The sequence below is a fragment of the Sturnira hondurensis genome, unplaced genomic scaffold, assembly GCF_014824575.4.
Source record: "Sturnira hondurensis isolate 20B ecotype Veracruz unplaced genomic scaffold, ASM1482457v3 Scaffold0013931, whole genome shotgun sequence".
NCBI classification, from domain to species: domain Eukaryota; kingdom Metazoa; phylum Chordata; class Mammalia; order Chiroptera; family Phyllostomidae; genus Sturnira; species Sturnira hondurensis.
The window spans coordinates 3,867,566-3,933,895 of NW_028086562.1; the positions used below are offsets into that span (position 1 = coordinate 3,867,566).

The 66,330-nt window shown below is 66.2% G+C and overlaps 3 protein-coding genes and 1 long non-coding RNA gene across 17 annotated transcripts; 2 read left to right on the forward strand and 2 right to left on the reverse strand.

Moving 5' to 3' along the window:
• Window positions 1-1,200: 1,200 nt before the first annotated feature.
• On the reverse strand, window positions 1,201-18,746 carry LOC118998173 (uncharacterized). Its single transcript, XR_005068820.1, has 3 exons — window positions 18,663-18,746; window positions 7,040-7,043; window positions 1,201-1,211 (listed from the first exon to the last, which is right to left on the reverse strand). It is a non-coding gene; the product is annotated as an uncharacterized LOC118998173 (long non-coding RNA).
• Window positions 8,571-9,928, forward strand: HES5 (hes family bHLH transcription factor 5). Its single transcript, XM_037062150.1, has 3 exons — window positions 8,571-8,667; window positions 8,751-8,916; window positions 8,999-9,928. Exons 1-3 carry the CDS (start codon window positions 8,614-8,616, stop codon window positions 9,250-9,252), a joined length of 474 nt encoding a protein of 157 aa, XP_036918045.1. The 5' UTR covers window positions 8,571-8,613; the 3' UTR covers window positions 9,253-9,928.
• PANK4 (pantothenate kinase 4 (inactive)) lies at window positions 12,001-25,183 on the forward strand. Of its 3 annotated transcripts, none has more exons than XM_037062142.1 (19): window positions 12,001-12,161; window positions 15,230-15,312; window positions 15,695-15,909; window positions 16,070-16,253; window positions 16,552-16,644; window positions 16,892-17,045; window positions 17,135-17,316; window positions 17,771-17,852; window positions 18,445-18,545; window positions 20,192-20,347; window positions 20,951-21,063; window positions 21,378-21,465; window positions 22,431-22,582; window positions 22,970-23,025; window positions 23,182-23,231; window positions 23,527-23,631; window positions 23,924-24,024; window positions 24,122-24,190; window positions 24,669-25,183. In XM_037062142.1, exons 1-19 carry the CDS (start codon window positions 12,038-12,040, stop codon window positions 24,880-24,882), a joined length of 2,322 nt encoding a protein of 773 aa, XP_036918037.1. In that variant the 5' UTR covers window positions 12,001-12,037; the 3' UTR covers window positions 24,883-25,183. The 3 variants fall into 3 exon arrangements, with proteins under 3 accessions (XP_036918037.1, XP_036918038.1, XP_036918039.1); XM_037062143.1 differs by having other exon boundaries at window positions 21,378-21,462; window positions 22,428-22,582; XM_037062144.1 differs by lacking the exon at window positions 12,001-12,161 and adding an exon at window positions 12,383-12,801 and having other exon boundaries at window positions 21,378-21,462; window positions 22,428-22,582.
• Window positions 25,184-27,342: 2,159 nt separating this feature from the next.
• Window positions 27,343-58,309, reverse strand: PLCH2 (phospholipase C eta 2). 12 transcript variants are annotated; one of them, XM_037062139.1, is made up of 23 exons: window positions 52,049-52,484; window positions 50,831-50,977; window positions 49,008-49,251; window positions 48,737-48,866; window positions 45,775-45,945; window positions 45,135-45,228; window positions 44,769-44,972; window positions 44,461-44,581; window positions 40,076-40,247; window positions 39,723-39,830; window positions 38,284-38,442; window positions 35,927-36,013; window positions 35,487-35,569; window positions 35,020-35,117; window positions 34,747-34,929; window positions 34,364-34,471; window positions 33,742-33,866; window positions 33,581-33,665; window positions 33,149-33,295; window positions 32,686-32,765; window positions 29,956-30,700; window positions 29,201-29,228; window positions 29,004-29,026 (listed from the first exon to the last, which is right to left on the reverse strand). In XM_037062139.1, the coding sequence occupies exons 1-22, from the start codon at window positions 52,170-52,172 to the stop codon at window positions 29,218-29,220; spliced, it is 3,426 nt and encodes a 1,141-aa protein (XP_036918034.1). In that variant the 5' UTR covers window positions 52,173-52,484; the 3' UTR covers window positions 29,004-29,026; window positions 29,201-29,217. The 12 variants fall into 12 exon arrangements, 9 of the variants coding, with proteins under 9 accessions (XP_036918029.1, XP_036918031.1, XP_036918028.1 ...); XM_037062141.1 differs by having other exon boundaries at window positions 30,403-30,700; window positions 52,049-52,482; XM_037062138.1 differs by having other exon boundaries at window positions 29,007-29,029.
• Between the last annotated feature and the right edge of the window lie 8,021 nt (window positions 58,310-66,330).

A 66,330-nucleotide genomic window follows, 5' to 3' on the forward strand; every position in this document is an offset into this window, starting at 1 on the left:
GCCCCGAGTGCTCGTGTTCGAGGCCTCTAATCCCTCAAACCCAGTAGGCGGGCACTGGCTTGTCCCCAGTTTACAAATAAGGAAACTGAGGCACGGAGAGGCCACCCGGTGGGGAGACTGCGTTGTTGGGGGCGGGGGGCGGGGGACCCAGGCAGGGCTGTGGGCGCGCGCAGGCCGTTCCCACGCTGGGCGCAGGGGGGCCGCGGAAGCGTGCCTGGGCCCGCGGCGTTAGTGCCGGGCTCTGCCTCTGAATGAATGAGGGCGGCCGCGGGGGGCGCGGAGAGGGGGGCGCCTCCCAAAAGACCATCTGGCTCCGCGTTATAATGGAGCGATAAAGGGCTTGCCTGCCCTCAGAGGTTGGGAACGAGCTGCTCTCTGACACCGCGGGGTTTTTAACCAGCTCCGGAGGCGACCCAGCCCTGCCCCCGGCCGCGCGCGCGGGGTGGGGGTGGGGCAGGAGGGGGCGCGGCCGCGTGGCCACCGGGGAAACTGAGGCTCGGGGCAGGGGCTGTCCTGGCCCGGGTCTGGAGTCTGGAGTCTGGAGTCCGGGGTGCTGCCCTTTGGGAATGTGGGGCCTCGTTTGATCCACAAAAGTCGAGTTTCCAAGTCCGGCCTGGGGACTCCGCGGGAACGGTGGGGGTGTTGAGGGAGGAATGTGGCCCATGGGTCACCCCTCTTTGGAGGGCACGAGGCTCTTGGGTTGTGGGACACCCCGCCACACCCCGCAGCCCAGTCCCAGGGCGGACCCTCCCGGTGAGGAGAGGGGACACAGCCCCCTCTCCAGGCCCTTGTAAGGGATGAGGCTGCCCTTCCAGGCGTGGCAACCACCCAAGGGCAGCTTCTGGGGGAGGGGCCAGGCACCCCCCGCCCCAATCCCAGAATCAGACCAGTCAGCAGGAGTGTGGCCTCGGCCCCTTTCTGAGGCCCACCCCAGCCAGCCTGGAAAACGGGGCGCCTGCACCCCCGCTGGCGCCTCCTCCAGGGCACTCACACACAGCCCTCCCCTGAGCAGCCCTCCCCCGAGCAGAGCCCTGGGGGCTCCCCAAGGCAGGAGAGGCTGGGGTGCAGACAGGGGGTGTGTGGAGGGTCCTGTCCCCTAACTCAGTTCACCGGCCACATTTCCTGCGAGAATCCCAGGCGACCCGGAGCAGCCGCCCCTGCCGTGGGGGTCCCTTCTGGGAGGGGCCCGACAGGCCAGGTGGGGGACGCTGCTCTCTTCTCAGCAGTGACACAGCTCCTCTTCGGCCACCCTCTGTCACCTGCAGCCACCTGGAGCCCGTCCCTCCAGAAGGTGACCTTGGCAGAAAAAGCCCGTCTTCCATGGGTAAACTGAGACACAGAAAGGCTCAGCCTGTGTTTAACAGAAAGGAAAGGCAGAGCCCACCCCCAAGGGCCTGTCCCACCACCCCACCCCGCCTCAGAGGGGAGACTCGGAGGGTCCGGCTGCATCCCAGTGCGCCCCAGCCCTGCCCCCCGTGTGCCAGGGTGACGGCAGAGCAGACCCCATGCCACCCAGCCCAACACAGGGAGGCGCCACTGCGTGTGCTGGTGGTGGCCCTAGACAGTGTCCCTGCAAATTAGAGGGGAGCCTGGGACCCACCCCACCTGAGATGGATGAGAAGAGGCCCCGGGAGATGGTTGTAGGGTCCGCAGCCCGGAAGACGCAGAGCAGCTGCCCGTCGGGAGAGGCAAGGGGTTCTGGGCCTCAGGGTGCCAGAGGGGAAACTGAGGTAGGCGCTAACTGGGTGGGTGGAGAGGAGGAGTGTGCAGGAGGCAAAACTGCCCCACCCCCCACCCCGAGCTCAGGCCTCCCCTTGCTCAGGAGCCCCGACCTGTCCGGCTGACTCTGTGGCCTTGGGCCTGCCCCTGCCCTCTCGAAGCCTCCGAGTCCCTCTGTGCGATGGGCTGAGCGAAGGGGGCAGCCCCTGCCTCCAGGAAGGCCGACGGTGTCCTGCCTGAAGAACCAGGCCCCAGCCCAGGTGCCCCATCCCCAACATCCTCACAGAGAGGACACTCTGCAAGTGGAGACTGGCCGGCAGACCCTGGGGCTTGGGTGTGCCCGGGGCTGAGAGGGGTCCGTCTGCTGGCAGGAACACGCTCCCGGCAGCACGTGGGTGGCCAGGCCCAGCTGCCCCGGGGAGAGGGTTGCGGCCAGCTCCCTGCGGCCTGGCCTCTGGGGGGGGGGGTCACCAGGCCGAGTCGGGGAAGGGCCTGGCCCTGCACAGCCATGGCCCATGATGTCATTTCTTAGAACCTCTGTCCGGCTCTGAGGGAACCGACCCCCTTCAGACCCCGCTGAGTCCAGCAGGACCCTGGGGAAGACGGCTGGTCTGAGCACTGAGGCCCCCCACGCCCCACGCCCCCCTCAGGCCCCTCTGGCTCTGCTGCTGACTGACCAGCAGGGACCCTGGGCAGAGGCCATGGGCCTGTGGGCAAGTTGCTTCCCTCCTGTGCTCCTGGGTCTCCTCACTTGTGAAATGGGGTCGGCACGTCCTGCCTGAGCATGGCCGGCAGCCTGGAGGGGCCACCGTGTGTCCCTGGGCAGGGACGGACCCCCACCCCCACCCCCACCCCCCGACTCCCGGCCAGCACAGAACGGGGCCGCTGTTGGGATCTTTCCCGGCCCACTCATCCCGGGGCCAGGCTCACCTGCTCCTGGAAGGGACCCAGTTCAGTGTAGGCCCCAGGGCAGGGGCAGGTGGGCCTGCTCACCGAGGGCCCCTGCGGGGTGGCTCACAGGGCCCTCGGAGCTCAGGGCACACTCGAGGTCACAAGCGTTCAGCTGCACACACATGGGCACCCATTCACGAGCACACATGGGCACACACGCACGGAACTGCCTCCAGTGAGGCTCGGGACCCAGGTGTCCACTCCAGCTCTCCACCAAGCTCGCACCCCCATGTCCTCTCTGCTCTGGGGACACACCTCCTCTCTGTCCTCAGGCATCACTTCCTCCAGGAAGCCTCCTGTGGCAGCCCCACCTTCCCTACCATCCCCCCAAATCCAGTGCCCTTCTGGAAAAAATGTCACTGTGCCTAAGCGTGGGTGTGCCCCTCTAGAAATTACCCAGGAAAATCAGGAAAATACAGACATGAGGAAAACTAGATAAATCCATGTCCCAAGACTGTTGGCATTTGGGGGTTCCCCTCCACCTCTCCTGCCAATGTCAGGTGGGCATCCTGGTTGAGGTGGGGCCTGTCTTCAACATAACTCCATGGTGGGCTCAGTCTGCACCCCAAATTCTCTCCTGCATGTCGGGGTCTCCCCAGCCCCAATGTCTGCCCTCAGGCCTCAGTCTCCTCTCGGCTCAGGTGTTTGCCACCAGGGACAGGGTCCCACGGTGGGGTGGTGAGAGGGGGTGCAGGGAGCTATGGCTGAACCTGAGCTAGGGGTAGAGGCCGGGGCTCCTCCTGGCCTTGAGGGGCCACCCCCCAGCACCCCCACAGGGTGGAGGTGAGCAGCTGAGTTTCCCACACTCTGCTCTCCTCGATCGCTGCCACAGAGACACTGCACCCGCCACTCTGTCCCGGGCCACCCCACATGCAGCTCGGCTCTGCCCATCTCTGTGCCCGCTCCCTGCGGGCTGCCTGGGCTCGCCCCTGCTGGGGTGAAGCGGTCGTCCCTCCCCAGGTGCCCCAGCTCTCCTGGGGACCCGGTGGCACCATGCACCCCTCACATGAGCACCCCCTCATGTGAGCATCCCAGGCCCCTAGCTCACCTCCCTCTGGCTGCTCCTGAAGGAGAAAGGCCACCTGCGGTGACCCAAGTTCAAGCTCCACCCCTCACCCACCTCCCTGTGGCCTCAGCAGCCTTGCTGTTCCCAGGACTGTCAGGGACAGGGGACAGTAAACACTGCCATTCCGGAGTGTTTCATCCTCGAGTCCACGCTGGCACGCGTGCCTCACGCCTCACAAATGCTCACGAAGGTCCACTCGCCCTCGTCTTCTTCTTCATCCCCAGCACAGGGCTAGCTGCCTGACTTCACACTGCCCTGGGCAAGTCACCTCCCCTCTGTGGCCCTCTGGTCCTTGTCTGTCACATGGGCACAGGGACACTCCCCTGCAGGGTCACTCTGAGGAGTCAGACAGCTGGTCCCCCCACCTGGTCTGAGTACACGCTAAAACAGTGGGACTCTCACCAGCCAGCGGCCGGCCGGTCCCCGAGGACAGACCCAGACCCCCTCACCCTGGGCGGCCGGGCAGCCCTCCCCGCTCTCCCTCCAGGAGCCAGGCCACCCGGGGCCCTGGCTGGCTGGTGTGGAGACAGTCTAGCCTTGCCCCTTCACCTCCCTGCAGCCTGGGTGCGGGCTCAGAGGCCACGGTGGGCAGCCTGGCTGGTGGAGGGTCAGCCCTGGACCCTGCCAGGAGCTGCTGGAGGCCCGGAGGGGACAGCACGGCATTTAGATGGCCCCAGCAAGGGCCCTGGTGCCTGTCCCTGTGCCTCACACCCTAGGGTGGCCCCAGGCTTGGGGCGATGTGCCACTGTGGGCCATCCCTGTCCCAAATTGCCCAGGAGACCAGCCTGGCCCCTGACCCTCCCCACCCTGCCCACTCCCCACAGCCTATACTGGAAACCCCCTTGCAACCAGGGCACCCAAATGAGGGGCAGCCAGTGCTTCCAAGGACCCTGCTGAGGGCACAACTTTTCCAGAGGATCTCGTCCCAGGCCTGGGAGAGACCTGGGCAGAGGCAGGCTGGGCGTGGCCACGTCCCCTTCAGACCAGTCCTGCCAACAGGGTCCATGCCAACAGCAGCCAGGGGCTGGGGGTGCCTGGCTGAGCGGAAGGTGTGTGGCATCACACCCACTCCCACTGTCCTGCAGCCATCACCACCCCCCCTCCAGAACTTTCCATCTTCCCGAACTGCACCCCTGGCCCCATGAAACGCTCCCCACCCCGCCCCAGCCCCTGCACCACCGTCTGCTCTGTGTCTGTGGGTCTGAGTCCTCCAGGGACGTCCTGAGAGTGGAGTTGCGTAGTCTCTGTCCTTCTGTGTCTGGCGCATGTCACGCAGAGTGACCTCCTCCGGGTCTGTCCACATTGTAGCGGGTGTCACGGCTCGCTTCCTTCCAAAGCTGAGCGATGTTCCCCGAGTGGCTGGACCACCTCGAGTGTGTCCGTCCTCCACGGACACTGGGCTGTCACCACGCTCTTGGCCATTGTGAGCAGTGCCACTGTGCACGCAGGGGCATGCCCATTTCTTCCCGCCTGCCCTCGACCGCTCAGGGGACGTGTCCGGCAGTGGGGTGGCTGGGTCCTGTGGTCACTCCATGTTTAATTTCTTTTAATTTTATTTATTTATTTTTAGAGAAGGGAAGGGAGGGAGAAAGAGAGAGAGAAACATCAACGTGTCGTTGTCTCTCACACACCCCCTACTGGGGACCTGGCCCACAACCCAGACATGCGCCCTGACTGGGAATTGAACTGACGACCCTTTGGTTCGCAGGCCAGCACTCGATCCGCTGAGCCACCCCAGCCAGGGCCGTGTGTAATGTTTGCGGGTACCTCTGCTCCACGTCCACAGTAGCCATACCACGTGCAACCCCAAGTCCCTCCTGGGCACAAACGCTACACTTTGCAGCCGGCCTGGGTGGGGAGGTGTGTTGGGCAGAGGTGGGCCTTGGCCCTGGACGCCAGGATTCTAGCACAGTGATGCCCCCATGGCTGTTTCTATGGGCGCATTCTCTCTGGACACCCCACTCTAGCCAGCTGGACTCTCGGGCCTCCTAGGCTGGGGATGGGCAGGACAAGCGCCCCTCGTTCTCAGAGCCTCAGCTGAAGGAAGGACCCCTCCCCAGCTGCCAGGGGCAGCCAGGCAGAGGATCTGGTCCCCCCAACGTTCCGGGTGCTTGTGTGCAAAGCCTGTCAGCCTGGAGCGGCCCTTCAGCCCCCCTGCCTCCCCCTCCCCGCCCCCTCGGCGTCCCCTCCCCCGCTGCCACTCACCTTGGATGGCGTGAGCCGGGAGCCCCGCGACTTTCCCACACTTCAGCCCCATTCACAGTGTTAAACGGCCCACAAAGGCCAGGCGTGTGCCTCAGAGGCCCGAGCTGCCATCTGGCCTGCACTCGGGGTGGGAGCCAGTGGGCAGGGACTTAACGCGGTTCATTTCGAGTTTCCCACAGCCACAGATCGGATCAAAGCTGCTGCAAGGGGGGTGGGGGGGAGAGGAGGGAGGGAGAAGGCAGCCCCGAGGCCCACCCTCGCCTTGGGCGACCACCCTGGCCATGGCGGGTGGGTGATCACTTGGGGCCCAGTGGGGGCTGGGTCGAGACTCCTGGCACGTGTCTCCTTTGGGCCAGGAGGAAGCTGGCTTGGAAGAGGGGCCGGGGAAGGACTCGGGCCCCAGCCAGCCACCCTCCCCGAGGCTGAGGATCAGGGTGGGTGGGGGTGGAGGGCCCCACCCGGTTTTGCCCTAGGCACCTACTGCCTGCAGCCAGGCGGTCCGGCCACGTGTGGGCTCCAGCTGCCTTTGGTTGGTGGGGGCTGTGGCCAGGGGCCCTCTCTCCCTGGTCACCTCGGCCCTTGACTGAGCGCCTCCTGGGAGCTGGGCCCCCGCTGGCAGGGTGTGGGCCACAGGGACACAGCCAACAAAGCCGTCCTGCCCCCACCCCGCCCACCCCCAGGGACACACCCAACACAGGCTCCCCCTCGGCTACAAACACGGCTCCCTCATCATCACCGCAGCCGGCCCATATGGACGGGCCACCGTGGGCGCCCGGGGCTGCCGAGCAGAGGGCTGAGCCTGCAGCCTCACACCAGGGCCACAGGTCTGCGGGAGGGTCCCCTCTCAGTGCTCGGCACCACCTGCCTCCGGACATCGCCCTGGGAACTGTGTCCCCTGCAGGAGAGGTGTGGGTGGGGGAGGGGAGGGCGGACCAGGTCCCAGAGGGTGAATAGGCGCGGCCCTTCCTCCTCCTCCACAGCCACCTGAAGGTTCCGCCCTGGGAACTGCCCCCCAACTCATCCCAATGGGGCACCAGCTGGCCTGCGGGGCTGTGCTGCGCCTTCTGCCCGCCCAGCCTGCCCTGGCCGTTCCGACACCATCCTGCCTGCTTCCCGGATGGGCCCTTCGCTGGGCAACCAAAGGCTCCTTGTGCGCAGTGGGGGTGGACTTGTGCTCACAGCTGTGGGTTGCTGCCAAGACCCCGGGTGGGGGGGCCCACTGGCACCCTTGTTAAGGCTCCGAGGCCCCAGCCACACTCAGGCGGGCTGCCCCCATGCTCCTGGACGTCAGGTCTGGCGACAGTGCCCTGCTGCCAGCCGCCACTCCCGTGCTGAGGCCCCCCTGCCCTGCCCACATCCACTGTGTCCCTTGGCAGTGCCCAGCCTCAGCTCCGCCCCTCCCCCAGTCCCCACAGGACAACTGGGCTCCTGGCTGCAGAATGAGAGGATGGCAGGCCCTCCCCTAGGGGCCCAGGGTGGGGCTGGTGGCCCAAAGCAGCCATGGACCCTCGGTTGGCCAGGCACCAGGGTTACCGACTTTCCCATTGGGTCCCTAGGGGGGCCATCAGGGCTGGCACAGCACCCTGCAGGCTCCGGGCCTGCCCTGCTCCGACCTGCGCATCTGCCACCCGACACCCCCACCCTCCCCTCGAAATGTCCAAGGAAAGCAAATCGAACGAGCGCCCACCCGGTGGGACACCCGTGAGCAGCAACTGAGAACCAGTGTCCTCCAGTGCTCTGCAGACTAAGGGTCAGCCCTCCTGCGGGGGGGCGGCTGGGGGGCCTCAGGGGCACCTGCTGGTTGGCAGCACCCCACATGCCTCTGCCTGACACCCCAAGCTGCTCCCTGGGGCACAGCGTCCTACAGGACTGCCTGGGGGCCTGTCTCTGCAAAGCTCCCTAAGTCCAGCGGGTAGAATTGGGGGCGGGGGGCACGACCACCCACATTCTAGCTCTGGAGAAGTCATGCGTCCCAGGCAACATCCTGAGAACTTGCCACAGAGGCCAGAAGGTGTGATCCTGAGGGTGTGGGTTCCTTGACCACCTGTGCACAGGGAGATGGAGGCGCCCGTGCACAAGGGTGGCCTCGCCTGGTCCCCCTCCCTGGGGCAACCGCAGGTCCCTGCGAGGGACGGTGCCCGGTGCCCTGGAAGCCGCCGCGTTAGCTCATCCTAAAGCTCTTCCCAAGTGGCTTCTGCCAGCCAGCAGCAGAGGGGGAGGAGGGGAGAGAGGAGGGCACGGGAGGGGAGGGGTCTCTCCTTCCTGCCCGCCCCCCCCCCCCCCCCCCCCCCCCCCCCCCCCCCCCCCCCCCGTCTCCGCAGCCTGGGAAAAGGCAGCATATTGAGGCGCGGGGCTCCCGGCGTCGGGCCCGGGATGCTAATGAGGACGAGCGTGTTCCCACAGCCCGGACATTGTGCCGCGCGGCCCACCTGCTCCTCGGGGAGCACCCATTGTGCCCGCGCCAATTCACAGGCAATTTAGCGTGCGCTAATGGGCCGGCGCCTTTGTGCAGCCCGCGCCCCCATTGGCCGCCGAGTGTGGGAACGGCCGCGGCGCCCGGGCCCCAGGCGCCAGCCCGCCGCCCGCGCCTATATAAGGGCCGGTCCGCGCCGCTCGGACGCGCCCGGCCGCCCGCCGCTCCCTGCTCGCCGACCGCCTCTCTCCGCTCAGGCATGGCCCCTAGCACCGTGGCTGTGGAGCTACTCAGCCCCAAAGAGAAGAACCGAGTAAGTGCGCCCCCCGCCGCGCGCCGCCCCCGCGCCCCGCGCGCCGCCCTCCGGCGGCCCTCCTGACGCCCCTGCCTCCGCAGCTGCGGAAGCCCGTGGTGGAGAAGATGCGCCGCGACCGCATCAACAGCAGCATCGAGCAGCTGAAGCTGCTGCTGGAGCAGGAGTTCGCGCGGCACCAGCCCAATTCCAAGCTGGAGAAGGCCGACATCCTGGAGATGGCTGTCAGCTACCTGAAGCACAGCAAAGGTGAGCCCGCCCGCCCCCGGCCGCGCGCTGCCCGCCCCCTCCGCGCGCCCCGCCGCGCTCACTGCCGCCGGTCTCCCCACAGCCTTCGCCGCCGCCGGCCCCAAGAACCTGCACCAGGACTACAGCGAGGGCTACTCGTGGTGCCTGCAGGAGGCCGTGCAGTTCTTGACGCTGCACGCGGCCGGCGACACGCAGATGAAGCTTCTCTACCACTTCCAGAGACCGCCAGCCGCGCCCGGCGCCCCCACCAAGGAGCCCAAGGCGCCGGCGCCCAGCCCAGCCAAGGCCAACGCCGCCGCACACCAGCCCTCCTGCGGCCTCTGGCGGCCCTGGTGACTCGGCGGGAGGTGCGGGCTGCAGCCCCGGGACCAGAGGGGCAGAGGCATCCGTCCGTCTGCGCCACCGGCGACTTGGACGACGGCCCCTTCTCTCCAAGGCTCGCTCCAGGCTGGCGGGCCAGCGGTAGGGTCATTCTCAAAGAATGTGCGTGCAGATTTCTTGTCTTTCAGGACAGCCGGGGCCCACCTTCTGCCAAGTGTCCGACCCCATGGGGTTGTTCCGTGTTTGCATTTCAGCAAGTGACTTCTGGGAAGTCCCCGCTGCCCGGGGTTCTATGACATTCGTAGGCATCGGGGGCTCAGCACCCCTGCTTGTAGAGGACTTTCTTCGGGCCCGTCGCCGCCGGGCGGGGGGGGGGCGGGGGGGCCTGGGGCGCGGGCGTGCCTGCGGCACATTTGCCTTTTGTGAAGGCGGAATTCAAGGTGCATCCTCATAGGAAAGCGTCAGCCGGGGTGGGGCGCGGAGGGGCCGCGCAGAGCCGCTGTGTGGGCCTGGCGTCTGGTCAGGGCACACGGCGGGCTGTGGGGGAGGGCGGGTCTCCGCCATGGTCTTAAAGGGTTCCTCTGTGGGTGGGCGCGCATGGGCCTGGCTGTGTACTCAGAATCTGAACTTTGGTCACGTGGGAGCCACGGGGCTGTTCTGCAGACTTCCAATAAAATCTGACTCGTCAGTCCTCTGCCGTCCGTCTTTTGTGCCTCACAGGTGTCCTCAGCAGCCACCAGGCATGCGGGGCTCCGGGGGTGAAGGGGAGGCGGCACTGTCCTGTGTGCCACCGTGGGTGGGCCCCTCTGGGCCATGGAAGAAGGGCTGGGTGCTGGCAGGGAGGCAGGGCCGGGCGGCACAGCTCCGCTGCCTGGCTGCACACCCCGCACACACAGGGGAGGCAGGGGAGGAGGCAGAGGGAGGGAAGTGCAGTGAGAGGAGGGGGGACGGAGAGGCAGCCTCGCAGCCCGAGTCACCCTGTGCGCAGGAGAGGGGGACGCACAGAGACCTGGATTTCCACCCCAGGCCTCTCACCAGCTCCTGCCAGTGGGGTGGAAGCAAGGTGACAGCTGCGGGGCTCTCCCAGCTCCGAGGGGACCCAAAGGCCACAACCTGCACGGGAGCTGCTGCTGCAACGGGAGGAGACGCGCGCCCCACCCTGACACTTCCCTCGAGGCCGGCCAGGGCACCCAGCCCTGGACGTGCTTCTGGGGCGCCTGCTAGGCTGGCCCTAGGTGGCTTCCTGGCCCTCCCTGCCGGCCGACCACGAGCAGAGGCTGGAACAGGCCAAGCTGGCAATGAACCTGCCAAGGGCCAGCCCTCGCTTTGGAAAGGGCACCTATTTTTAGGCAGGCTATAGGGTGTTGAGTCTGCAAGAATCTAGAGGCTTTGCCCCTGGCAGGCCAAGGGGCAAAGTCCACCCCGTGGGGAGTGGGAGGGGCTGGATGTGGGGCCAGAGGCATTATTTTCAGAGATGGAGGGCCCAGCTGGCCATTCCTCCTCCCCGCTCAGCACGTGTTTTCTATTCCTGTCCATCGCCCTGTAAGGGAGTGTCCAACAGCGCCCCCTCCAGGGCAGCCCAGTGCCTGCCAGGGGCCTCGGGGGTGATGCTGAGCAACGCCCCTGGGAGTGGTGGCCAGGGAACAGGGAGCCTCCTCTTCCACCCCAAGCGTGTAATGTGTGTAATGCGTGTGGGGCAGGCATACCAACCAATGGGGTGGGGTGTGCCTCCTGGCCGGGCTGGCCCACAGGCGTCCCACTGTCCAGGGTCCTGGGAATGGACCCTCCTCGCTCTTGCACCCCAGTCCTCCCCCCACGAGCTGCATGCACATCCACCCTTAGAAAGGGCCTTCAAGGCTGCCCCCACCCCGCCTGACGCCCTGGCACCAGCCCCCATGTGAATCGCCCTGGAGTTCTCTGCAAGGCTCTCAGGGCTCTGCTCCAGCAGCGTCTGCACGGAGGCTCAGGAGGCGGCTGAGGTCCCCAGAAACACGTTACCAACCTCGGGTCACCTGGGAGGCAGGTACCAAAGCCACCGGTGGGCGCTCTGTCTACTTCCAATGCTGGGTTCTTTCCCAAAGCACCCAGTGTCTCTCAAGGGGACCCATCCCTTGATGGTACCCAAGGCAGTGAGGGCTTCCAGATGAATGCCACATGTGTCCCTGTTGCAGCTTTGGGAGCTTTCTCAGCCTGTTCCTTGCAAATTCCCTCAGGCTCCCCTCCTTGCCAGAAGGCAGCTTCCTCCAGGCAGGCTCCTCCTCTAAGCTCTCTGAGAATTGGCCGCCAAAGCGAACCTCTTCCCTAGCTGCAAGTGCATCTCTCTCCCTGGACTAGGGGCGCCTGGAGAGGAGAGTCCCCAACTCCCCATCTGGTATGGGACTTTTGGCACCAACACCCCAGCATCCCTGGAAACTTAGGCGATGGGTCACACGCGCCTTCCCTCCCTTGCAGGAGCCAGGCTTTTTTCAGCTGCACTGGCGGAAAGAGGCAGGTCTGTGGTGGTCTGCAAGCCCCAGGTGCCCTCTCTGCCCTACCTCCAGAGCACTTGAGGTTAGCCCCTGGCCAGCTCGGCGAAAGAACAAAGACACAGTGCAGAGGGCCAGATAACAGCGCAGAGGCTTTGTGTCGGGCTCCATTTCGGGAGGGCCGGAGTCCTCCAGCCACCCAGACCACGTAGGCGGGCGGGACGGGGGCCGGCCTGGACGCCTCATTAGCATAATATATGCACGGGAGGCGTTTATCAGTCAAATATATGCGCATATATCTCCATGGCTGATGAGGCTGGCCGGGCACATTCAAAATGGCGGAGTGTGGAGCGAGAGGCAGCAGGAGCAGCGGGGACAGCCTGGACAAGAGCATCACGCTGCCCCCCGACGAGATCTTCCGTAACCTGGAGAACGCCAAGCGCTTCGCCATAGACATCGGTAGTCGCGGGCGGACGCAGGGAGCCGGGCGGTGCGCCGCGGGCGTGGGCGCGGGCAGTGGGGTCGGCGGCCCGGGGGCGGTGGCAAGGACGAAGGGCGGGGCGCGGGCCGCCGGCGCGCAGGGCCCGACGGGCTTCGTAGTCCGCGGGCCGCCGGCACGCACGTTCTTCGTGCAGGTCGGACTACAGCTCCCGGCAGGCGCCGCGCGACGGGAGCGGGGCAAGGCGGACCTTGTAGTCCCGCCTGGGGAGGGTCGGCTGCGCCGTGGGGCCTCTCGGGCCCCTGGGGTGGCTGTCCAGGCCGCGGCAGGTCGGGGGCCCGACGTCCGCGGCCGAGGTGCAGACGGGCGGCAGCCCCAGCAGTGGCCGCAGGAACCCCGGCGGCCTCCCGGAGCCCAACCAGCAGGCTCTGCTCTCATGACGGTGGCCTTTTGGCGGGAGTTTCGAGGGCCTGGGCATGGGACTTCAGAACCTCTGCTAGCCTCCGGTCAAAGCCCCCGGGTCTCCGGCGACCTGCTGGGGAGCCCCTAGGGACCGCTCTCGTCTCCCCGCCGCTCCCAGGCCCTGCCCGGTCCCCGGACGCCCTCCCCGAAGCCCGCTGTCACAGATGAGGACACGAAGGAGGAGAGGTCACCTAGCTGGTAGGCAGCCAGCACTCTGGGGCGCTGCTGCTCTGCCCGCGCCTACCAGCACAGAGAGCTTCCTGGGGACAGCCTCCCAGAGGGGGGCCGGGCGAGGCCGCCGCGGCGGCGTCTGGGTTCCGGCCTGAGCTGTGTCTGTGATTGTCCACCTCTGAGCGCGCCGTGTCTGCGGTCCCGCCCCAGCACCTGCACTGTGCCTGACCCGTGGATGCGGTTCAGTAGCGGGACTGAACCTTCTCTTCCAGAGAAGTCGGGCCATCGAGTAGAGCCAGCTGGCTTCTTGGCGCCCTTTGTATTTAATGCATTCGCCATGGCCCTGTTCTTGGAGATCGAGTCTCAGGCCTAGGGGAGGGTGGCCTCCAGGGAAGTGAGGAGCGACCAGTAGAAAGGGACCTGGCTGGGGCCAGAGCTCTCACCCACCTTGCAAACCAGGGTGGGCACCCAAGGGGCTGGGAGACTGACCCGGTGGCAGGTGTGAGATGGCTGCAGGCCACGGGGCTGGGGTTGGGGGGGGAGGGCAGTCAACGCAGGTCAGGGCAGGAGGTCCAAGGGAGGAAACCCAGCAGGGGGGGCCGGAGGTGGTGGGCCTGGGGGGCCAGCCCGGAGTGGTGTCCACCAGGAGACAGCTCTGTCGGCTCTGGCCAGCCCCTCAGCCACGCTGGGACCTGGCAGCAGGCCAGTGGGGAGTGAGCTCTGAGTCCTGGTCTGTGCGTGCTGTGCCTCCCTCCTCTAGTGGTTCTGCTCTGAGGGAACAAGTCGGCCTTCCGTGTGTCCGAGATGCAGCTGAAAGTGCACTCACCACGGGGCCTGCCTTGGACCTTCAGCGCAGCCCCCCGGGGAATGTCTCCAGCAGCCTGAGCCGCCTGCCGTCCCAGGCCAAGCCCAGGTGGGGTTCCTTGGTAGAGGACACGCAGAGGGATATTTTCAGAGTCAGTGTTTATTTTCTCTCTTGGAGATTTCCCTCCAGTCCGGGCCCCGTGCCTGGCTCTCAAAGATGTGTCCTTGTCAGTGAGGCCTTGTTTGTCAGCCCGAGAGTCCCCAGTTCGAGTGTCCGTCTGCAGTTTGGCTCGCAGGCAGGCTCTCTGTCTCCTCTGCCCCTGCTCGCACCTCTCCACCAGGAAAGCTCAGGGCCCTGTGCTCTCAGACAGCCCTCGCACCCAGTGGGCACCCAGGGCAGCGGGGCACCAGGGACGTTCACCTGTCCACACATACTGGACAGACAGTCGGAGGGTCTCTCAGGTGAAATGGCGGGGCCTGCTCTGCCGTGACACACGGTCCCAGCAGGGAAGAGCAGGTCAGAGAGGCAGCCGGGAGGACAGCAGTCTGGGGTGAGGCGCTGGCTCAGGCCTGAAGTGAAGCCAAGGGCTGGTCCTGTCTCCGGCAGCAGGTGGGCCTGGAGAGTGCAAGGCAGTGCCTGCACTGGTCGGGCAGGCCGGGCCGGGCAGGGGACGCCGAGCACAGCTGAGCTCTTGCTCCCTGAAGGCTCCCAGAGCCCTCTCTGCCCCGGGCGACTTGGTCTTCACTGGAGCCCTGGCCCTGGGAGGCAGCCCCGGCCGAGCCAGTGCTCCTGGCTGCACTGCTGGGCGCCAGCTCGGGCGGGGAGGGTGGTGTGAGTCTGGTGCCCAGGAAGAGCTGTGCCTGCGTGGACCGTGGTGTCCCTGGGCCTGTCTGCTGACCTGCATGCCTCTCGCTCACGCGACGGCGCTCCCTTGCTTCCATGGGGTCCGTAAGAAACCCTCTGTTTCCGAGTCATTTTGTGGCTCTGAGCAGGGCATTTCCCCTCTGGTCTGCCACCCACGGGCCATCACAGCTGCTGCTGTGCCTGGTAGCTTGGTGGGCACCCCCTGGCCAACCACGTGTGCTCCCCAGAGCACGGCCTTGAGAAGGAGGCTCTGGGAGGGCGTCCTTTTCCGCTGGCCTGCAGCAGCGTCCCAGGGGCCGGCCGTGTGGACAACACCTCGCCGCCCTCAGTGGCCCATGAAGGGCAGGCCTGCTGCTCTCGGGCCCCAGGCCTCGGCCGGTCTTGGTGGAAGCAGCTCCCACTGCCTGTCCACGCCGGGAAAGCCCCCGCCCCACCCCCACTTGGAATGGTCAAGCACGTGCTGTGCAGTGAAGCCAGTGGGTCCGTCAGCCTTTTTCTTCGGGTCACTTTCAGGATTAGAGTCTGAAACAGAATTTTTCTGAACTGCTAACGAGCACCGAGGTTGCCCTTCCTCCCCAGGATGCAGTGTGCAGGCGGCTCCAGGACTGGGGAGGAACACGCCTGTTCAAAGGGGCCTTGGAGCCCACTCCTTCTCCCCTGGTGCCTGGGGGCCTCTAAGTCCCAGTGGCCTCGGGGCCCCAGCCCATGCCCTAGTCTGGGACAGGGGCTGCATTCCAGGCCCGCCCATCCTGCCTCTCAGCATGTACATCTGCATCTCGCCTGCAGGTGGCTCGCTGACCAAGCTGGCCTACTACTCCACAGTCCAGCACAAGGTCGCCAGGGTGAGGTCCTTCGACCTCTCGGGCCAGGTGAGTCTCCTGGGTGTCTGGGGAGGCAGGCCCTGGGCTCAGCCCCAGGGAGGCCAGAGGTGCTGCCAGCCTGTGATCCGGGTCCGGCCCCCGCTTGACTCCCAGCTGCTGTGCCCGTGCTGCTCCCCCACGGCAGCTCAGGTCTGCGCGGCCTCTGGGGTTCTGGTGCTGGCACCCCTGCCCCTCTTCTAGCACCCTCTCCCCCCTGCCCTCAAACACCCACCAGGCAGGGGCACCCAAGCCACTGGGAAGCACCCCTTCCCCACCCGGGACCTGCTGCCAGTTCGGGGATGACAGGGATGGTCGGCAACGCTGGGTGGCGGCCTCCCAGCGTCTCCCCTCCCGTGCGCTCACACGCGCTGACCCGTCCCCCTTGGTGCAGGATGCAGAGCAGGACCGGGAGTCGCCCTACGAGATCTCTGTCCAGGAGGAGGTCACTGCGCGCCTGCACTTCGTCAAGTTCGAGAACACCTACATGGAGGCGTGTCTGGACTTCATCAAAGACCACCTCGTCAACACGGAGACAACAGTCATCCAGGCCACCGGGGGCGGGGCATACAAGTTCAAGGACCTCATCGAGGAGAAGCTGCGGCTGAAGTAGGTGGGGGCCCCAGGGCATGGGGCCGGTGGCCTCAGCCACTGCGCCTCAGTCGGGGACGCTGAGCCCATCTGGTGGGCGGCGTGTCCAGGAAACCCTGCACGGAGCGTGCACAGCTGTGCTGTTTCAGCACCCGGTGCTCCCCCGCCCCCGCCGCAGGGTTGACAAAGAGGATGTGACGACCTGCTTGATAAAGGGCTGCAACTTCGTGTTAAAGAATATCCCCCACGAGGCCTTCGCGTATCAGAAAGATTCCGACCCCGAATTCCGATTTCAGACAAATCACCCCAACATCTTCCCGTATCTCCTAGTCAACATTGGCTCCGGGGTCTCCATCGTGAAGGTGAGGCGGGGCTTCGTGGCACTGTGTGGCTCCTGCCAGTCGGACAGCCCCTGCCGTGTGTCTGAGCCAGGCGGGCTCTGGCGCTCACCACCAAGCCGCTTACAGAGCACCCCACACGCTGTCCGTGGGGAGCGGGCCCCGGTGTCCAGCCACAGCACCTGGCCAGCCTGCTCAGACATGGCCTTCGAGAGCGTGGTCAGGCGTGTCTGGGGGCACGCCTGGGCTACCGCATCCCTGGGAGCGACTGGCTGAGTGGTGGCTGGGGACCGCCACTACTGCGCCTGCCTCCTGCCCCCAGGTGGAGACCGAGGACAGGTTCGAGTGGGTCGGCGGCAGCTCCATCGGGGGCGGCACCTTCTGGGGACTCGGGGCCCTGCTCACCAAGACGAAGGTACCCAGTGGCCACAGGCATGCGCTTCCGGCCTTCTCAGCGGGGCTGGCACCTGCCGGGCAGGTGTCTGTGGGCAGCGGGGAAAGCGGCTCCTCCCCGGGCCTGCCCTGACTCTCACTCTCCGGGTCCCTGGAGGGCACCGCAGGGCCCAGCTCGGCTGGCTCAGCTCTTCCCCCCGTGGGCGTGGCGCCAGGGGCGGCCCCACTGCTCCCAGCACCTCAGCTGCCCCCGCCGCCTGTCCCTGCAGAAGTTTGACGAGCTGCTGCACCTGGCCTCCAGGGGCCGGCACGCCAACGTGGACATGCTGGTGCAGGACATCTACGGCGGGGCCCACCAGACCCTCGGGCTCAGCGGCAACCTCATCGCCAGCAGCTTTGGGAAGTCAGCCACTGCCGACCGAGGTACCGCCCCTTCGCGGCTCCCTCTCCCGTCTGCCCGCCGCTGCCCGCGGCTCCCTGCCCAGCGGCTGCCGGTGTCGTGTCCTCCCCAGAGTTCTCCCAGGAGGACATGGCCAAGAGCCTGCTGCACATGATCAGCAACGACATCGGGCAGCTCGCCTGCCTCTACGCGAAGCTCCACGGCCTGGACCGGGTGTACTTCGGCGGCTTCTTCATCCGCGGCCACCCTGTCACCATGCGCACCATCACCTACAGCATCAACTTCTTCTCCAAGGTAGCGCGTGCACCTGCCGCCCAGGGCCCTGCCCCCCGCACTCTGGCGTGGCCCTCGGCAGCAGAGCGAGCCCCCTGTGGGGCAAGGCGGGTGAGCTGCCGGGCGCCCTCTCCCGGCCTCTACCCCTCCCTCCAGTGAGGGCCTGGCGTCCTGCGCTGCGGCATACGGCCGTGTCTGAGTTCGGGCAGTGGTGAGCCTTCGAGGGGGCGCCCATCGCTGTGGGAGAGCCTGCTCCAGGGCCGTTCTGCGGGGCAGGGTCACAGGGTGACTGCGCAGGTCCCGTCAGAGAGGTCACCACCGGGCAGACTTGAGAGCCCCGCACCTGAGTGCATTTGCGTGGGGGCCCTGGAGGGCCCTGCAGTCTCCTGGGGCCGCCTGCTGGGGGGCAGTGAAGCCCAGTATCCCGAGCTGTGTGCGGGGCGAGGCCACTTCAGCTGCGGTGTTGCCGCCACAGGGGGAGGTCCAGGCACTGTTCCTGAGACACGAAGGCTACCTGGGAGCCATCGGTGCATTTCTGAAAGGAGCTGAGCAGGACAGTGAGTAGACTCGGCACCAGGGCCCAGGAGGTGGGGAGAGGGCGGCCGGGGGAGCCACAGCAGGGTCCTGAACACTCACCAATCTAGCCCGCCCTCAGCTTCCCCCTTCGGACACAGTGGCCCTGAGGGGCACATGGTGGCCTTTGCTGGGTCTCATCTGCCAGGCCCGCCCTTGGCTGTGACCCGCCCAGGGGGAGTAAGAATGGACTAGTGAGGGCAGGCATGTGACGTGCCCGTGCAGGGTCCTGTGAGCGGCAGGGACGCTGTGCCAGGGCACAGCTGTGTCCACGTTGCTGCTAGCCTAGCACGGCCTCTTTGCCCCGGCCCTGGCCTGCACTTTGGGAGAGGCCGCAGAGCGGGCAGCAGAGCCACACGCCTGTTGTTTGAGACAGATCCAAGGGGCAGTTTCTGAGAAGCTGCAAAAGGCCTAAGTGGCCATTCTGTGGGCTCCCTGCCGGTGAGGAACGAAAACACAGAATAAACTCCTGGCTCCCTGGGCGTGACTGGGACCCTCAGGCGGCTCATCCTTTCCCGGGCACCCTCGGAGCCCCACCTGGCGCCCCCCAGGCCGACAGCGGGCTTTTGTCCCCAGACCCAAACCAGTACAGCTGGGGAGAGAACTACGCAGGCAGCTCCGGACTGATGAGCGCATCCCCCGAGCTCTGCCCCACGCAGCGGGCGAGGAGCGGCACTGTGAGTACGGGCTGGGCCTGTCTGGATCCCGCACGGGGACCTGTGGCTTGAGTCTTCCGTGTCTGCCATGGTGCCGTGTCCTGGTACAGACATTGGGGCAGGGGCCCGGGGTGGGACTTGCTTTCTTTCTAGTCTCAGTCGGTCTTGTCATGTTTCTGGAATGTTCAGCAGGCACCCTGGGGACCTGCAGCCCAGCTTCTGGGTCTGCAGGGGGTGCGGAAAGGGGCCTTCCCAGGGCCGGAGATGCTTCACCGTAGAGCCCGGGTAAAGCCCGGTCCTGGGACCCACCTGGGCCTGTGCCCAGGGGCCGTGTCTGTCCAGTGGTTCGGGGGCACCAACCACAGCGTCAGCTTCCCACATGGGCTGTGCCCACCCTGCTACAGGCTGTCCCAGGCACACCGACAGCACGTCCCAAAGGGCACTTTCCTTGTTACCCGGTGAGCGAGGACTGCAAACAGGCCACACAGGCCAGGCAGCGGGTCTGGAAGCCAGACGGGAGGCCACCGCTGCCTGGCCTGCTGGGCACACACCCCTGAGTCCGCACACCACCTCCAGCGTGCCCAGCCAACGGGCTTCCAAGAGGCACAGCGCTCGAGGTGCGGCCACACGGCCCCCTGGGCTGTCCTGGGGGCAGGCAGCCCGGTCCTGCTCTGCAGTGACGGCGCAAGCTGTGCACCGTGGGTTCCCGCATGGGGCCTGGGGTAGAGTGTGGGGACCAGCCACCAAGAGGAGGCAGTCCCGGCATGAGCCCCTAAAGTCCATGGCAGGACAGGAGGCCTTGGAAGGCCCCTAACGCGGCAGCTGCTACCCCCTTTTCCACCCTGTGGAAACATCCCGGCTGCTCCCAGACTGACCACGTGGCCACCAGGGGGAGCCAGGACAGGCTCCCTGGTCCACACCGGTTCCCTGGTCAGAGCTCCCAGCAGAGAAGGGCCCGGGCTGTGCGTCGACGCGCAGTCATCACCGGCAAGGCTGGGGAGGGGCCCTGCAGCCTCACTTCCTACAGAGGAGACTTAGAGAGCTGGGGTGGGGGCATGACCACTCGTCCCAAACACGGGGGCTTGGCTGGCGGCGCTCACGGAGCGTGGCCGGGGGAGGCGGTTTCGGACTCGGGCCTGTGGTCAGCAGATATGCTGTGCAGGGGAAGGAGCTGGGGGCTGCACGTCCCCACGGCTCACTGTGGCCCTGGACTTGACACAGGGCAGGGCCGCCAGACAAGGGCGGAGTGTGGACAGCAAGCCCTGAAGAGGGGAAGTGAGGCCCAGAAAAGCAGCCATCATGTCTGGGGGTTCCTGCATGTGGAGGAGACAGGCCCAGGGCCCCCCGGCACCACGCGGGCAGAGTGTGCTGGTGTGGGCAGGCAAGGCCATGAGCCAGCGAGGGCATGACCTCGCCTGGGCGCCGACTCGAGGCCTGGGCTTTTGTGTTGGGACCTTGGACCCAACAGCTGGGTCCCACAGTCCGAGGTGGGGCGCAGTGGGGTGGGGCCCTGAGATGGGAAGGACGGGGCACCCGCTCACTGCACGAGCATCCTCTGGCCGACGTCTCAGCACCTCATAGGAAAGCCGGTTCCAAAACTGGAAGACCTCCTTTCGGTGTTGGAGAAAAACTGGTGTGGACGTGCCCACCTGCCTCTTGCCCCCCAGTTTGACCTGCTGGAGATGGACCGACTGGAGAGGCCGCTGGTCAACTTGCCGCTGCTTCTGGACCCATCCTCCTACGTGCCTGACACAGTCGACCTGACTGACGACGCCCAGGCCCGCAAGTACTGGCTCACCTGCTTCGAGGAGGCGCTGGACGGGGTGAGGGGCGTGCACTGCGCCTGGAGGCCCTCGCCGTGCCCCAATGGGCATGGTGATGGCTGGGGTTTCCAGAAGCCAGCCCGGCTGGCAGGCTGGGAGGCCAGCTCTTGTTTCCCGGGCCCCAGTGCGGCTCTCGGTGGGTGGTCAGGACAGTGTGAGCTGGGACGTGGGACCAGGGAGGTGCACTTTTTGTAAATGAGCCACCTGGCTGGGTCCTAGGTCGCTGTGCAGGTCCAGGTCCAGGTGGGCCGTGGCTCCAGCTGCGGAGCCCCATGGGAACAGCTGCCCCTCCTGAAGCCCCTGAGAGGCCCCTGCAGTCTGATTTCAGTGGGGGGCTCACGCCCTGCCCTGGACCTCGCATGGGTTCTGCAGACGGCCCAGAGCCTCCCGACTTCCCTCCCAGGACAGAAGCGGCAAATTGAATCGGGTGATGTGGGTCTGGGCCGGGGGTCAGAGTAGCCGTGACCCTGTTCCCCTGGCGCAGAGAAAGGCCCAACAGACCAACCCAGCAGGCGGACTGGCCTCTCACAGCCACTTCCGTCGACACCCCCCATCTGTGTGCGGGGCGCAGCCTGAGCTTCGCTGACCGCTCTGCCCCGCCAGGTGGTGAAGCGCGCCGTGGCCAGCCAGCCGGGCTCCGTGGACGCGGCCGAGAGGGCGGAGAAGTTCCGCCTCAAGTACTGGGACAAGCTGCAGACGCTGCGCCTCCAGCCTTTGTGAGCGCCCCTCCTGCCCCCGGGGTGACTGCGTGCAAGCAGCCCCACGTGAGGCGCCCGCAGCACCCTTGGGTGTGGGCGGAAGCCACCCTTGCCGGGGAACGTGCATTCACACGGGGGGCTGGGAGCCAGTCCTGGAGTGCCCGCTGCGCCTGGGTGCAAATCTCCACACACGTGCCCCGGGGGCGCCCCCCTCTGCTGCTCTCAGCACCGGGACGCTGCGAGGGTGTCCCTGGGGGCAGATGGGGTGGCACCACTGACACCAGACAGCGTGTCCACCTGCTCAGCCATCTTCTGCCTGGCTCTGTCCCCAGTGCTTACGGGACCCTGACCGTGCGCAGCCTCCTGGACACTCGGGAGCACTGTTTGAACGAGTTCAACTTCCCAGACCCCTACTCCAAAGTGAGTGCCACCCCTCCGCGGGGACTGGGGGGGCCAGACCCCGGCCCCTGCCTGGCAAGCCCTAACTGACAGTGCCGGTCGCAGGCCACATCCCAGAGCTGATGTGTCGGTGCCCTGAGGGCCCTGGGCGGCCCCTTGGTTGTCAGACCCAAGGGGGAGCTGTAGGTGGAAGGCCCCGTGGAGACCCTGGAGCAGAGGCACCTCCTGGGGGCTCTGCTCAGAGGCCAGTCGGGGTGGGGCTGTGGCAGGGGTGGGTCTTCTTGAGTGACAGGACTGTGCTGTGGGAATTTGGGACAGGCCACCTGTGTTTTGACAGAGGGGCCCCCCACAGCCGGTGTCCTGGACTCCAGTCCTGCTCCCAGGAGGGCCAGCTGCCCAGAGCCTGGCAGGGCTGCCCTGGCCAGGAGGCCCGGCATGCGGAGCTGCAGGCAGGGTCTGGGTCCCTGGGCACAGCGATGCCCACCCTTGGGCCTGGGGTCGGAAGGTCTGCTTGCAGGATCTCCCAGTCGGGGCAGCGCGTGCCATGGGGGTCCTGGCCCTTCCCCGCCTCCCTGGGTCCTGAGGGGCCCTTGCGCAGGTCTGACGTGCCCGGTGCCCGCACCGCAGCCCCAGGCACACCGGTGCCGTGAGCGTCGGCAACACTTTAACCCGGCTGGGCTCGGCTTGAGATTTTACTTTTAGAGACGGGGAAGGAGGGATAGAGGGGAGCTGCACTGACGTGTGACAGAAACGTTGGCAGGCTGCCTCACACGCACCCCGCACCTGGCCACAACCCAGCCACGTGCCCCGACTGAATCGAACTGGCCACCTCTGGGTCCACAGGCCGGCGCTCGGTCCACTGAGCCCCCCACCCCTGCTACGTGCCCCACCAGGGCTTGGCCCAAGCATCCTGCCCCCTAGAGCAGCTTGCAGCCCGGGACAGTGCAGGCCTCGGCCCTCACAGCACAGGCCTCGCGTCCCGGCAGGTGAAGCAGAAGGAAAACGGCGCGGCCCTGCGGTGCTTCCAGCGGGTGGTCTGCGCCCTGGACGCGCTGGGCTGGGAGGAGCGGCAGCTGGCCCTGGTGACGGGGCTGTTGGCTGGGAACGTCTTCGACTGGGGAGCCAAGGCTGTCTCCGAGTAGGTGCCCGAAGCCCCACCCCTCACTCCTGGGCCCCACCCCTCCTGGTAGCTGGGGCCAGTCCTATGAGCACCCCTCCTCACCCAGCCCGAGGGTGAGGGGCCCCGCGTCCCAATGGACTCACTGCTCCTTGGGGCTTTGGGGGCACAAGCACCCTCGGAGTGGGCGAGGCAGTCCCTATCCCCAGTGCGATGCATCCTGGGTGAGGGGTGTGGATTTGGGGCTGTGGTGTCCCGAGATGGAAGTCCAAGCTGGTGGTCACTATGTGGCGTGGGGAAGACACCACCCTCAGTGTCTGAAATGAGGAGGTGCTCCTCCCCCATCCCCGAGGCCCTGTGGCTGAGGTTCTGGGGTTCCGTGACTTTGTCTTCTCCTCCCCTGTGCAGTGTCCTTGAATCTGACCCCCAGTTTGGGTTTGCGGAGGCGAAAAGGAAACTGGAAGGTAGGCCGCCCAGGGAGGCCTCCACTGGACTTGGCTCGGGCGGGGATGGGTGGTGAGGGGCAGCTCGCTAATCCTGTGCTGGGGGGCAGGCGAGGACTGACTTCCCAGGGCGCGCGGCGGGTGGTAGCTCGGCTGACCACGTGTCCATGTCCCCAGAGCGGCCCTGGCTGGTGGACTGCTATGACCAGTGGCTCCGGAGACTGAAGGTAGGCGACCCCTGCGCCGCATGCACAGGGCCCTGGCGGGGGGGGGTGTGTGGCCAGCACCCCCAGCTACCAGTCTGAGATGACCACTCCCTGTCCCGAGCCCAACTCTCGTGGGGACCGTCAAGGTGGCTGCTGGCCTTGGCTCGCCGGCCGTCTGGGCCAGCGGCTCTGGAAGAAGCCCGGAGCAGGCCCTGCCCTGGTGCCACAGCCTCGGCCACGGGAGTTCGGAGAGGGGAGGGTGTGAAATGCTTGGACACGCCTGTTCCCGACTGAACGCCCTGGTTTTGTCTTGCAGGGGCCCCCTCACAAATGTGCCTTAATTTTCGCAGATAACAGTGGAGTAGACGTCATTTTGGGAGTCTTCCCCTTTGTCAGGGCGCTTCTGTCTAGAGGGACCGAGGTGAGTGTGGGGCCGCACACGGGACCCTTGCCCGGCTCCTCTGCTCGCGGTGGGGTTGGCGCCGCTCCTCGGGGCGCGGCAGGTAGGTGCAGCGAGGAGGTGGCCTGGCCGCACGTCACAGGGCTCGGGCCAGCCTGGCCCCGTGCTCCGGGCCATCTGCGTCCAGGCCTCCGAGCAGCAGCAGGCGTCCAGAGCCATGTGTCCCCTGCAGCTCCGGGTGGGCGGGCAAGCAGCTTGGCTCGGGGCCCGGTGGTGGCCGAGGCCCCTCAGAAGCCCGGCTTGTCTGCTGCAGGTCATCCTGGCGTGCAACTCAGGGCCTGCACTGAACGACGTGACCTACGGCGAGTCCCTCATTGTGGCGGAGCACATTGCGGCCATGGACTCCATTGTCCAGTAAGCGTGGCGGGAGGCCGGGGGGCCCTGGATGGAGAAGGGAGCGCAGTGGGAGTCTCCCGGGGCCACCTCACGGCCCCGCCCCTCCCTCCCACAGCAAGGCGCTCCGAGAAGAGAGGCTGCTGCTGGTGCAGACGGGAGCCAGCTCCCCGTGCCTGGACCTCAGGTACGACCTGGTCTCCGCCCGCCAGCTCCTGGTCCCCCGGGCTGTCCGCCCTCCCTCCTCTGGGACCCCGTCGGGGCGTCACGAGCTGCTTTGGGCTCCTGTGGGGTGGGTGGGCCCTCCCTGGAGGCTCCGAGCTTGCGGACCCCGGTCACTCGGAGCCAGCGTGTGCAGGCGGCTGTCAGTCTCCCCGTCCGCTGCCGCTACTCCCAGTGTCCGCCCAAGCGCTTTGCCAGGCCCCCTGGTGACCAGCAAGGCGGTGGCAGGAAAACCCAGGAAAGGAACAGGCCCCTTCATGTTCACTGAGGCCCCGTTTTCAGAACGAGCTGCCTGCTCTCGAGGGAGACCCAGCTTCTGCTCGGCCATGGACTGAGAGCCCACGGGCCCCGGAGGGTGGGGTCTCTCTCCCCAGGGGCAGGCAGGGTGTGGCGTGCTCCCCAGGAGTCGCCCGAGCCCGCTCACTGTCCTCTTCCTCCCGAAGCCGCCTGGACGAGGGGCTGGCCTCGCTGGTGCGCGAGCGAGGCACGGACCTGGTGGTCATCGAGGGCATGGGCCGCGCCGTGCACACCAACTACGACGCGGCCCTTCGCTGCGAGTGCCTGAAGCTGGCCGTCATCAAGAACTCCTGGCTGGCCGAGCGGCTGGGCGGCCGGCTCTTCAGCGTCATCTTCAAGTACGAGGTCCCGGCCGAGTGAGGCGCCCCAGACCGTGCTGCCGTCTCTGGCGAGGACTGTGCGTGGCTGCACCGGGCACGCCCTCTCACTCGAGGGTTTGGGCCATGCGCCCCGGTGTGGCCCAGCTCCCAGCCTCAGCTCCTTTCTTCAGCCGTGTTCGTGGCGGCAGACGCGGCCTGTCCCATGGGACGGTGGCAGTGGAATGTATTTAACTGTTAAATAACCTTTTATACATATATTAAATATACGTACACACTGTGTCTGCGGCGGAGGGCACAGGCTCCAGGCGCACACCATATGGAGTTTCAGCAGTGAGACCAGAGCTGTGTGCTTGGCTGTGTGATCGCCGGAAGCCCCGCCCCTACTCCCCAGGGAGCTGAGCACTGCGTCCTCCCACCGCTGGGGCCGGGCCGGCATCAAGGTACCAGAGGAACGGAGTGTGCTCCTGCTGGGGGCCCATCGGACCACGTGGGTTTTGTCACCATGGCCCTGCCAATGGCAGGCAGGGGCTTCCTGGGCCCAGCCCAGGGGTGTCACCGGGTTTCGGGGCCACTGTCCCCAGGCTGCTCCCCCAGCCAGATGTGCCCCTTGGGGTGCAGAGCGGAGCTGCAGATGCTGTCACTGCAGGACTCGAGTTGGAGGCCGGGCTGCGGGGCGGAGCAGACGGTGCACGCTGCTCGGTTGGGGGTCCTGTCCAGGTGGGCTGTCTGGGGCACTGCCGAGCTGCCCCAGCGCCCCCGGGACCCCCAGCCCTGGAGGATCCAGAACCGGACTGGGGAGGGCACGAGGGCAAGTTCACCCGGCAGCCCCCACGGGGCTGGAGTGTGCTCCCGTTCTGCTGCCCTTCCCTCCTCACCACGGCCCCCACATGGCCGCTGGACCCCAGTACCCCAGACCTCAGCAACCGGGGGGCCTCTGCTCAGGGTCCGGCTCCTGTTCTGCCCCCAGGGGACAGGGCCATCACTGACCGCGGCCTTCCACGCCCATGTGGGGCAGTGACTGGCCCTGCAGCACCCCAGGGCCCCCGTCACCCACCTGTCGGGCCCCTTCTGCCCCACCCCCCCTGCCCTGCCTGCAGGTGGCTGCCCTGTCAGCCCGACACCCCACCGCAGCTGCTCCAGCAGCAGAGCTGGGCCAGCCCTCCCTCGGGCAGCCACCAGGGGGCACGGGCATCGAGGAGAGCCCAGGCTGGCCTACCCAGCAGGTGGCCAGCCCCTGCCCCACCAGCCTGCACCCCAGTGAGCCTCAGCTGTCTGTGCAGCCCCCCCAGCTCCTTCTCCTCCTGGAGAAGGGACATGGGTCTGGGGCCCCAGGTGCCCTGAACAGGGGGACCATGCCGCCCCCACTTCCACCGCCAAGAGTGCTGGACAGAGGCTGGGGCCTGCAGGGCGGCACCTCAAGGGCACCAGGGCACTGAGCACAGGCCGTGACCGGCTCCCCTGCCCCTGGAGACTCCTCTCATGACACACCCTGGCCCCCGGGTGCCGAGAGCAGAGCAGTCACCGGAAAGTAACCACGTGGCAGGAGGCAAGGCCCAGCCAGTGCTTGATCAGGACAAGGGCCGACCCCCGCCCCCAAGAAGGCGATCACCACACGGGAGCCGTCACCGCCCTGCTCAGCGGTGATGCTGAGATCCCCGGGCTGAGGCCCACCGCCCTGCTCAGATCCCCGGGCTAAGGCCCTCCGTGCCTGCTTTCTGGGGGTCAGCCCCCCTACCCTTCCACACAAGACATGCAGCCCGGACAGGCCGTCCTCACTGTTCGTTCTGGGGTTGAGCCGGGACTCCCCCAACGCAGCAGTCCAGAGGGTGGAGCACTCCAGGTCCCGGGGGCTAGTGGAAGCCCCTTACCCAGGCCTGTGTGGAGTTGGAGCGAGTGCCTGGCACAGGCCCCTGGGGCCCCAGAGGGGCACTGCAAGGGGAGTGAGTGCCCAGCCTTCCCAGGGAAGGCACGGGCAGGCCCCGCCCACTGCCTGGCCGGGGGCGGTCACTGGCCACCCATCTTGGAGTTCGTGGTAGGGGAGAGGCAGAGTACGGCCCTGTCGGACCCCCTGGTGGCAGGCCAGAACCCCAGCTTCTCCGGGGAAGGGGCAGTCCCGAAAACGGTGGCATGGAGACAGGGCCAAAGCAGTGGGGGTGCTGGGGTGGTGGGGGCCTTGCCCAGGACCAAAGTGTTGCGGGGCAGGGATCGGGCTGTGTGCTGGGGGCCTGTGGCCGACCCCAGAGAGCCAGGCAAGCCGAGTCCTCCAGAGCACGGGCCCCCTTTCCCCTGGTCCTGGCAGGCTCAGCAACGCCCAGTGCAGGCCGTCTGCCCCACAGAACAAGTACAGACGCGTTTATATTGGAGTCGTGTTTGGGGCTTTTTTCAAACTTGTTATTTATTTTTAGAGAGAGGGGAAGGGAGGGAGAGAAACATCAATAGGTGGTTGCCTCTCGCTTGCCCCCTACTGGCCCACAACCCAGGTGTGTGCCCTGAGCTGAAATCAAACTGGCAACCCTTTGGTTCAACGGCCAGCACTCAATCCACTGAGCCACATCAGCCTAGGCAGGAATTTACAAAGATTCTAAAATTTCCGTGCAGAGCAGGGCTGGGGCAGAACAAGCCAAGCACAGCCGGGGGTGTTCAGGGCACCCCCCGGCCAGGCTGGGCAGGTGCACCCACACGCACCCATGCAACCAAACACCAGGGGATGTGAGGAGGGACTCGGCACCATATAGTCCTAGAAGTTTGTTTCTAAAAGTGTCAATGCCTCTCTGTGTGTAGAATTTAAAACGTTGCGAAACATGGCCCGGGGGTGGGCCCCTTGCTCCCCGGGAGAGGGGGCGGGAGGGCCGCTGAGGGGCACACAGCCCCGAGCCAACCCTGGGCCCTGCCGCAGCCCCTGGGTGCAGGGAGGGTGGCTGACCCACCTCAAGGGTTAGGTCAGAGTCTGAGCAGGAGGCCCGTGGCACCCTTGGGCACCGGTGGGTCCCCAAAGCCCTCGAGGCCCAAGGAGCAGGCACCCTCAGGGGCCCCCCGCTCCTCCTCCGGGCTCAGCAGCTGCTGCCGACGCTCTTGGGCCCGGCGGGCGCGGCTGGCAATGGCACGAACTCGGCTCTGGCTGCGAGAGGAGCGACGCTGGAAGCCGGAGCTGCTGGCCATCCGGTCCCCAGTAGGGCCCAGGCTGGTGGGTGACGTGATGTCTCCTGCCTGTTGGAACCCTGTGAGCCAGCGCAGCTGCTCCGTCAGGGCGTCCCGCTGTGGCCCCTGAGCCCCCAGCCCCCCCGCAACTGGACCCAGGCTGAGGCCCAGGCTTCTGCCTAGACTCTCATCTCGGGGTACAAAGTCATCTGCAGTCAAGTCCCCCAGGCTCTTGGACTTGGCAGATGCGGGGTAGTCCCTGAGGCCTGCCTGGGGGAGGCAGCCCCAGGGTGGTCGAGGAGCCAAGGGTCTCGGCTGGAGCTCCCTGGGGGCTGGAGGGAACTGGCCTGAAGCCCACAGGTTGGGGTTGGATTTGCTCTTGGTCACAGAGGGGAAGTCCAGGTGGGCAGCTGCGGCCAAGGAGGGCCGCAAGGGCAGGCGTCCAGCCAGGGCCCCCGAAAGGGCGTCTCGACCCAGGCCCAGGCCGGGCAGTGAGAGGTCGACCACCGTGTCACTGGACGACAGGCTGGAGGACGAGGACACACCGTCACTGTGGTGGCCTGGCTCCAGCCGCTGCCATAGCTGGTCCCCGCCGGTGGCGTCGGAGTGCACAGCAGGGGAGGGCCCAGCCAGGGGCCGTCGTCCACTCAGGGTCTCCAAGGGCACCTGCCCCTCACTGTTGACCCTTCGGACCAAGGGCCGATGGCCCAGGAGCCGGGGTTGGGCCCTGCTGTCCGTCCGGCTGCCCGGGGTCCCCTCACACACCCCATCAGGGCCCCCACCATTCCATGCCTGCTGCCTGCTCTTGGGTGCTGGCTCTGTGTCCCCATGGCCCCCAGCTCTGGGCTGCAGGGGCACAGGGGCCCCCAGAGCCGCCCTGTGGGGGCTCTCATCTTTGGCTCCGGCTCCTGTGGAGCCCCAGGGCCCTCCCGTGGGGGGGCCGGGCAGGGTGACCCGCAGAGGTGGGGGGCCAGGGCCCAGGGCCGGCTCTTCGTCGATGGTCTCCAGGGAGGAGGCCGCCCTCTGCACGGAGAAGGGGCTGGCGTCTGCTGGGGAGGGAGAGGAGGCGTCAGGACTGGTCCCGCAGCCACGCCCGCAGATCGCCCCAGCTGCCAGGCCCCTCCCGGGACCCAGAGGCCCCCCACCCTGCCCTCTGCTGCACCGTGGCTGGGCCCCCTGCATGGTGCTACAGGGGCGCACGCCGGGGGCCAGCCCGTTACCTGGCACTTGGCTGCTCTCAGTTCCTAACTACAGAGGCAGCATGAGGACAGAAAGGAGAGCGGGGTGGTCAGTGTGGGCTGGTGCTGGCCGGTGGGGAGACAGACAGCAAGGGTGCGGCAGGAAGGGGGCAGGCTGGCTCAGCTTCTCCTCCCCTGGTCTGGGCCCCCCCACACACACACCCGTGACAAAGTCACCAGCCATGGGCGGGGACTACTGGACGCAGTTCAGAACATCCCAGAGCCCCTGGCCTGGAGTCTGTGGGCATGGGGGCCAACGTCCCAGGGGGCCCCGATGCCGCCCTGGGTGCAGGGTCAGGAACCAGGACTCCTGCAGCCTGGCCCCGAGGGAGGCCAGGGTGTGGCTGGATGCCGCCCAGGGTCCTGGAAAGGCCGGGGAGGGAGGCCAGCAGGGTGTTGGTCTCCAACAGCTTCCATCAGGCCCGCAGGCCTCAGGGAGCACAGCTTAGCTTCAGTCCCCACCTGGGGCGGGACACTCAGGGGTGAGGGTGGATTCGACCCCTTGGGGATGGAGGGAGGCCTCCAAAGGCATGAGGCCCTGGGGTAAGCCTCGGTCAGATGGGGGCTGCGGATTGGGGGCCCACAGGGCAAGCCGATGGAGCAAAGGGAAATGCAGGTGCTGGGCACACAACGCAGCGGTCTGGACACAGAAGCACAGTGGGGACACCTGACAGGCCATGCCAAGGGGCTGGGGACGCCACAGGAAGGCAGGAGGCGGGCGGTGCTCCGGATCTTACCGGTGGAGAACATTGGGGATTTACTCCTAATCTCCTCCAGCTTTTGAACGAACAAGGCGTTCATCTCTCTCTGCAGGGCCCCAGCCTGTCTGCAGGCGCCCTCGGGCCCGGGAGGGGCCACCTCGGGGCTGCCCGGGCTGCTGGAGCGGGAGGCGGCGGAGCGGCCGCCACACGGACCTTCGGGGGCCCCTCTGCTGCTTCTGCCCAGGGCCGCATGGGGGGCCCCCAGAGAGTCTGCCCAGGCCCGGGGCTGCTGGCTGATGGCCACATGCTCGCCCATGGGCCCTGGGCTGGGTGGCTGCCCCCTCCGCAGGCCCTCGGCTTCCTCACCGGTGCAGGAGCCCACCACGCACTTCATGCAGGAGGCGGCCACCCCGGCAGGCCCAGGGCCCTCAGGGGCACGCAGGGGCCGCCCCTGCCCTGGGCTCCTCGGTGCCGGTGCCTTACCTCGGGGACTGCGGCCTCCTGGCTCCTCCCGGGCCAGGGCCTCCAGAGCCAGGCCGGGACTGGGGGGTGCCCCGTCAAGGGCCTCACGCTCGGAGCCGGTGTCCTGAGATCCCAGGACCAGCTCTGGAAAGGCCTTATGGCCTGGCTTCTGGCTCTTGGTCGGGGCGCTGGCCGTGCGCCTCAGAAGCCTCTGACTAACAGAGGGCCGGGCCGGGGACCGCCCAGCAGCAGGACTGTCCAGGGAGCCGGGCTTTGGGCCTCGGAGGAAAAGGCCTTTTAGGCCCAGGGCCTGTTTGACCTGCAAGAGAAGGAGACCACATAGCCGAGGGCCAGGGGCCAGGGGCCGGGGCCCGGGGCTGGCCCAGCCCAGCCCAGCTGCACTCTGGCAGGCCAGGGACCTAGCGGAGCCTGCGGCAGCCCCAGTGGCCAGGTGAGGCACAGTGGGCGTGCCAGGCCTGGACTGCGCTGGGCGGTGTGTGGGAGGAGCACCTGCAGGGCACCTCCACCGGGGACGGCGTCAGCACAGCCCAGGAGAGCCTGTCTGCACCCGGTGCCGTGAGCAGGTGCCCAGAGGGCCTGCAGGTCTTAAGGCAGACGGGACCCCCGGGGCTCTCCCAAGCAGAGACCTCCGAACCAGACCCTGTGCCACCACCCCCTGCACCTGTCTCAGGTCCCGAGGCCCCGGACTCCGGCAGGGAGTGCCAGCAGGGCAGTGCCGATGCGGAGAGAGGATGGACTGAGCACAAGCCGGAAGCAGGCCCCGCCCAGGCACGTTGGCCCCGCCCCTGGCACTGCAGGCCAAGGAAGCAAGCACAGCCAGGTGCAGGCCAGCAGTCTGCTCTCCGTGCCCCCCCGCCCGGCCCACTCCCCCGGAGGTGCCAACTCTTGCAGGAGGTCTTCCTGGGCTCCCGCCAGGCAGTCTTTCCCAGTCTCACCCTGCTCTCTGTGCATGTGACCTCAAGGGCTCACGCCGACTTGGTGTCCCCCAAAAGGCTACTGGCCCAGGGCCTTCCTGGACAGCCAGACCCAGGAGGTCCCTGCCAGGCCTCCCCTGGCAGCCTCCCTGAGTAGGGCGGCTGGAGGTCCCTGGGACCGGGTGGCACTCGCCAGAGAGGCTGACAGCTGTGTCTTGAGTGTGCAGAGGCCGAAGGGTCCCCTCATGCAGAGACCCAACGACAGCCACTGCTCCCCAGTGACCGGGGGGCCCTTCCGAGCACAGGCGTTAAAGTGGCCGGGCTCGAACCCGCTTCCGGATTCAAGACCCCAAAGGCAGAGTGATTGGGTTCAAGTTGGCTGGGAAGTCGTTTAGAAGAAGGTCCTGACCCCCGGGACCACCCCACCTGGCAGTGGGCATCGATGACACTGACAGAGTCGGGCACATGGGGGTGCAGAGAGGGGAGGGGTGTGGGTGCCCGGAGAGCTTGCCACTAGACCGGGGACGTGGGGGCAGACAGGGAGCGTGCACAGGAGGCCGAAGTCCTGGACCTGCTCCCCAAATGCTCCGTGGCTGAGGATGGCCCGAGGGCCCCAGAACCCCTAGAGCCACACCCCAGTCCACGTCACGTGAGCTGACAGTCCCCACAAGGTTGCCAGGAGTCACGGATGCTGATGGGTGGCCTGAGCATGCAGGGAGGGGGCGGCAGGCCGCGCGGCCCAGCGCCGGGTACCTGCGCACTCCCAAGGGGGCGGTGCTTCTAAAGGTGGACTGGGGACACAGAGAGCCCACTGCAAGACCAAAGAGACAGAGCAGAGGCCGTGAGGCACGGACAGCGGGGTGCGGAGCCCGTGGAGACCGCCAGACGCAGGACAGACAGACGGACAGACGGGTGGACGGACGGACGACAGACGATGGAGAGCTGGGAGGCCTGCGGAGCCCAGTCCGGCTGGAAGCTCGGCCCAAGGAGAGCAGCAGGAGAGAGACAGTGAGTGGCGGGACCTGCGAGGGACCCTGTGCGGGCCTGCCTGGGCTCCGACACGGGACCAGGGACCCCTGGGCTCTGCAGCCTGGGAAACTGCCTCCAGACCCACCCCAGGGCGCATGTGCTGGGGAGTGGGGCGGGGGCAGTGCGGCCCAGGCAGGCAGAAGCCGTCCCAGGAGAGCGGAGGGCCGGGCACACTGGGACGCAGAGGGGAGGTTTGGGAGATGGGGCCAGAGGCACTCAGGCAGGGCGCGGATGCCCACTCCTGGCGCCCCACCACCCCGGCACAAGTGGAGAAGCCGGCCCGGCGGGGCACCACCAGGCCTCAGGTCACAGCTGGGCTGGGCACTTCAGGAGCACGCACCTTACCACTGATGTCGCTGATGGCCACGTGGACGAAGATGGAGGCCTCCTCCATTCCCTCCAGGTACACGTGCCGATAGCCTGCAAGGGCCAGATCCACAGCTCACCCGCCTGCCACCTCCAGTCTGATGCCCCGAGTTCTGAATGCAGCCCATGAGCCTGGTCCTGGGGGCTCTCTTCTTCAGGACACCTGCCAGTGAGCTCTGGCCGACAAGGGCTCCTTCCTCTTCCCAAGGGCTGGGGGCATCTCCCCTGCCTGAGCTCCCTCCCAGTCCACAAAGTGCCCACCTCCTCAGTTCCCCCATTGTCCACAGCCCGCCCTGCACTGGGACACCTGCACTGTGCAGGGACACCGGTGTGCACGGGGGACACTGGCCGTTGTGAGGACACAGGCTTCGTCAGGAGTGGCTGGTCTCGGTGGGCGCGGGGGCCAGGGCTCAGCCCCCCCACCGCCGGCCCCCCACCTGGCATCATGCTGCTAAAAGCCAGCGTCCTCTGGCCGATGAAGTCTCGCCCAATGGGGTCGTGGTCCCAGACGAGGAAGCGCACCAGTGCGATCTCGGGCATGTGCACCACGAACACCAGAGTTTCCTCCCACACGGGGTTGAAACCTGCAGGCCACAGGGTGGGGGGTGAGGGGTGGGGGGTTGTCACCTCCCGTCCCAGCTGTGGCCTGCAGGCCCGTTCGGCCCACACCCTCCTCCCAGGCTGGCCAAATGCCCGAGGGGAGCAATTCCTGGAGCCCAGGGGCCTATCACCAGGTGTCCAGCCAAGGGCTGAGCCTGGATGGTTACTTGGGTCCCAGGAGGCGCCCACTTGGACCAGTGTTGCCAGGGCATTGGCATGGTGGGGCCCCGGCACGGGCAGGCACAGGGTGCCTTCAGGCCGGCTCTCACCGTTGTCGTCCACCACACGGGTCTGCTCCTTGCTGCAGTCCACGGGGAGGCCGATGACCTCCACCTCCACGTAGGGGTCAATGATCTGCGCAGAGGCCAGTGTGAGGCCAGGACTGCCGGTGCTCTGGCCCCTCCCGTCTGTGCCCAGGTGGCCCACGTACCTCCCCCCGGTCCCCCAGCATGGAGTCCCGAGGCTTGGGCAGCTGCTGCCCGCTGATGATCCGTAGCACCAGCTGCTTCTTGAGCTGCCCGGGCAGGGGGTCTTCGGAGTTGGGGTTGAAGACGCCTGGGGGCGTGGCACGAGACTGGGTCTCCCCACCAGCATGGCCATGCTGCCCCCTCGCCCCACCCCGACGTGAGGCCCAGCCCAGGAGGAAGGGGATATCCACTCCAGCACGGGCACCAGGACTCCTATGCTGGTCACCTCTGTGCGACCCTGTGACCTGGGCACAGCTCATTCCCTCTGCGTGGCCCAGTGACTGGGAGCAAGGTGGGTGAGGGGGAGCAGGTGACAGGTGGGGCTCCCCGGTGACAAGGAGCTGGAGCTTGTGAGGCTGACACCTCGGGCAGGTGAGTACACAGAGAAGCCAAGGGGTGTGGGCGGAGTGAGGGCCCAGGAGGAAGGCCAGGTTTTTTTTTTTTTTTGGTATTTTCAGTACATGGATGGTCCCAGGATGGGGGGAAGATCCTGAGTGGCCCCCCCCCACTCAGCCCTGCAGGTCTCAACCCAACCCTCTGCCGCCTGTGGCAGCTGCACCCCTACCCCACGTCCCAGGGCCTCACCCTGACACATGCACTGGGGCTTCAGCACGTAGCCACAGCTGCCGTTGGCACTGAACTTGGCCCGGTTCAGCTGCAGCATCCGCCCCTCCGACTGGTAGTTCAGGGCCACTGCGGGCAACCACGTGCAGCAGCCAGTCAGCGCCCGGCCACGCCCTCCCACCAGCACTGCCCCTCTGCCCAGGAGCCCGGCGGTCACCCCCATGAGCAGGGGCCCCGGAGCTCACAGCTGCGCACAGTCGGGCCCCCCAGACAGGCAGGGGCTGCCCACTCACAGCCCTCAGGCACCTGAGGGACTAAGGACCCACCGGGAGCTGGGCTGGTAAGGGGGTGGGATGCGGGGTGGGTCCAGAGTCGCCAGACAGAGCGGGCAGGGCGCCACGCACCCATCTGGCAGCCGGCGTTCCAGAAGGGCTGTGGGTCGCAGTTGCTGGAGTCCACTCGGAAGGGGGACGGGTAGACCCGGGACAGCTGGCGCTGGTTGAAGCGCAGGTACCGCTCCGGCTTCTGCTGCAGGATCTGCTGCGCCTTCGTCTCGCTGAAGGACGATACCTGCCAGCTGGACGCCACTGTGGGCGCCGCCGGCCGGCGTCAGGGACGCTCGGGGCTGCAGCCCGGCCCCGCCTCCCACGGCCCCCGGAGCCCGGGCCACCCCTCACCCTCTGTGTCCACGTCGTGGGCGCCCACGGACTTCGTGTACTTCACCAGGTCCGACAGGGCCCGGGACAGCTGCATGGTCTTCTTCTGCCGGGTGGCCCTGCGGCGGGGCGGCATCGGGGTCAGGACCCCAAGGTTGGGGCCCCTCCCGACTCAGGCCAGCCTCGGCACCCCGGTCCGAGAGGCGGGCTCCAGATCTGGCCAAGTTCACTGGTGCCCACAGAATGCCCACCGAGCATCCACTTGGCCCTGTGTTTCAGGTACCAGGCTGCGCAGTGGACACGTCCCGGGAAGAGCTGGCACCGCACCCACAGCTCTGGGAATAAGCCCAGGGCCTGCCCACCCTCCCCACCCACCCGGCCCTGCCCCTGAGCCTGGGTCTGCCTTTGGCTGTGGCCTGACCTCGGCCTCAGCACTCGCCCCTGCCACCGTCTACTCGAGGGGCTGGGGGCGGGGGGGCGGCCCTGACCCTCGGCTCTGGCTGCTCTGTGAGTCCAGCTCCCCGTCCGCCTCGTCCACACTGGCCACCTTCTTCAGCTTGCCGCTCTTCTTCTGTGTGCAGAGAGGGCAGAGTCAGGGCTGCAGGCCCGGCCACCAGCAGGGCCCGGGGGGGTGCAGGGGTCGTCGGGGCCCCAGCATCCATGCTGCCTGCTGGGCCTGCCGGTCCCCTGCAGTGCCCTTCTCAGACAGGGCCCGGATGACCAGCGCTTGGGACATTGGCTAGTGTGGGTCCAGGGACGGCAACTGGGACTCAGACCCCACGCCTGCAGCTGCCAGGCAGCCAGGAACTCAGAGGGGCATCCTGGGAGGTGGGCTGGGGCGCCAGGGGCTGGAAGGCCCTCTCTGGCCAGCACAGGGGCAGCTGGGCATGTGCGTGCAGGAGGGACCCGGCCCAGGAGCCCCCCAGACCTTGCGCCTGGAGAAGCCGCTCACGAGAAGCCGGCCGTTCCATCTGCTGGCCCCGGCATCCTCCCCAGACCCCAGGCCCTCCTCAGCCTGGGAGGAGGACAGACAGAGGGACCGGGTGAGCTCAGTGTCAGACCAGGCAGGTGGGGGCAGGTGGCCTGGGTGGCCTTTCTGGAAGAGGAAAACTGGGTGGGGCCAGAGGAGGGGCCCCAGGTGGGCTGGATGCTGCCCTAGGCACCGCAGGAGGTGACGTCCCCAGGAAGGGCAGCGGGGGCCCTGAGAGGCGCTGGCATCAGCCGTTCTACACTCGAGAGGACCCCAGTCCTGACGGTCACCCGCAGACAGGGATCTGGGCTCAGTGCGGGCTTTGTGTCTGGGACAGACAGCCCTGTGTGGGGGCGGGACTCACTCTTTCCCAGCTGCCTGCTGCCCACAGGCCAGGCCATTATCGAGGTACGGCCGCCTCCCCACGGCCCCGGGCCTCCCTGTTCACCTCGGGCCCCGTGCACGAGGAGCCTCCCATTCAGGGGACACACACATCCAGGCCCATCCACGCCGAAGCCCACTTACTCGCAGGGGCCCACTGCAGCAGCCCCGCCCCCGGCGCCCCAGGCCCCTCCCGATGTCCTGGTCCTTTAAACGTGGCTGGAAACCCACACAAATGCACGGATCTGCGCCCCCCAAAGAGAGGCTCACGCTGGCCAGCATCCCAGAGAAGTGACTGCAGCCAGGATCCACTGTCACCCCGGACCCCCATGTACCCCAAGCCTGTCGGGGAGACAGCACCGACCCCCAGGGCAGCGGCGGACCCACACCGGCCCTCCGGCCCTGGGACACAGCCGGTGCTGGTGGGGAGCTCGGCGGGTGGGGAGCGTCCACACTGGGACAGAGCACGGCCTGCAGGCCAGACCGGGACTCTCCTGACCAGAAGGGGCCCACCCTGGACACACTGGGAACTGGGGGCTGGAGGGCGGGGTTTGGGCAGGCCTATACCCACAGGTGTGCCTGTCACACAGGTGGGGGTCCTGTCCTCATCCACCTGCTCCTGCCCCTCCAGATGACAACCTGCTGCATCCCACACACCTGCCCTCTCCGACAGGCACTGTCCCCGGGAGCCACGGGGTGGGGTCCCCGGCCTCGGGCCCCCCAGCAGCACACAGGACAGACAAGCACAGCAAGGCATGTCCACCATCCTGCCGGCCCCAGGGCTCCTCGACACCACCCGTCCCCTTCCGATTGTTCTGTGGCTGCCCCGCGTCAGCCGGAAACAGCAGCTGCTGCTGGGGGGATGGAACCCCCTGTTGCCCTCAAGCCCGCACCTCTGGCAGTTCAGCCCGAGCTTCCCCTGTCCCCATCCAAGAAACCTCCCTGAGAGCGCCTGCCCCCAGGGCTGCTCAGGCGCACAGCCCGGGGCCAGGCTGCCCTCCTGTGTGCCCTCGGGGGAGCCCCGGGCTGCCTGGCTGAGGACCAGCGGGGACTTCAGTGGAATCTGCCTGGCGGACGCCCTGACCGCCCGCTGGAGCCTCGGGCACTCTGTGTTGTCCCTGCCAGGACACCTTTGAGACTGAAAGTAAATGACCACTGTCAGCAGGGACCTGCGGGAGCCACCTGCGCAGGGCGCTCAGCCAGCCGCGGTGGTGCCAGCCGCACTGAGCACCCTGCAGGCGGGATGCGTCCCATGGGTGGGACACACACCTGCATCTCAACCTGCCACAGCCGGGGCGCCACTGCCTCCCACCACCCACCCTGCCCTGCTCACCTGTGGAACAGCCCCTGCAGGGCCCCGAGCCCTACCTGCCCTGGCCAGCTGCCCCGCTTGTCACAGTGCCTGAAGGGCCCGCTGGCGCTCTGGCCACTTGGCTGACAGGCCTGTCCCTCCAGGCTCACTGCCCTCTTGGGAGGGACCCCGCCCCTGCCCAGCACCACCCCTCAGGCCTGTGGTGACAGCCCTGCCCCTGTTTCATCCACGGGGCCCTTTCCCATGAGGCTGCAGGGGACTCTGAGCTGCCCCCAGGACTGGCTGGGCCCTGAGATCCTAGGTGCCCCTCCCTGACACTGAGGAGACCCTTCAGTAAGCAGGTCCGCCTATGGCAGGAGCTGCTGGTGGCAGTGGGGGGGCCCCAGGCCTCCAGGGGACAGACCTCAGTAGCCAGCCACACCGGAACGGAGCAGCCACACAAACCGGGCACACTGCCACCACGCTGCCCCACAGGACATGGTGAAGGCTGTGGGGCCAAGCAGCTGTGTGTGCACAGGTTTGCGTGTGGGCATGAGCACAGGGGTGTGCAAGCACGTGGAGACATGTGTATGCGCACAGGCGCACAGACCGCAGACATCAAGCCCCCTACGCAGGCGCTCACCCTGCGGCGCTCAGCCTTGGGCCCGGGCCTCCCTGGCTGAGTCAGTGTGGACACGGAGAAGTCGTTCGGGTCCTCCTGGTCTCGGATCTTCGACTCCTTGATCAGGGAGTCCAGTTTCCTCTTGGCGATGTTTTCCACACGCTTCCGATTCGAGGAGGCCTGTGACAGCCGGGCCGAGCCTGACCTCAGTCTCCCGCTGCGGGCAGCAGCCCTGACAGAGCCCTGGGTCCCGGGCTGAACCTCGGGGGCCTGTGGCAGGCTGGGCCAGCCCCGCCCCAGAGGGAGCCCGGGCCCCCCTCAGCCTTACACAGTGGGTGTTGTCCTCACAGCCACCCCCCCACTCCAGGGCAAACAGCAGGCCGCAATTTGCCCCAGGGCTGCAGGCCGTGTGGAGCCAGGCTGAACCGGGGCCCATCCGACGCTAAGGTGGCCTCTTTCAGCTGCCTGATGCCGCCCCCGGGGACCTGGCCCTGGGCTCACGGGGCCTCAGGGAGGTCACTGCGCTCGGCAGCGGCTGGCTCAACAGCTTGAGATCCAGGACTCACAAGGCATCCCAGGGAGATGGGAGGGGACGGGGACAGACTCCCTGCCTGAGGCAGCCCCCATACTGGCCCTGGTGAACTCGGACGCCCCCAGGGCAGGCCCTGGGCCTTGGGCCTCTGTGTGGGTACCTGGGTCGGCCTCTTGGAGCTGGATTTACCATCCCCTTGGGCCCAGCGGAAGAATTCCATGGACTCAGGGCTTTCTGAAGCAATTACCAGCAAGGCCAGGCAGCTCCCGCACAATTATCCTCCTCCACCCCTGATGCCCCTGGGGGGGATGGAGCCTCCCTGCCCGGAAGCAGCTGATGTCAGGCCTCCAGCCCCACTGGCTCCGAAGCCCCAGGGCAGCCCCCAGCCCCCGCCCTGCCAGGAACCGGGCAGGGAAGCTGCAAGGAAGAGGAGCCAGCGCTCTGCGGACCTGGCTGCCCAGACTTTTGGTGCTGCCTAGAGGCGGGGCAGGAACTGGGCTTGGGGGATGGTGGAGCAGGACCACTGAGCACCCAGGATGGGAGCTGGGGGTGGCCTAGAGAGAGGCCAGGAAGTGACTGTCCTGGAGAGAGCCTAGGCAGGTGCAGGTGGGGGTGGGACCCAGGCAGGACCCCTCCCCCATGCCGGCCCCACTTGCTGAGTGAGGGCCGCCCCAGGACTGGGCAAGCTGAGCAGATAGCACCCCGAGAGGCAACTCAGAAATGGGAACCAAAACAGGCCAGCAGCAGGTGTGCAGCCAGCGGCACCCGAGGGTCACAGGCTATTTAAGATCGTGGGCTGCGTGTCCTGTGTGGAGGGGCCCCCCAGTGGCCTCAGGATGCACCTGTGCCCAGCAGCCTGGCGGCTGGTCCACTACCCTGGGCCTCCGCCGAGTCCCTCTTTCCGGGCCACCCCCGCGCCCCCGCTCACCTCCGCACTGAGGATCTTGCAGTCCTCGTCCATCTCGTCCGCGCTGTCCTCATCAGACACCTCGCCCTCCTCCGCGTCCTCGCTGATGTGGGCTGGGAGCTTCTTGCCCTGGGGGGGGGGGACAGCGGGGAGGGCCCTGAGGAAGTGCCCGAGGGGCTGGTTCAGCCACACACGGAAGGCCTTCAGCCTGCTGGAGGGCAGAGGACACACCGGGCAGCGGTGTGGGAGGGAAGAGTCTCTGGACATGCAGAGGCCCCCAGGCTGGCTGGCCACCACGGGCCCTGGAGGCCCGGGCAGACCCGCCCTGGATGGCACAGACGCCGGCCCCAGGGCAGGGCGCAGGCACCGCTCACCTTCACCAGGATCTTGCCCCTGAGCGTCTGTGGAGAGGGCAGCGTGGTGGCGTCCTCGCTGCTCACTGATGACAAGTCCAGCTTGTCTCCGAGGATGTCAGTCAGATACTGGGCCATCTTCTTTTGCTGGGCAACACTGCAGTGGTTCTCAATCGACAGGACCACGGGGTACCTGCGGCCCCCGTGTGGGAGGGGCAGGTGAGGCCAGGGCGGGGCCCGCACCACTGAACAAGAAGGGGGCCTCCACCCTGACCAATGGGACTCAGGGGCACCCTCCCGCCAAGTGAAAGGTCGCCGGTTCCATCCTTGGCCAGGGCACACGCCTGGGTAGCGGGTTCAGTCCCCAGTCAGGGCTTGTGGAAGAAGCAACTGATCAATATTTCTGTCTCTCTCCCTCTCTTTCTCTCTCCCTTCCCTTCTCTCTAAAAATAAATAAATAAAATCTTTCAAAGAAAAGTGGCTGCCAGCCACTCCAGCAGGGGGACCCTCAACAGCTTTGACAAGCAGCTGAGCAGGCGGGAGGAGCTGGAGGCCTTAGTAAAGCAGGCATGTGCTTCTGCCCCATGAGAAAACAAAGGCGACTGGGAACTCCGGGAAAACGAAAGGAAACATTTGAGCCAGTCCCAAGTCATGCCTCGGAAATGATGGGGGCGCTGGGTGGTAAGGCTCAGTGCATTGAGTGCCAGCCTGCAAGCCAAAGGGTAGAGGGTTCGATTCCCAGTCAGGGCACCTGCCTGGGTTGCAGCCCAGGTCCCCCGTAGGGAACATGAGAGAGGCAATCACACACCGATGTTTCTCTCCCTCTCTCTCTCTCCCCCTCCCTTCTCCCCTCTCTGAAAACAAATAAATAAAATCTTTAAAACATAAATAAATAAGTGATGGGAGCAAAACAGCTGCACTGCGCCCAAGAGACTGTGAGAAAAGTCACCCCATGGGCCTGGACACTGGACAGTGTCCCATGGACAGCCCTGAGTGCACCATCTGCGGGGGTGTTGTCACCTGCGTGGCAAGTATGGACCTCTCCACTGTGAGTTCTTCAGTTGTTTGATTTTTTTTTTGAGATTTTATTTATTTAGAATTTCCAGCCAAGATGGAGGCATAGGTAGACATACCCCCGTGCTTTCTCGCACAACCAAAAGAAGGACGACAACAATTTAAAAACAAAGACAACCAGAACTACCAGAAAGTCGAACTGTATGGAAGTCCGACAACCAAGGAGTTAGAGAGAAACATTCACTCATCCACACTGGTAGGAGGGGTGGAGATGGGCAGCTGAGATGGAGAGGACATGCAGCAAGGCAGTGGCTGGAGGACCAAGAGGTCCCACAGTTGCGTGCAGATAAACCAGGAGGAACAACTGGGGAGCGAGGCCAACTGCACATCCCGGGGTCCCGGGGGGGAATAAAGCCTCAAACCTCTGGTGGTAAAAACCTATGGGGGTTGCAGTGGCGGGAGTCCAGCCTCACAGGAGAGATCAGTGGGGAGACTCACAGGGTCCTAGAATGTACACAAACCCACCCACCCAGAAATCAGCAACAGAAGGGCCAATTTGCTTGTGGGTATCAGGGGAAGTGACTGAAAGCCAGCAGAGAGCTGAGCAAGTGCCATTGTTTCCTCTCTGACCCCTCCCCCACGTACAGTGTCACAACGCAGCGACATGGCTGCCCTGCTCTGGTGAACACCTAAGGCTCCACCCCTTACTGCATTACAGGTGAGCCGATACAAAAACATATGGCCCAAACGAAAGAATAGATCAAAGCTCCAAGAACTACGTGATGAAGAGAGCACCAACCTATCAGATGCAGAGTTCAAAACACTGGTGATCAGGATGCTCACAGAAATGGTCGAGTACGGTCACAAAATAGAGGAAGAGTGAAGCCTAAGCAAAGTGAAATAAAGGAAAATGTAGAGAGAACCAACAGTGATGGGAAGGAAACCAGGACTCAAATCAATGGTTTGGAGCAGAAGGAAGAAAGAAACATCCAACCAGAACAGAGTGAAGAAATAAGAATTCAAAATAACAAGGAGAGCCTTAGGAACTTCCGGGACAATTTTAAACATTACAACATCCGAATGATAGGGGTGCCAGAAGGAGAAGAGGAAGACCAAGGAATGGAAAACTTATCTGAACAAATAATAAAGAAAAAAATCCCCAATCTGTCAAAGGAAATAGACTTCCAGGAAGTCCAGGAAGCTCAGAGTTCCAAAGAAGGTGGACCCAAGGAGGAACACACCAAGGCACATCATCATTACATTACCCAAGATTAAAGATAAGAAAAGAATCTTAAAAGCAGCAAGAGAAAAGGAGACAGTTACCTACAAAGGAGTTCCCATAAGACTGTAGGCTGATTTCTCAAAAGAAACCTTACAGGCAAGAAGGATCTGGAAAGAAGTATTTGAAGCCACGAAAGGCAAGGACCTACATCCAAGATGACTCTATCCAGAAAAATTATCATTTAGAATGGAAGGGCAGATAAAGTGCTTCCCAGATAAGGTCAAGTTAAGGAGTTCATCACCACCAAGCCCTTATCATACAGAATGTTATAGGGACTTATCTAAGAAAAAGAAGACAAAAAATACAAACAGTAAAATGACAACAAACTCACAACTACCAACAACTGAACCTTAAACAAACAAACAAACAATTCACTGAACTAAGCAAACAACTAGAACAGGAACAGAATCACAGAAAGGTAGATCACATCAAGGGTTATCAGCGGGAGGGGGAAAGGGGAGGGGGAAAAGGTCCCAGGATAAGAAGCTTCAGTGGTAGGTACAAAACAGACAGTGGAGGTTAAGAATAGGATAAGAAATGTAGAAGCCAGAGAACTTACATGTACAACCCATGGACATGAACTAAGGCGGGGGGCTGACAGTGGGTGAGGAGTGCAGGGCGGAGGGGAATAAAGGGGAGAAAAATCGGAAACTGTAATAGCATAATCAACAAAATATATTTAAAAATATAAATAGCCCTGGCTGATTTGGCTCAGCAGACTGAGGGCCACCTGTGAACCGAAGGGTCGCCAGTTCGATTCCCAGGCAGGTCACATGCCTGGGTGTGGCCAACATCCTGGTGGGGGGGCGCATGAGAGGCACCCACACACTGATGCTTCGCTCTTTGTCTAAAAATAAATATCTTTAAAAAATAAAAATAAAGATAAACAAAATCTTTAAAAAATAAATTAAAATATTTTATTTTATAAAAAGTAAATAAATAAAATCTTTTAAAGAAAAATAAATAAAATTTAAAATAAATTTAAAGGTTTATTAAAATAAATCAATAAAATCTTTTTTAAAATAAGTAAGAAGATTTTATTGATTTATTTTTAGAGAGAGGGGAAGGAAGAAAGGAGAGTGAAACATCAATGTGTGGTTGCCTCTCCTGCGCCCCCTACTGGGGACCTGGCCCACAACCCAGGCGTGTGCCCTGACTGGGAATCAAACCAGCAACTGTTTGGTTCACAAGCTGGCGTTCAATACACTGAGCCACACTAGCCAGGGCTGTCGTTTGATTTTTTCTTGTGCACATTTTACTTAAATTTTTGCCAAAAAGCAACATGATTTCTTCAGAAAATGTAGGTCATTCAGACCTAGAAGACATCATGACCAGGAGCCAGAGGCGGGAGGGCCCTGGAGCGGAAACAGCCAGCAGGCCTCAGGGCGGAGGTGCTCGTGGCCCCCCTTCTCAGGCATGGAGGGAGCGCGGAAGCCTTGTGTCTGCAAAGCAGGCACCTGGCAGCCCCGGGGGACCTGTGTGTCCCAGCCTCCTGCCCCGAGACTGCCTCACCCGCCACCCCAGGGGCCAGGCGACCCTGCAGGGACGGCTGGACCCCATCCCTCCCCGCAGCCCCGGGCAGCGCCAGCTCCCCCAGGAGGGCCGCTGCACCTCTGTGTCCTCAGTCGGTCCCGCTCGTCCGCCCCTCCTCCGTGAACTGGCTGCTTCCTCCCCTGCCAGCCTCCTTTAGCTAAGACTTGAAGGTAACTCTAGCGGTTCAGGGAGGCGTCTTCTATTTCCAGAAACTAAATTGGATTTTGTCAACAATGTCTGTAGCCACAGCTGAGTGACAGCAAATTGTGTCTGGACGCAGAACAGCTTCTCTCCGGCAACAAGTGGCGAAGTCTCAGCTGCTAGGGGCAGCCGGCACAGGCCACTGCGGAGCGTGCGTGGCCACGCCCCGACAGCCACGCCCCGCGGCCACGCCCCGACAGCCACGCCCCACAGCCACGCCCGCCCTCGGGATTGCCACTCCTTCGGGGGCCCCAGCTCCGCCACAGACCCTGAGCGCAGCCCCTTAGCCGCCGCAACCACCTCAGCCCCAGAGAGGGCATGGGGCAAGGGCAGGGGGCCCCCCGAGGCCCGCCCCCCCATCGTCTCCGCCACTCACTCGTTCTTGACGAAGGCGTACTTGTTGATGGTCTCAATGACGTCCTTGAAGAGGATCTTGGAGGTCAGCGTGTAGCCGTGGTGCACAATCGGCTCCCCGTCGGGCCCATCCCAGCAGTCCACTGGGGGCGGGAGGACCGGTCAGCGCCGGGCTCCCACTGCAGGGGGCCTCCTACTCCGCACCGGCCCCCGGGGCGGGGGGCCGCCTCACCATCGTGCAGCAGAGGGCAGACACCTGGCCAGGGACCCCAGAGGACCCCAGAGGGCTGCCCCCAGAGAGGACACGCCCCCCCTAGCCCCGCTGCTCACCCTCCACGCAGCGGCAGCCGGCCTGCAGTACCCAGGCGTACATGTCCGCCCGCGACTGGGACATGAGCTGGTCGCCCACCAGGTAGGTGTTGTGGGATGAGGTGATGAAGTAGTGGCTCAGCGGCCGCGTCATGTCCTGGTGCACGCGGTGGTGCTCGGGGTTGAAGATGTCCCCGGCCGGGCTCCGTGTGTAGTTGGTGAAGCCTGCGGGGGCGCGGGGCATGGGGCAGGGCTCAGGCCTGCCACCTCGTGGCCCATCCTGGGACTCTCGGTCACCAGCTCCAGCCGCCCAGCAGGCCCCAGGCTGCCCTCGCCCCGCCACCCGGTCAGCCTGCCAGAACCGCGGGACGGAGACACCCCGCTCACCGTCGATGCCCAGCACCCCCTTGCTCTTGTTCTCCGGGCAGGGTTCGAACTGCTCGATGACAGCCTGGCAGCTCTCCAGCGTCACGCTGGTCATCTGGGCCAGAAAAGCGGCAGAGCCCCGGCCAGCCGGGCCGTCACCAGGGCATCACCCTGCCGGTCCTCTGCCGCCGAAGCCACTGCCTCCGCCCCACCTCTGATCGCCACATCAGGGACAGCCAAAGTGGGGGTGGGCTCCAGGCCCTGCCGCATGCCCCCCCACCTCGGGCTTCCAGCCTCCAGCCCCCAAGCAGGTGGCACCCAGCCCCTCCCCAGGCCCAGGACAAGGGGCCCAGATGCTTCGGTCTCTGGACACTGGGCCACCAGTCAGCAGGGCAGTGTCCAGAGAGCACATGACCCCTCGAGATGGACGGAGCTGCCTGGGGTCAAGGGAAGGGGCAGGCGTGGCCCCCTGGCACCCAGAGGCATCTGGGCATCTGATGGACTGATGGACAGAGGACAAAGACAATGGCCCAGAGCTTGGGGGACGGGGACGCAGAGAGGAAGGCTGGGCCTGGGGACCCTGGACCCACAAGGTGCCCACAGGGTGCTGTGGCCAAGTGTGGGCTCCCCCCGGCACCTCATCCCCGCCAGGGGCCCTCACCTTCTGCTCCACCTCCAGGAAGCGCTGCAGGCTGGCAGCGTCCAGGTGGTCCTTGTGGTCGCTGTAGGTCAGCATGAGCAGGTAGAGGTCCCGGCGGGTGGACATCATCTTGTAGAAGGCACAGAACTCCTCAAAGCCCAGCGTGCCCTGGTGGTCATCCGTGTCCGCCTCCTGCAGCGCAAGGCCTGTGGGTCCCCCTGCGTCCCACCCTGAGCCACGTCTACACAGGCCTCCAGGCCCACCCCCACTTCTTGATTGCCCCCACAAACCTCACTGTCCCAAGGAGCATCTGAGGACCTAGGTGCCGCCCTGCCCCATGGGGCTCAAGACTGGGGACAGACCAGAGGACAAGGGTGTCCAGTGACCAGGGGCCGGGCCGCCCCAAGGCCTTCAGGTGCTATGAGGCTGGGAGTGTCACTGGGAGCGGGTGAGAGTCAGAACCTGAGAAGTTGCTGCTCAAGACCCGGGTGGCCAAGCCCGGCTCTTTGGCCTGGGGGGCGGGAGGCGGACATAACCAGCCTGAAGGTGCCTCCAGCCAGGAGAGACCCCAGGTCAGCACCATGGACAGCAGTGCCTACCAGACCTGTAGGCCATCTGACTGGTGTCCCTCATGTGGCCACACAGTCTGGGCGGCCCTGGGGTGGGTGCCAGGTCCCTGCCCCCCCCGAACCAGGAGCATCATTGAGGCAAGTGGCCACAGCCACCCCCGTGTCCCCGTCTCCGGAGAGAGTGGGCCTCCGAGAAAGCTAGGTCCTGTCCTGTGCTCCTGGCCGCTGCTGTTCCCAGCACTGCGGCACCGTGGGTACCCAGCAGGGCCCCACTGTCTTGCTCCAGGACCCGAGAGCCCATGCTGGGGACCCAGGCCTAGGCTGGGACAGGGCCAGCTTGGTGTGAGCATGCCAGCCCAGAGCCACGAGCACGGAGGTCTGGCGGATGCCCCACAGAGGCCCTGTGTGTGCGGTGCTGGGTTTGAGGGCAGCCTGCATCCAAGGGCCCGTGGGACAGGGCCCCCCGCAGTGTGGGTCAAAGGGCCCCTGGGGCATGGGGGTTGGAAGCCCTGCGGGCGCATGGCCGGGGCTAGGCACTGGGCACTCAGTCCGGCCCACAGGGTGGTGTGGCCCCACTGGGCTCTGCCTGAGAGTCACAGCCTGCTCACGCACCCCCCCCCCACTGCGGTTCCTGGCAGCCAATAAAAATGCTCTGTGAAACCTGAAGGGGCAGAGCCAACCCCCAGCCCCAGAAACGCCACCCCGTGAGCTTGGCCTGCCACTTCCCTCCCGCAGACTGGCCCACAGCTGCTGGGAGCCAGCCCAGAGCGCTCACCTGGACGTGAGGCCCAAGAGCCACGGGGCACCTCGCCCACGCCACACTGTGATCTCAGAGTAAATGACATCACACTCAAGACCCTCTTCGCCCACCACACAGCCACACAGATCTCCCCCCTGGTCAGGCCATTTCCGGGGCGGACACACTGAGATTCCTCCACAGCCAAGGTGACACCGTCCATCAGAGCCGCCCCGCCCAGCCGGATGGAGGTCAGCCTGCCACCCTGGGCCCCGAGCGCCGGCAGAGGCTGCCATGCTGATGAGCAGGGAGGGCACAGCTGAGCCGGACCCAGCTGTCTAGGCAGCTCCAGGCCAACAGCGCCCTGTTCACTTCTCTCCAGAGTCAACCTGGAGCCCACCCTGCTGCCTAACCCAGGCTGCAGGGGCTCCCCACTCTCCAGGTCTTCCTTGGGGTGATAGGGTTGAAGTTTGGATACAGCCAGGCCTGGGGTGAGTCCTGGGGCTCCTCGGAGAGCCCTGCCCTGTGCCAGAGGGTGCGTGAGAGGCGAGGCGGGCTTCCGAGAGCTTCCCATAAGGGGTTGTTTCAAGCCAGAACTCCGTGCTGGACCCTCGGGCCCCACTCCACGGGGCCTTCCTCTCCTCCCTCCTCAGTGAGTCATTTGGACCCCCTGAGCCAGCCTGACCACTGCTGGCCCCTGACACGGCCTCACCTCCCTGGAAGGGCCTGCTGACCCCAGAGCTGCTGCTGGAGGCAGGACAGGCAGGGCACAGGCAGGGCTGACCAGCAGGCCTGAGCTGTCCACCAGCTCCTCACTGCCCTGCTGGCTCTGTCCCCTCCAGAGCGGTCAGGAGGGGCCCCAGAAGCCCCCAGACCTCAGCCAGCAATCTGAGAGCCGCCTGCTCAGCAGCCCCCATCACACACCAACCCTGAGCCAGCCAACTCCCCCCACTCTAGCTGAGCGTGACCCCCGTCCGTCATGACAGCCCAGCAGGAGGCTGGGGGCTGCACTGCACAGAGGTGTGAGGCTGCACGAGTGTGTGTGCCTGAGCACACATACGTGTGCTCATCCATGTGCATTCAGATGTGTGTGCCTGCATGTGTGGGCATGTGTTCAGATGCATGGGCATGTGTGCATGTGTGAGCATGGGTCTGTGTCGGGGTGCATGTGTGCCTGCGCGTGCATTTGGGTGGGCTCAGGCCCTTGGAACCCGCTCTCCTGGCCGCAGCAAGATCTCAAGGTCCTAACTGGCAGCAGCAAAGGCCCTAACACCAGGCTGGCGGGGGGCTGGGGGGCTGCCCTTGCAGGACCGCTACCCAGACCTGCTGCCCCATGGGGCATGTGGGCACCCGGGACCCCAGTAAGAAAAACACACTCCACTGCAGAGGCCGAGTCATGGGGAGGGGCGAAAAGTGGGGAGGCCTCCTCTGGGTGGTTTCCCTCACTGACCAACACCTGCCTGGAGTGCCCAGCCCACCAGTCCGGGAGGGCCCAGCTCAGCCGGCCAAGCTGCATCCCCCGCCACTGGCTGCAGCTGAAAGGGCGAGGCCCAGCGCCCCCTGCGGCTCGAGGAGGGCTGCCCACTCCCAGAGGCACACCTGCAGCCCCAGGAAGCCTCGCTCAGGGGCCGCCTCTGCGGGCCTGCAGCCTCCGGGGCCGGAACTCGCCCCGCCTCACCTTGAACATCTGCTTCACCCGCTGCCGGGGCAGGTTCGCGTTCAGCTTGTGCAGCAGCTGCAGGACCTCGCCGATGCTCAGGCTGCCGTCCCCGTCCTTGTCCGCCTCGTCAAACGTCTGCTTCAGCCACTTTGGGCCGAGTTAGGGGCCAGCTCGGGTCTAGCAGGGGCCGGCGCACGCACCCCTCCCCACCGCCCCTTCCCCAGCTGTGCGACCCAGCCCTCAGGGTGGACGGCTGGGCCCCTGGGTCTGCCCTTGTGCCCAAGGATATTGGTCCCTGGTGCGCTGTCGGCGGGCCAAGCTGTCCTCGTCGCTGATGCCGGCCATGAGGTAGCGCAGGCCGGTGACCCAGGTGCGCGCCTCGTCGCAGCTGGGCGAGACCAGGTCCAGCGACTGGCGGTGGCTGCCGTGGTAGATGCTGAAGCAGCAGTTGGGGTCGAAGCTGCTGTCGGGGTAGCGCTGGAAGATCTCCGACTGCCGGCCCTCACTCACCTCCTGGATGGAGTCGATGGAGACTGCGGAGCGAGGCGCCGGTCACCGCCTCCCCAGGGCGGGCATCCCCAGGGCGGGCATCCCCTTCCGGCCAGAGAGCTCCCAGCAGCAGCTGGGCCCACCAGGGGGTGCCCCTCCCACCTGAGGCTGGGTGGCCGGTGGGGAGGGGATGTATCAAGAGACCCTTGCTGAGCGAGAGACAGGAAATGCAAATGTGCGGGCAGGTGAGACGTGCCCCCTGCTGTGGCCCTGAGGCCTGCTCCCCCTGCCTCTGCCTGTGAAAGTCACCCCCCAAACAGGGGGAGAGCTGTCCCCCACTCGGTGAGCCAGGCCTCTGGCCTGTGCACCTGGCGGAGGCTGCAGAGACCCCGTCCAGCTTCGTCAGCTCACCCCGAACTCAGAGAAGGCCGCTGCTGGCCTCCTGCTGTGCGCGAGGGGTCCTTGAGTCCAGAGCAATGGCGGGGGATTTCCCCATCGTGCACCGAGGGGCGGCCTTACTCCTCCGCTCTCTGCCCCGTCCCGTTCCCCTGTCCCTGTCTCCCCAGGTGTGGCGAGCCCACCTGCTGGGGGCCGGCCCAGTTGCCTTCACCAGGTCAAGGTGTGTGTGCCGCAAGGTGGTTCTGGGCCTCCAGACGAGGGAAACCGACAGTCCAGGCACAGCTGCCCCACCTACTCTTCCCTCCCAGCGCCGCTCCCTCCCAGGCCACCATCTGCTCTCCACACCCACCACAGTCTCCCATCCAAACCTGTGGGTCTCTGCTCCTCAGAGGGGCCTCTGTGAGCCCCCACCCACCACACCCCTCCACTCCACCCCACCCTGTGCTTCCTTGTCACCCAGCAGGACATGGGGCTGTCCCACACTCGAAGACCAGCTTCTTGTTGGCTGAGCTCCCAGTGCTGGGAACAGTGCTTGGGACGGAGCAAGCGCCCCAGACTGAGTGCAGGGGCTCCTCCTGCCTGTGCAGCCCATGGGGTGGCCCCACTCCCTGGGTCCGGGGGCAGCCGCAGCCCCCTGCCGGATGCCCTCCCAGGGCCTCCCCAGTGTGGCTCTCCCCTGGGCCCCAGGGGGGCAGGCAGTGCCCCGGCACACCTGGCCTCTCCCGCTTGACAAAGGGGAGGGACAGTCCAGTCCCCCTCCTGGCCCAGGGGGCTCCTCCCTTCCTGACCCTAGACCCCCAGCCCGCTCCCCACGCAGAAGTGGACCTCCTCTTCACAGTCCCTCCCAGCTCAGGATCCCTCCTCCCACGTCCCAGGCTGCCTAGGGGACACTTGGCACCCACCCAAGCCCTACCCTCAGTGTGCCCAGCCGGCATCGCCCCCGTGTATGGGAGGTCTCATCTGCCCAGCTAGACTGAAGGTCCTTTGGCCTCTCAGCCCATCCCAGCGTCCGGCACAGGGCTGGGCACGAGGGCTGCTGGGTCCCCACCGTGTCCCAGGGGGCGTGGGGCCCCGCCCCCTCCCCGCCCCATGTGCAGAGGTTACCCCAGAACTGCAAAGCCAGTGGAGCCCTTGTGCGGGGTCTGGAGCGGCTGACACCCCCAGGCCCAGGGGCCCTGCTGCCCCTCCCCAGGCTGCTCCCAGGGGCCCCCGCACCCCGCTCACTCTTGGCCTTCTCGCTCTTCCGGGAGGGCCGCCATCGGATGCAGGATCGGTGCTCGTCCAGGAAGTAGAGGCGCACCAGGCCCTTGGCGCCGCCCCGCAGCTTCACCATCTGCGTCCCCGCCTGCATGGCGCTCATGCACCGCTCCACTGGGCACGCCGGCGCCGCGGGGCAGGGGGTGGGGAGGACAGACAGACGGACGGCATGCCGGTGAGCACTGCGGCTCCCCGCGCGCCGCCCCCCGCCTCCCCCACCTCCGCCCGTGTGCGGAGATCACTCATCCTCCTGCCACCTGCCCACGAGGCACCAAGCTCGGACCCCCAGGGATGCCGGGGACCCGGGAGCTGGCCTGGGCTGCACATCCAATCTGGGGTCCAGTTCAAGAGCCAGAGACCCCGGGAGAAAGGGCCACTCTGCCCAGCTGGCCTGCCCCCCTCCCCCATGATCCGGGGCCCCGGGTCCAGCAGAGGCCTGACAGGACCAGCCACCTGCCCACCGCGCTGGCCACCACCCAGACCAGCCCCAGCGACCACCACGACCTGTCCCAAAGGCTGCTACACTGGAGAAGACACAGGGACACAGTGGCTGAGTCCACCCTCAGGCTCAGGTGGGTAGCACCCCCACGAGGCCCAGCCTGGCTCCCGACCGCCTGCACCCTAAACCCAGCACATCCAGGAAAGTGCATGTGGAGCCCCACCCCGCCCCAGCAGGCAGCTCTGTGCCAGGCAGACGGGAGCTCCGAACTGAGCCTTTCTCCCACTGGGCCCCCGTCTCTCCCCTGCCACCCCTCCGCTGCATGCCCATCCCGCTGTTGGGCATCAGCCCCTCCCGTGTCCCAGGGGTTGGCTGCCAGCCAGGACACAGCTCCTGGGGCTGGGGACGCTGCAGTCAGGGGGGGCACTCCACCAAGTTCGGCACCAGTGCACTGGACTGAAGGCACCGCTGCCCCCAAAGCACCAAGGTCCCCCTCAGCCGAAGCTTCGGAGCTGCCCAAGTGCCCAGCCAGCACACCCACCAGGGCCGTGCCCTCCGGCCCACCTGTGGCCCCGCCAGTGGGTCAGCCTCTAGGTGCCGAGGGGTAGCAGAGAGGGATGCTGCTGGAGCCATGACCCCAGGGGCCTGGGGTGGGCAAGCCCAGCCCGTGATGCCCTCCTGACCCACTGGCCCTGGAGCTGGGCGGGGCTCTGGCCAGGGAGGAGCAGGAAGTCCCCCCCCCTTACCTAGTGGGCCAAGCTGCCACCAAGGGGACACAGCCACGCTCCCTCCAACCCAGAAGAAGGCCTCCGCCAGGCAGGCCACTGTTCCCTTGGTCCGGTTGGAGGCAGGGGGCCCGGGGATGGCCATCCCCGGACGATAGCCAAGGTGGACTCACGGAGGCCGGAGAGGGCCGGCACCCCCAGCATCCGCAGCAGGCCAGGCAGCGGCGGGCAACACAGGTTCTTCAAGGCTCCCTTCTCTCCTCCTCCCCGGTGGAGTCCCCCGAGGCCCCTGCCGGGCTGCTCCCAGGGCCCTCTGGCATCAGCTCGACTGTCACCCGCTGTCCCAGATGCCCCACGGGCCAGTCCACCCACCCAACAGGACTGCGGACAGGTCCCCAAAGGCACAGTCCCGGGGCGTGTGGGTGGGGAAGCTCTCTGCCTGCCCACCCCGCCCACCCGCTGCCCAATCCCCTGCGCTAATCTGAGCCGGGATCCAGCTCAGCTGTCCAGAGGATTTAGGCCCAGGGAGCTCCTAGCTGAGAGCCAGGAGGGGACCGAATAGGCAGCCATATCGTTCAAGGCCCAGGCCACGAGTCCCCACGCCCTGGCTGAGCAAGCGTGCAGGACAGACGGGCAGCCTCTTCGGAAACTCAAAGAACACAGGCCCCAGACCTGAGGCCACAGCCCTCATGGAGCCCCCCTCTGGGTCGCCGTCCCAGGTCCTGCTGGGGGCAGTCTCTCCCCACTGTCTCCCCCACACCGGGCACCCAAGGCCACTGTCATCTCCCCACCCTTGCCAGCGCCTCCCACCCCTCACCGAAGCTCCCAAGCACGCCCTGCCCCCCTCAGGCCTGTCAGCCAGTAGCTAATCAGAGGCACCCTGGGGCGTGGCCGCCCGCTCGGCCTGGGCAGGTCCGACAGGTAGAGCACAGACTGGGCGGCCGGCCCTGGGTGCCGCGCTCCCTGAGGCCTCCTCAGCACCCCCGGCGGTGACCCTCTGACTGGGCAGAGGAAGGGCAGCTAATCCGGCCTGATGCGGGGCTCTGCCGGCAGGGCGGCCCCAGGGGACCCCCACCCCACCTTGGACGTTCCAGAGACAGGCAGGCCCAGTCCTGCGGCCGCGGTGCACAGCCAGGGCCCCAGGGCCCCAGGACTCCAGAGACGGCGCCTGCCCGCCCTCCCCAATTCCCTACTTCTTGTCCCTGGACATGAGAGAGCCCTTCACGTCTCCTCAGGGCTGCCTCTCGGCTGCCTGACGGGCCCACACACGTCTGCACTGTGCGGCTGCCCGAGACCCCCAGGGCAGGGACCTCCCACCCCTGTCCAGCTCTGTCCCTGCTCCGGCCAGGACTGGCCCCCACAGGAGCTCCAGTGCAGGTGAGCACAGGCTGGGCCCGGTGCCAAGGCCCCTGAGCCGCACGGGGCACGCTGACATGGGGGTGGTCACGGCCACCCCTCATCCTGGAGGAGGCTGGCATACAGACAGGCGGATGGACAGGGCCAGCTTCCAAGGGCAGTGGAGGGAGGGCCCTCAAGCCCACCAGGACGGCCCAGAGAGGGGTGTCCCCCTTGGCTGGGCCCTTGCACTGTGCCTGGCCCAGACGCCTGGCCTCAGCAGCTCCCAGGAAGGGGAGGCAGGCCCGCCCCAGGCTCCCTTCTTCCCCAAGCCCTGCAGGGGACAAAGCGGCCTCAGGCCACCGAGGCAGCCGCTCCAGGGACCAGCCCTCACGGTCAGAAGCCAGGAGCCTTGGGTTAGTTTTGTCCTCACGGTGGGGACGAATCTCGTCCTGACACAGCAGGTGACAAGAGGCCAGCGCAGTCAGCACCCCCGCCTCTCCCCTGGGGAAGGCTGGGAAATCAATGTAATCTCCCAACAAAACCCACAAAGCACACCCATGGGCTTCACGCCGGAGCACACGCTCATGCAGGCAGGCCCTCCCACCGCGGCGGGCAAGCCAGTGCACAAGCCCCAAGTCACTTGCACCTCCACTGGGGAAGCTCCGGCGGCGTGGGGGTGCACGTCCCGCCGGCCCCCCTGAAGGCCCTGCTCCTCCATCTCCTGCCCCTTCCTCTTCCTCGTCTGCCTCCAAACTTCTCTGCCTCTTGAAGGACTTTCCAGTGGGCACCGCTGTGTCCACTGTACTTAGGATGGTCAGAAACCACCAGCCACGTGGGACTGAGGCTCTCTGGCCCTGCCCTCAGCCCCCACGCAGTCCTCAGCACCCTGGGACCCCCGGCAGCCCTGAGATTCCGCCTCTTGTCACTCTCGCTCAGCACACAGTAGGCGCTCAGACTGCCCTTGGTGGAAGGAGGAAGAGGCTGGAGGCTGTGCAGGGATGGGCTGTCCCCAGGCTGGGCCTCCCTGGAGGGAGGGGCGGCCCACACACAGATGGCCGGGCGGATTGGGGGACCCCTGTGTCTGGGTGCCTCTGCCCCGGCAACTATTTTTGTTTTATCAGAGAGTGCGAGTCTGCTCCTCACACCATCGCCCCTGCAGGGGGCTGTGCCTGGGGGCTGTGCCCGGGGGCTGTGCCCAGGCCCTGGGGGTGTGGGAGCCAGGGCTGGTCTGAGGGTCACTTGGTGGGGTCAGTGAAGCCTAGGCTGGGCCCAAACAAGGGGGAGGGCTGGGGATGGGAGTGGGGGCGGCTGGAGCCGGAGGGCCGCTGGCCATGACAGCCCTCTCCGTCCCACAAAGCCCCCTTGAGGCAGGCGGCTCCGCTGACGGTGGGGAGAGATGGGAGTCACGTGGGCAGGGGCCGGGCCCCACCTCGCCCACCTCGGACCTCAGTATCCGATGCCGGAGGAGTGAGCCTGTGGACAGGCCCCCTCCCCTGGCCTGAGCCCCAGGCCCCGGCCCCAGGGATGGGGAGTGTGCCAAGGGCGGGAGCCAGTGCAGAGGGCCAGCCACAGCCTGCTCTTCCCCGAAGGACTGTCCCCAGGTCTGGGCCGCACCTGCCACCGCCCTGAGGGGGCCCCTGGGTGTGCATGCTCTGGGCAGCAACAACAGCAGCCTAGTCCCCTCTGAGTACGTACTCGGACCCAGGGAGGGCCAGGGGGACCGTCCTGCCCGGTCACCCAGCCAGGAGTGAAGCCCCTGTGATGGGCACAGCCGTCCACAGCTGTCCCAGTGCCCGCAGCAGTGGGCACAAGTGGAGAGGACATTCTCGGAGACGGGAGTGTCCTAGGCGGGGGGGCCTGCCCCCAAGAAGCCCCTCCCAGGGCCATGGGCCCTCTTGCTCAGCCTGCTGGGAGCCCTGTGCTGCCGCCTTGCCCCCCGCTAGGCCAGCCCAGCCTCAGGGAGGGTCCCCCGGGAGAAGCACCCCCAACCCCGCGGCTGAGGTGGTCCCCACCTCAGCTCCCTCGCGGCATTAATCGCATGTGACAGTCCTGTGGAGAGAGCACTATTAATAGAGGCCCCCGCCTCCTGCCCTCGCAGGTGCCCCTTCGTGGACTCCCGGGCCCTGGCCAGGTGGCCGTGCAGTGGCTGGAGGGGTCTGGGGGAGGGCCCCCAAGGGCCCACCTACGTCAGAGCTCCTTGGAGGGGGTGCCTAGCCCGGGGGTGGGGGGCCGCAGCTAGAGAGGAAGCGAACCTCACAGCAGCAACCGGGGGTGGGGGCACTTTCCTGAAAAGTCACCAGATGGAGCTCAGCCTGCCTGTCGGGAGGGGAGGAAACTCCTGCAGGGCGAGGGGGGATCTGAGCTCCCAGGGAGGGGTCCTGGAGGCTTTGGTGGAGGCAGCCATGCCCCCACTACACACCGACTGGGCTCCAGGGGACGCCGGGTGGCAGCTGGCAGGCTGGAAGGCTGCCGGGCAGAGTGGGCCCAGAGCCACCGAGGAGACAGGAAACAGGACGGCTGAGCCCAAGGCTGTCCCCAGCTGCTGCTCCTCCCGCTAGGGCAGCCAGCTGCCTGGAGAGCCCCGGGGCCTCGGTGCGGAGGGGCACCAGCCTCCAACCTTGGCTCCCTGACCCAGGGCAGGAGCCCCACTCTGCTCCCCCTGCCCAGGGGCTGGGCCAGCTGCTGGTCCCTACCCCTGTCCCAAGGTGGGCTCTCCCGGTCCCTCCTCTGTGCCATGCCCCGGCCCCCCACTGGCTTCCCTCCCCGACCCCTGCAGGAGCCTCAGCCCCAGGAAGAAGGTTCAAAACAAACAGTAGCCCAGCCGGTGGGCGAGCATTCGCGCCGGGCCAGCTCCCGGTCAGCATGGAGCCAGCACCCGGACCCCTCAGAGGTGTGTCTGCAGGTCTCTCATCTGAGCTGGTTGAAGGGCCCCCCGGACAGTGTGGCCCAGTGTCCCTGAGTCGGGGGCCTGGTTGTGACTCCTGAAGACATGCCTGCTGACGGAGCCTTCCCAGGGCACCTGGCCTGGTCCCCACCTTCGGGACCTCGGGTCCCCACCCTCGGGACCTCGGGTCCCCAGGGCTGCTGGAGCAGGTGGATGGACCGCCACAGCAGCTCACACTCCCTCTGGCCCAACACCTGGCTGGCAGCGGCCCGTGCGGGGCTGCCCAGGCTGGCGACTTCCTCTCCCCTTAGCCCCCCAGAGCCAGAGGAGACCCCCTGTGCCCCCGTGGGGGTGTCCGTTCGCCCACCCCAGGCCCACAGTCTCTCCCACCCAGGAAGCCGGTCCAGACAGCAGGAGCCCAGGTTCCCCGGGCTTGAGACTAGGTCCCGAGAGGAAACCGGCTTCCAACTAAAAACTTCCGATTACTCAACCCCTGGGGAGGCCCCTCCCCCCAGCCCAAGTGCATGTGGGGCCACTGGCACCGGACGCCCCCCCCCCCCCCCCCGCGCCCCTGTGACACACAGCCTGCCCAGGAGAGGAGCGCTTCCGCCGCGGGCTTTCCGGGAGAGAGGTGCCAGGAGGAGGGGGACCTTCGTCATCAGCGCGTGAGCCGCGCAGATGGAGGGCCGGACCAGACTCCAGCCATCTGCTCCGTCCTCGGCTGCACACTGAGGCTGTTCTCTCCCTGGGAGTGGGGCACTCGCACACCCTTCTCAGCACGCAGCCAAGCCCAGAGCGTCCGCACCAGCCGCCTCTTCACACCTGCCACACTGTCCCCTACCCCGACCTTGGACCCAGGTCACAAAGGGCATCTCAGCTAGGAGTGGGAGGGGCGGCGCAAGGGCCAGGAGTACATCCGCCCCGTGAAAGCTTCCCCATGCTGTCCCTCTTCCAGAGAGGCCCAGAGAGGGTCAGCGCCTTGCTTCAGGTCACACAGCTCCTCAGAGACACCACCAGGAACACATCATCCTCGGCATGTCCAGCAATGATGCCCCCGTGCCCCAGACATGCCCTGCTGGTGTCCCCAACACTGCCCCTGTGCCCACACCCATCGGAGAGGTGGCGGAAATTAGGTCCAGGACATCCAGGACCCAAACCAGTCACCCGAGGGCCAGCTCCTACTCTCCTTGGACCCCAGCCCTTAGCCAGGAAGTTCTTCAGCTGTCTGGTCCCAGTCGGCCCTCCTGCGGCCCTCACGGCCTCTCCCCACCCCTTGTCAGGGCAAGGGCCGAGCTGGGGGCAGACCGAGACCCTGCCTCAGAGCAGCCCTGTCCCATCGGGTCCCTGCAGGACCAGCCCCTCCTCGTGCCCAAGCCCCTTGGCGCCGGGCAGTCCTGCTGACCTGTGCGGTCTGTCTGGGGCAGTGATGGACAGGGTGACAGATGTGAGCAAGAATCTCCCTCTCAGAGCAGCACGGAGGCCTGCCGTCTCCTCCCCTAGGGGAAGGGCGGCTGCCTTGTCCAAGGTGCTGACCGGAATACGCCGCCACCCCTCCACCGCCCTGGAGGAGACAGGCGGTGGGCTTGGCCCAGGAGAGCCCCCAGGGCCCCACAGGCCAGCACACCCTATATCTGACACCCCCAGCCAAGGCTGGTGTTTGTCGGGGGCAGGCTGGAGGTCTGGGGTTGGTTTTGGCCCAGGTTGAAGGCACCTCCTCCTGCCGCCCACCAGGATTGCCTCCACCCTTCACAGGGAGGTGTCAGCACAGGGGGATTGGGTCCTCCTGGAGGAGGGGTCAAGCGATCCTTGCTCAGGGTCAGTGGGTCAGGAAGGGGCGCGCAGCAGCCGCCCTGGGCTCCCTGCTGCGGTGGCCACAGTCCCCTTCTTGAGCCCCGCCTGTCCCCCTTACCTTGGTCCTGGCTAACCCTGCCAGGGTCCCCCGATTCTTCCATGGCCTGCAGGTGCCACCCCCGCTGCTACTAGCACTGCCCAAGGGGGCCCGGGCGGCAGGCTAGCCTTGCAAGTCGCTGTGCCCATGCCGGTTAACAGCCACAGCGCGGGAGCTGCCGGACCGCCCTCCCTCGGGAGCCCCGCCCGCCTTAACCCTTCGCAGCACAGCCCGCAGGCAGCCCGGGCCTGTGGTGGGTGGGGGCAGCTCTCAGAGGCCAGCCTGGGGGCGGGAGAGAGGCTGTGCCACACTCTCTGCCCCCCTGCCCTCCCGCCCTCCTGCTCTTCCCTCCTGCTGCAGGACCCCCAGAGCTGAGTGTCCCCCACCAGCAGCCCCGCTTGACCACAGGGCCCCTCTGTCACCACACACAGCCCCCACCCCAGGGCAGAGGGACCGAGGTCCCCAGGGTCCCTCCTGAGCTCCCTCCCACCTCCCCCACGCGTCCCTCAGTGAGGGGCCTGAGAGTCTCCTGGGGCCACCAGGGGGCAGGATGAGAGCCCCCACCCCAGCCTGCTGCCTGGCCAAGGGGTGGGGCGGGGGGACATGTGCTGAGCAGCCCCCACCCCCCACCGCCAGACCCGCCTCCTTGGGGAGGGGAGGCCTGTTCTGTTCTGACCCGCAGCTCTGGCCCCTGAGGGAGGGACATATCCAGATCTAGGGAAGAGATCTCCACCCTCAGGGCGGTCTGGAAAGCTGACCAGCTGCCTCAGCAGCTGCCCACACTGCCCTGCAGCACAGAGGGTGGCCTGGGGAGGGCTGTGGGGACCACCTGTAAGGCGTGGGGGCAGCCCTCGTCAGGCCAGGGTGCGTGAGCCTCCAGCCAGGGAGGGCCCAGATGTGGAGGGGGAGGGAACCCAGGTCGGCTCTCACTGCCACTACCTGAGTCCCTGGCGGGGGGGGGGGGGGGGACGCCCCAGGGCCCGCAGCCCGGCTCCCTTAAAGGGGCAACTGTCCTCCACCCACTGCCACTTGGTCAGAGCGTCCAGTGCCCGGGCTCTGGGGACCTGCCCTCATGAGCTAACGCTGTGACTCTCTCACGTCCACACCGGTCACACGGGGGCTCAGCGATCAGGGTCCCTGGGCCTGTGCCCACAGTGCGGGTGGAGGGCTCCAAAGGAGCCCTGCTGGCCTCCACCCTCGGGCTCCTGCAGCTGAGCAGGAAGGTGGAGGCGGGGTCTGCCCGGCCAAGAGGGGCCAGTCCCAGCAAACACGCAGGAGGCGGCTACAGGCCAGGGAAAAACGGGGCAAGAGGGCTCCGCGAGTCCCTCGGACGGGCCCCTCTGGGGACGGGCAAGCAGCCCCGAAGTCTCGGGAGAGGAGAAACTGAGGCAGGGGCGCAGAGTGGGAGGCCATCAAGGCGACCGCACACGGACCCGGGAGGACGGCGAGGGGGACGGCGAGGGGCCGGCAGACCACAGGGTCCCAGCGGAACTGGCTCCGGGCCCAGCCCACTCTCCTCAGAGCGGGTTGCAGGCTCCTGACCACTCCTCTGCGCTGAAGCTGAGACCCAAGTTCAAGTTCTGATGAATAATCCATGGCGTCGCCAGTCCCGCCCACCACCCGTGGCCCAGAGAGACGACTTCCGTTACCACAGCCTGCGATGAAAGGCGGTGATTAAAAGCAGCCTGCTGCACCGTTAATTTGCTTAAGAGTCTCATCTCCTAAATCTCCTTTCTGGGCGTTTAGCAGAATTCTGTCTTGGAGAGCATTTGGCCTGGCTGGCGGTGGGCGGGGTGGCTCATGCCTGCTGGGCCCCGGGAGCTCAGCTCTGCTCTTGATCATAGAGGGGAGTGGAATGAACAGACCCTGTCAGGTGACAAGGGAGCCAGCCTGGAGCCCCTGAGGCAGGGCGAGTGCACCTGGTGCCTCGGGGTCCCCACGCCACCCTCCCCGGCCCTGGTGCAGCAGCCGGGCATCCGGTCCCTCTGCGGTGGCCACGCCTCCCTCCCAGGTGCCTTCACCACGGCCCTGGCTGCACTGACCAGACCCAGGTCTGCCTCGGGGCCAGCAGAGGCTCCCACACCTGGGGACAGAGCCCTGGCCTGGACACCCAGGGCCAGGGGGAGTGTGACAGAGGAGAAGGGCACCCAGAGCTGTCACCCCTGCTCCCCTCCTGCTCCTGGGACTGAGTCCTCACCTTCCCAGTCTAAGAGTCCATCTGGGCAGGGTGAGCCTGAGGTCACATCTGGCCCCCGAACTCTGGCCTAGTCTGTCCTTGAATCCTGAGCATGGCCAGGAGTGGGAGACGGAGCCCTAAGACGTGGGACCAGCCCAGACCTTGGGCCTGGGGCCCTGGCTCCCAGCCAGGCCTGCAGGGGGGCAAAGCTCGCCCCAACCCGTGCCTCAGTTTGCTCACCTGTGTAAAGGGGACACTGTTCCCAACAACCAGGAGCCCACCCTCCTCACCCAGAGCCCCCCGCCCAGAGCTGACCCATCCAGCACCCCAGACCCCACAGCGTCTCCATCTGCTTCTGCCTCAGCTGGGGGCTCCCCTGCTCGGCAGCCTGGACAGAGGTCCTGGGAGGGCAGGGGCTGCCCTCGGCAGGTGGACCACGTGCCCCTGACCTTCGCCTCCATGGGCAGTGCCGCTCCCTGAAGCCTGCTGTCCATGTGTTGTTTCACGGGTGACTTGGGAGGCCACACCACCATGCCCCCGGGGCCCAGCAGGAAGAGCCTTCCTCTCCAGGGACTGCCCAGGTAGCCCCTGTGTGCACGCACGAGTGCCTGGGGGCTGCCCTGCATAGCCTACATCCAGAGGAACAAACACACTGTCCAAAGAAGGAGAAGACCCCCAAAGAGAGCCAGGAACAGGAGATCTGGATGGAGACCTGGAGCAGGGCCACCAGCACTGGGGGACAGTGGAAGTGCCCGTGGTGTGTCCCGAACCCTGCTCCTCCAAGGACGCCTCGGAATGCTGCCCTAGAGGCCACCGGTCCCACCTCCTGACTTTTCAGGTAGGGCAACTGAGGCAGAGGGTCTTCCTGGGGCTCATGGCCAGGCAGAGGCAGCACGACGGCCAGGACCCAGACCCGCCCCTAACACTGCACCTCCCGTTCCCGTGGGCCGCCCGGGGGCATCGCACTGGCACCTGCTGTCCCCTCCCCTCCACCTGAGCCCACGGCAGGTCCTGATCACCTCGCCACAGTGTGGAGCTCGCATTTGAAGACGGGAGGGCAGCCGCTCTGGCAACGCAGGGGCACCAGTGGCCGCCAACACCAGCCCTACCCCCACGGGGAGGCACCGGGCTCAGGAGGAGGGCCTGGGAGCTCCATGAGTTATTCAACGGCAGGGCCAATTCCGTGCCGTTTCCTTGCCTGGTGTACAGGGTCTGTGATGCGAGGCTCCTGATAAGAACTTAAGCCGCTCTGGGGGTCCTGGCCCCACACCCACACGTTCCCTCAACAGGCAAGTACGGCCTGAGCAGCCTCCTGCCTCTGGAGGGGTCTGGGAAGGGAGAGGCACAAGACACAGGAAAGGCAGGGGACGTAGCCCTGAGCCCAGATCCCTCGTGGCATCCCCCCTTCCTTCCCCGAGCAATGAGCTGTGCCTGGGATTCGGCCCTGGGGTTGAGGTCCCCGAGGAGCTGTGCCCTGGAGAGGGGTGGAGGTGGCTGTGGGGGCGGCCAGACCGCAGCTGCCCCGCGTGCCCGCCACCAGGGGGCGGCAATGAGGTCCCACCACAGACATGCAGCCAGCACAGCGGAGCTGCTGAGAGGGGCACCTGGGAAGATCCCCGAGAGGGTGGGACCTACCCAAACGCCAGAAACTGGACAGACACAAGGCACGGGCCGAGCGACCAAGGGAGCCCCTACACAGAGGCCTGGGGTGGGAGGGCGCTGCCCTGGGCCAGCCCTGCCCACCTGCTCCAGACCGCCCGCCACCTCACACAGGGCATGACCTGCCTCCTGGTCCCCGACGCCTCACAGAGCCAGCGGGCGGCTTCCGGGGAAAATGGCAGAACAGAATGAATAAACAGGCAGCAACAAGGAATGGTGGGATGCGAGGTCCGTGGCGTTGAGGGCAGGGGGAGGAGGAGTCCCACTGGCCAGGCGCTCACTGTGCCCACAGCCTCCGGGAGGGCAGCTGTGGCCCTGTCAGGGGCGACCGGCTCCAACCCCGAAAGCCAGGGTGCAGCCAGACTGCTAGGCGGGGACTGGGCCAGCGGGGCGACGACGGGGTGGGCTGGCGGGGAGTGGGAGCCATACACAGCCAGAGCGAGGGGGGTCCGGGAAGGCTCCGTCTGAACAGGCACAGCCACGCCCACATGTCCAGTCCCCCCGTTTCCCACAGCCAGGTCCCCAGCGGGACAGACCACACATGCCCCTGCCAGTGGCACCTGCAGCCACAGCCTCCCTCCTTGCCCCCCAGCACAGCCCCGGAGCCCTGCTCAGGCCCAAGGGGTCTGGCCGAGGTCACCGGGTTAGGCCCCGCCCTGATCTGCGGGGCCCCCATTTCAGGAGGCCTCGGGAGCAGTCCCTGACCTCGCCGCCGGGCCTCGTCGCCCTGCACCAGCCTGACCTAGATTCCGCGCCCGAGGGCAGCAGCCAAGCAGAGCCACCGCTAGCCTAGCATGGAGACAGGCAGGCTGGTTCCAGGGCAACTGCCCGGCCCACTTGGGCACCTCCTCCCCCACGGCCCCGGCAGGGTCTGCGAGGCTGCTCATGAGCGGGCCCGGTGCTCCCTGCTGCCTGGACCCCACAGCAGGCCCAGCTGGCCCCCGGGGCCCAGACCACCCTGCTGACCCGCATACCAGGCCACCTGGGCAGGGGCGGGAGGGAGGCCACTGGGACACTTGCATTGATTAAAAATACAGAAATCCTGGAAAGTGGAAGCAAGTGCATGAAAATGCATTCAAATCAGCCCCTGCCTTTGGCTCTGGGGAGCCCCGGGTGGGGGCAGGCACAACATTTGTGACGCCCGGGCAAGAAGACCAGGCCACTTCATGGGAGAGCAGGGCCTCTGGGGGACCGGGGGCCTCCCGCCGAGGAGCAGAGCCCTTCCACTGGCTGGGCCCCGAGCAGGGGCAGTGGCTGAGGGCGCCGAGGGGCCTGGGCAGGTCCGAGTTTGCCAGCTGGGGCCTGTCTGCCGGCTGAGGAAGGAGCGCCAGGAGACAAGCGCGGGTGCCGGGGGCTGCCCGCCAGACCCCCTCCAGACATCGGCGCCTGACCGGCTCACTGTGCCAGCGACGGCCCTGTCCCATGGTGCTGGCCCAATAACGCCTGGTCTCCCTGACAATGCCATTTCGTGTGGCATTATCCCTATGTGCGCCCGACTCGGATGCCACTCCCTTGGTGCTTGCCAGGGGAGTAGAGCCCCCTCAGAATCCTGGGAGGCAGCGTGTGAATCACCAGTAGCAGAACGGCATGGACGGCCACCAAGAGCTGAGACTCACGTGGGACCCGTCACCAGGACTCCGCAGGCGATGGCCAGGCTGCCCCCAGCAGGGCCATGGGAGTGTGGCCCTCGACTCGGCCCCCAGGGGGCATCTGTGGCACGAAGGGAGCTGTCCTGACCGGCTGGCTCCTGCAAGGTTCTGAAACTGGGCACCCAGGTGGGACCAGGTGCCCGGCAGGGGGCTTCAGGCTGACTCTACAAAGAGGGCTGGCCCTGGGGAGGGGTGCACCAGGCAGCCTGGACCCCTGGGGGACGTGTAGCCCTGCCAGGTAACCCGAGTGCAGCGGCCCCAGGAGGGGCGCCCAGTGCAGAGGCCGGCACATGCCGCCACACACACCTCGTCCCCAGACTTAATCACTTTTGCGCCAGAGGGACGTGGTTGCGTAAGCTCGGATATTAAACGCCAGCAAGACTCAGAACTCTGGAGGCTGAGGCGGGGAACTACTCTTGTCCTCGGACCATCCACGTGGAGTCGGGAGTGTGGGGACTGGCCTGGGCTGGGGCCTCTCTGGGGCAGCGCCCGGAGCCCCACCCGGCACACAGCTTGCTCTGGTTAAGTGCTCACTCACCAAGTGGCCTCAGGACCCAGGCAGGGAGGGCCAGCTGGCAGAGGGGCACTGCCCTGGCGACACCCACACCCAAGCCACCTTTCTGAGGTTCGGCTGCCGTCAGGTCTGGACAGGCCAGAGCACCACCTTGCACCTTCCAAGCACACGAGGCCTGCCCGGGGGCTCGGTCGGCCCCCGACTTGGGGAGCCTGTCCCTCTATGCCCCACACTGGGTCTGTTCCTTCTAAAGCTGGGGTGACCACAGTCTCCAGCGCTTGGGCCTGAGCATGAGCCCAGGGTGGGGGACCTGGGGCACATGTTCCCCTCCAAGACCGAGAGAGACCCCGTGATATAGCCAGGCCAGAGTACCCACCCATCGGGCGGAGGGTCTTCAGGGCCAGTCGAGTGGCAGAGGGGAGACCAGGCGGTAGCTGCTCAGGCCATGGACGCTGACCCCAGGCAGCTGCCCCTGGGCACCTCATTTCTGTAGGCCTCGCTCAGCTTTCCTGAAGCCTGCCCTCTGCCGGTCAACTTTCCTTGGCTCTCAGGGTTCCCATAGTCACCAGACCTAGGGGGTGACGGGTGACACTCCCTGACACATGGTGACTCTCACACATGTGCCCTGACACACACCGTCTCTGCAGCATGGGGCCCAGGACGGACACAGCGCGGGCACCCGGGGCAGCGCGCCCTCGGCCTGCCCGCCTCTCTCCTCGCCCTCTGCCCCCAGCGCCTCCCCCCTTCCGGGATCACATGGGCCCCATCTGCCATCAGGGCCTGCATACGCAAATGTTTATTTTTTCCTTGGTGCAAAAAAAGAAAGAAAAAGAGGGGTGAGTCACTGAGGACATTCAGGAAAAGAGGAGAGGGAGCAGGGCCCCCACCAGAGGCGGGACCCAAACTGCCTGCCCTGGGCGCCCCCCCCCGGGAGGCTGCAGGCGCCCAGGCAGCCCCGGCTCAGGGTGAGTGCCGGCCAGCCTCCTCGGACATTACCCCCTTCTGGCCAGACGCCCCGAGGAAAGCTGCCTCTTCCAGGGCGCCCTCACTGACCGTCTCCATGCTCCGCAACGGTGGGAGGCTGTCCAAGGAACTGGGGCCCTGCCACACGCCTGGGCAGAGGGGCCTCTCCCCGCCTCAGACCCCCCGGGAGCATCTGAACTGCCCATCCATCTGGGGTAACTGCAACCAGGAGAATCGGACGCCCCAGAGAGCAGGCCTCAGGGGCTGGAACCCTGGCCGAGGGTGCGGTGACCTGTATCACAGCCCGCAAGACCACCAGGGGCACAGGTCCCCCCAAACCCTGGCACCTCACAGCCCACCACCCCCACAGCCTGACAGGCCCCCAACCTCAGAGACGCAGGGCGAGCAGACGCCCCAGTGAGGCGGGGCAAGGCCAGCCCAGAACGGCCACTCGGGGCCAGATCTGTCCCCCAGGGATGGAGCCACCAGCTGGTCGCGCCAGGCTGGCTCCCCAAGAATGGCACCCAACACCCCGACCCACACTGAGTACCCCGAACCCCAGGCTGACCTCGGTAAGGGTGACAGAACGGTGACAGCAGGGCAGGGCTGAAAGCCACCTCGGTCACAGGGGGGCATTGAGGACTAGAGATGGCTGGGCCAGGAACCTGGACCAACAGAGCAAACCCAAACCAAAGGCCCAGGGAAGACACAGTCAGCCTCTGTGGCACCCCGTCGCCGGAGCGGGTCCTGGGGTCCCATCCTGCCCGGATCACCCCTGGCAGGTTCTCAGAGATCGGTTCTCAGGCCACCAGGCCCAGGCCCTTCCCTGGGCCTGGGATTCAGGGGCGGGTCTCGCCCAGCGGAGGGCGGGTCCTCAGGAGAGACGAGGGGCCGCCGGCCTGGGGGTTCTGTGGAAGGGCAGGCCCTCTCACTGCTCCCCCCAGGGTACCTGGGCAGACCAGTCACAGGGAGGCCCAGATCCCCAGTTTCAGGAGGGGAAACTGAGGCCAGGGCAGGAAGGGCCACCTGAGACAGTGGGAGTGTCAAGCCCGGCTCCCCAGGGTGGGCCAGGACCCTCCTCTCCATCCCCTTGCCCTGCCTGGGTCCCCTGGGTCCCCAACCTGGCCGAGCCACCCCAGTGACCTCATGTGTCTCCAGAGCAGCACCCAGTGGTGACGGTGACGGCTGAGTCACCACCAGGGTTTTTTAAGACACAGCTGGGTGCAAGCAGC

Bases quoted from the DNA above. Each gene is read 5' to 3' on its own strand.
- HES5 (XM_037062150.1), top strand. From the start codon at position 8,614: ATGGCCCCTAGCACCGTGGCTGTGGAGCTACTCAGCCCCAAAGAGAAG. The intron at 8,668-8,750 runs GTAAGTGCGCCC...CTGCCTCCGCAG, and splicing joins GCCCCAAAGAGAAGAACCGA to CTGCGGAAGCCCGTGGTGGA. The intron at 8,917-8,998 runs GTGAGCCCGCCC...GTCTCCCCACAG, and splicing joins CTACCTGAAGCACAGCAAAG to CCTTCGCCGCCGCCGGCCCC.
- PANK4 (XM_037062142.1), top strand. From the start codon at position 12,038: ATGGCGGAGTGTGGAGCGAGAGGCAGCAGGAGCAGCGGGGACAGCCTG. The intron at 16,254-16,551 runs GTGAGGCGGGGC...TCCTGCCCCCAG, and splicing joins CCGGGGTCTCCATCGTGAAG to GTGGAGACCGAGGACAGGTT. The intron at 17,853-18,444 runs GTGAGTAGACTC...TTTTGTCCCCAG, and splicing joins GAAAGGAGCTGAGCAGGACA to ACCCAAACCAGTACAGCTGG.
- PLCH2 (XM_037062132.1), bottom strand. From the start codon at position 52,172: ATGGCCATCCCCGGGCCCCCTGCCTCCAACCGGACCAAGGGAACAGTG. The intron at 48,867-49,007 runs ATATCCTTGGGC...ACTCGGCCCAAA, and splicing joins CGACAGCGCACCAGGGACCA to GTGGCTGAAGCAGACGTTTG. The intron at 40,248-44,460 runs GTGAGTGGCGGA...CGGGGGCCGCAG, and splicing joins TACGCCTTCGTCAAGAACGA to GTACCCCGTGGTCCTGTCGA.